This window comes from Panicum virgatum, chromosome 4K, assembly GCF_016808335.1.
Source record: "Panicum virgatum strain AP13 chromosome 4K, P.virgatum_v5, whole genome shotgun sequence".
Lineage (NCBI taxonomy): Eukaryota > Viridiplantae > Streptophyta > Magnoliopsida > Poales > Poaceae > Panicum > Panicum virgatum.
Genome location: NC_053139.1, coordinates 35,641,776 through 35,700,890, shown reverse-complemented (window position 1 = coordinate 35,700,890; position 59,115 = coordinate 35,641,776). Strand labels below are relative to the sequence as shown.

The 59,115-nt window shown below is 47.3% G+C and overlaps 4 protein-coding genes and 1 long non-coding RNA gene across 9 annotated transcripts; 2 read left to right on the top strand and 3 right to left on the bottom strand.

Moving 5' to 3' along the window:
* The first annotated feature begins 12,388 nt into the window (after positions 1-12,388).
* Positions 12,389-21,565, top strand: LOC120703729 (elongation factor 1-gamma 3-like). 2 transcript variants are annotated; one of them, XM_039987888.1, is made up of 7 exons: positions 12,389-12,505; positions 19,369-19,518; positions 19,618-19,678; positions 19,764-19,816; positions 19,894-19,995; positions 20,072-20,570; positions 20,983-21,565. In XM_039987888.1, the coding sequence occupies exons 1-7, from the start codon at positions 12,497-12,499 to the stop codon at positions 21,360-21,362; spliced, it is 1,254 nt and encodes a 417-aa protein (XP_039843822.1). In that variant the 5' UTR covers positions 12,389-12,496; the 3' UTR covers positions 21,363-21,565. The 2 variants fall into 2 exon arrangements, with proteins under 2 accessions (XP_039843822.1, XP_039843821.1); XM_039987887.1 differs by lacking the exon at positions 12,389-12,505 and adding an exon at positions 17,978-18,165.
* On the bottom strand, positions 15,383-16,232 carry LOC120703731. The gene is made up of 2 exons (XR_005687203.1): positions 15,741-16,232; positions 15,383-15,682 (listed from the first exon to the last, which is right to left on the bottom strand). It is a non-coding gene; the product is annotated as an uncharacterized LOC120703731 (long non-coding RNA).
* A 236-nt stretch (positions 21,566-21,801) lies between the features above and the next one.
* On the bottom strand, positions 21,802-25,393 carry LOC120703730. 4 transcript variants are annotated; one of them, XR_005687202.1, is made up of 9 exons: positions 25,219-25,393; positions 25,010-25,141; positions 24,238-24,446; positions 23,524-23,667; positions 23,151-23,365; positions 23,010-23,080; positions 22,842-22,925; positions 22,238-22,404; positions 21,802-22,123 (listed from the first exon to the last, which is right to left on the bottom strand). XR_005687202.1 is itself a non-coding variant. In XM_039987890.1 (9 exons), the coding sequence occupies exons 1-8, from the start codon at positions 25,298-25,300 to the stop codon at positions 22,276-22,278; spliced, it is 1,086 nt and encodes a 361-aa protein (XP_039843824.1). In that variant the 5' UTR covers positions 25,301-25,390; the 3' UTR covers positions 21,802-22,123; positions 22,238-22,275. The 4 variants fall into 4 exon arrangements, 2 of the variants coding, with proteins under 2 accessions (XP_039843824.1, XP_039843823.1); XM_039987890.1 differs by having other exon boundaries at positions 22,822-22,925; positions 25,219-25,390; XR_005687200.1 differs by having other exon boundaries at positions 22,842-23,080; positions 25,219-25,391.
* A 1,281-nt stretch (positions 25,394-26,674) lies between these two features.
* On the top strand, positions 26,675-30,864 carry LOC120703728 (histone deacetylase 2). The gene is made up of 13 exons (XM_039987886.1): positions 26,675-26,968; positions 27,067-27,122; positions 27,210-27,327; positions 27,435-27,497; positions 27,593-27,661; positions 27,764-27,930; positions 28,614-28,678; positions 28,760-28,806; positions 29,237-29,281; positions 29,357-29,407; positions 29,890-29,976; positions 30,362-30,449; positions 30,550-30,864. The coding sequence occupies exons 1-13, from the start codon at positions 26,864-26,866 to the stop codon at positions 30,642-30,644; spliced, it is 1,056 nt and encodes a 351-aa protein (XP_039843820.1). The 5' UTR covers positions 26,675-26,863; the 3' UTR covers positions 30,645-30,864.
* Positions 30,865-35,021: 4,157 nt separating this feature from the next.
* Positions 35,022-48,596, bottom strand: LOC120703727 (putative transcription factor bHLH041). The gene is made up of 7 exons (XM_039987885.1): positions 48,333-48,596; positions 48,120-48,221; positions 47,929-48,034; positions 47,726-47,740; positions 46,881-47,645; positions 46,398-46,790; positions 35,022-35,583 (listed from the first exon to the last, which is right to left on the bottom strand). Exons 1-7 carry the CDS (start codon positions 48,464-48,466, stop codon positions 35,458-35,460), a joined length of 1,641 nt encoding a protein of 546 aa, XP_039843819.1. The 5' UTR covers positions 48,467-48,596; the 3' UTR covers positions 35,022-35,457.
* Positions 48,597-59,115: the final 10,519 nt, after the last annotated feature.

Below are 59,115 nucleotides of genomic sequence, written 5' to 3'. Positions count from 1 at the left end.
CCCGAGGATATCTTGATGTAGGTATCGACCAAGCCCACAGCGCAGGAAGTGTGGGAGGCGTTGAAGACGCGATTCATGGGCGCAGATCGTGTGCGGACGGCGCGCCTTGCCACGTTGAGAGGGGAATTCGACTCCCTGATCATGGCGGACGGCGATGCGCTAGACGTCTACGCCGGCAAGATCAGCGGGATGAAGGCGAGCTTCGCGAGCCTCGGATCGACGCTCGATGATGCAGCGCTGGTCAAGAAGCTGCTCGACACCGTGCTCGACCGGTTGTATCCGGCGGTGGCTGGCATCGAGGAGTTTTGCGACGTGGCGTCCATGCCGTTCGAGGAGGCACTCGGGCGGCTCAAGGCGTTCGACGATCGATCGCGGCGGCGGGCTCAGCTGACGAGCGGGCAGGCGACATCGGGCGGCCAAGTCGACGGCGGGCGGCTCCTGCTCACGGAGGAGGAATGGCGTGCGCGGCGCAAGGCGATGTCCGGCATTGGAAAATGCTTCAATTACGGCGTCCGTCGCCACTTCGCGCGCGACTGCCGCAAGCCGAAGAAGGAGCAAGTCATGGCGGCCACGGCGGACGTCGACGACGAGCCGACTCTGCTCTGAAGTGCCTGGCGTAGACGGCGCTGGGTTTAGGGGGTGAATGTTGGGAATAAACCCATCGCCGTGACTTGATCATGGCGACGGGGGTGTGCATGTGTTCGTGCCTGGCAGCGTGTGCGCGCGCCAGGGCGTGGTGTGTGTGCGCGCCAGGGCGTGGTGTGTGTGCGCCGAGCGCGTGGATTGTGCGCGCAGGCATCGTGTCGTGTTCAGCGTGTGTGCGCTGCGTGTGCGTGCGTCGAGCACGGAGGGCTGTGCACGAGCCAGACCGTGATGCGCGCGTGAACTGGGTGCGCCAGCAAGAGCCAAGCGTGTGTGTGCGCGCGAGGACATGGTGTGGTCGAGCCGAGCGTGTCCGTGCACGCAGAAATGATCGTCGAGCGATCGTTGAAGACCTGGTCGTGCGGGCGATCAGGAGGGAGGAAGTGGAGTTGATCAAGCGGAGGATGGTGGCCGTTGAAGCTGTTGAACAAGCCGCATTGGGCGCGGCATCTTCGATCCGTGGAAGCTGCGCGTCGGAGCGCGTCGTACGCGGCACGGTGAAGCTGGCGGGTGCATGGTGGAGTTCCAGGGCAGTGGGTGCGTCGTGGGTGCGACTAACGGGCTATAAAGCTCCGCTGTAACTCCAATTGTACTCCTGCGAGGTGAATTGAAGAGCGGTGTGCGTCACCGTGCGTTTGGGCGCAAACTCTCCTCTTGTTACTGTTCATCTTCAACCTCCCGCCGCTCAAATTCCGTCGCGTCCGTGCGCTGTTTCGTGGAGTGAGCTGTGCGGTGAGCTTGAGGGTCGTGAGGCGTGTCCGCTACGCGCAAGAACCAGAGCCAACGGTGGCTGGAGGGGTGACTTCACCGTCGACCCCCGCTGCGGAGCTCTGTTCGAGCAGAGCGGCAGCGATCGGAGTTCGGGCGGAATTCCAACAGTCGCTCGCATCGCCCGTACGTTTGTTTGCGGCGATCGCAGTGCCAATCATCGCCTAGCTGCAACTGTGCCGTGCCCTCGGCTTAGGGCAAAACAAGAGACTAGCTGTAGTTTCTGTACGTTGTTTTTGTTTCCCATGAAAATTAACATTGAGAGAGCATAGAGTTAGTACAGCTATCACCCGTCGGACTAGTTTTTATGTTGAGTTGGAGCATCTCCAGCAGTTTCTCAATAAAAATGTCCTAATAGTAGTTTTAGGATGATTGAATGAGTTGCTTTTGCAGTCTTCAATAATCTTGTCCCAATAAATATATTGGAAGAGCATGATTCCTCCCTTATTTGAGGAGAGTTGGGGTGAAATATTGGGCAACCCAATAGTTATTGGGGGAGCACATTATTTTTCCAATGCTAAAAGTTTATCGAGGATTGGGGACTGCTGGAGATGCTCTTAGATCACTGAGAGTCATGATCAGTTATCGTATCATGCTGATGCGAAGATTATGCAACTCCTGCTAATAATATTGGTTAATTTACACTTTCAAGTTCAGCAAATACCTATTAGTTTATATCACTAGTAAGATCAATCTCAGTGGGAGTGTCATCGACACAGTTATCTAGATTGGAATCTTAGAAACGTGCCACTGGAGTGTCATGCATACTATTGGTGCATGTTAACAAATTTAATATTCATAACACTCTTATGACACTCCCACTGAAATTGACCTAAGATCCATGCAAAAAAATCAATAGACGATGTTTATAGAGCAATCAAAATTTTAGGATAATAGAGGATGAATGCTGCAGTAGAGATACCCTTTCTCCCTCTGTATCACTAGCTATTTTTTCTTTTTCCCCCCTCCTCTCACTAGCACAATTTCTGTGTGGGCAATGTGGCAGTCTAGAAGTAAGTCCTCCTCTGCGGCCTCCACCTTGTGGAGATTGGCTCTGGTGCCCGACGACGATTGGGAAGCGGCTTCGGCAGCGGTGACGAACGAATCTCTGAAGACTTCGAGGAAGATGAACAGGAGCTTTGGACTTCTTTGTAAAAAATTTTTGTCCAATTTGTGAAAGAACTGCTGTAATGCGTTAAAGTCAATACATTTTCCTTCTAAAAAATGTGGCAGCCTACACCTCGACGAGCGGCGGCGCATGTAAAGTTAGGGTGCAGGGAGAACAACCGACCATGGCAGTGCCCCTACGTAGTGGTCTACCGGGATCGACGGCTCCATATGCCATAGGGAACGGAGCGACCCTATGATCGGAGGCGGGCGAGCAACCTACAAGCCCCAAATCCGTTGTGCATGGGCACATCGGTATTGAGGACCCACGCATACGCTAGCGGTGAATTCTTCTTGAAATAAACCATGCTATTTGCAGTGGAAAATGACGTGGCAGCAGGGCAGATGCAGTTGATTAGCCGGCCGGTCCAATGAAAAAACCTAGAGCTCTTTCAGACAGGGTTTTTTATTCTGACCGGAACCGGTCCGGAAACCGCGGTTACCGGTGTAACCGGTCCGGACCGGTTCCGGTACCGGCCGGTTGGAAACCGGTCCAAATTCAAAATTTAAATTTGAATTCAAAAAATAAAAATTTTCTAATATACAAATTTAAATTTCTAAAAATACTTCAGGTTGCGACGAATCTAATGGTGTCAAATTTTTTTCAAATATTCGTTCATTTAGTATACTTTGCGGGTATTTGAAGTTAAACAAAAAAAAGTGGGCATACAAAAGTATACAAAAACAATGTAAAAGTAGTACAAAAGAGAGTTGGATGGTTCATCTAGGCTAAAAACATGTTATACAAACATTCAAATTTTGAACTAAAGTGGGGTTTTTTGTTGTTTTTTTTTCAACTCCCCGATTCCCACTCAAACCAGACCGGTTTACCGGCCTAACCTGTCGGCTAACCAGTGAAAACCAGTTGAACTATCATTTTTTATTTGGAATTTGAATTTGATCGGTTTTTTCTGTTACGGTCCGGTTTACCAGAACCGGACGGCTCCGGTTTCATTCTACGGGTCGGTAAAAAAAACGCTGCTTTCATATCGATCGGATCAGATGCCTCTTTGGACGCTCTGGAGCTGCAGTGCTCACTGATAGATTTGCCTAAAGGCAGCGTGCCAGGCTGCCAGCGTATACGCCTCTTCCTCTAGCTAATTCACTCTACCGTTTCTATTTGGGCGTAAGACAAATAGCATTAAATGGCTTCGACACCAAAGAGACCTTGTTGCCCTCCACACCGCGAGTCCGGCGAGTTGATAGTTGTTGTTTAATTTGCGGCCAAAACACCAACACTATCCAAATTTAGGGCCTCTTAGGCTCCGGCTCCTTCGGTAGGGATGGCAATTTTACCCGCGGGTACCCGACCCGATAGGTGAGGGTATGGGTATGAAATTCTACTCGCGAGTATGGGTACGGATATGAAATTTTACCCGCCGGTAAAGTACGAGTAAGAATTCTTACCCGCGGGTACCCAACGGGTACCCGAAATACAATATATGATATAGTGAATTCATATATTCTCAAACTTTATGTCTTATTTTCCTATGATTGTGCGAACTATATAGACTAATAATGAGATTGTGTGAACTAATAGATATAAAAATGGTATTAACATTTTGATTATTGTTTGTTGTGAAGTGTATGCATCATTGTTGTATTTTTTTAGATGAAATACATAGCTAGAACGCATTTACTTACATACAACAAAATAGATGCTGAAGCTAAAAAAAATAGTGCACGGTGAACCGTTTAGTCCTCTAGTTTACTATTTTTATTTTACTAATGCTTTGCATTAGCTTGTATGAGCGATAACTTTAAAATGGGCTAGTCTATATGACCAAATGATAGGTTATTTATGCTATCATTAATATACCCGATGGTTACCCGAAATCCGACCCGTACCCGGTGGGTACGGATATAGGTATAAAATTCTACCCGCTAGACTTCGCAAGTACGGGTATGACTAAGAATTTCGGGTATTGTCGAGGGCGGGTATTTACTCTACCCGCACCTTATCCGATCCGTTGCCATCCCTATCCTTCGGCGGTTCCTGCTGGAGCTCTACCAAATGCTCTGAAGGTGGAGTGGCTCCGTCCGATTGTAAGAGCCACGAAACTGGCTTTGCCTGTGAGCAGGCGGAGCCATAAAAACCAGCTCTGCCCTTTTGGCAGGGAGCCGGAGCCATCCCAAACGGGACCTTAACACAGATTCGTGTAACTTCCCATATTTGTTCCTATTTTTAGGATTGACAAATGAATCCAAACACAATGCAATCATGAACTTCAAAAGGAAAACACCCAGCACTCAAAGTAACGATAATGAATCGTCCATTATATATGAAAATATTTTTTTTCTTTCATCGATTGATGTTTTCTGAATATTTAAGCGATCTGGTTTATTTGACAATCTATAAAGTGGGATGTAGCTATACAGAGGCAGCAACATCTTTTATAGTTCCCCCGTGTATCTCATTTTTCTTCTTATGGGAGAGTAGTAGTTTCCACGGTAAGCTGACCTCCTCCCCCAATCCCGCCACCTTCTTCCTCAAACTATGACAACTCCCTCTTCGACTTATCGTGTCTCCAGATCCCTGTCGCCGCGTTATGTCGCTGCACCAATTTGTCGACTCAGCATTTGCCATCAGTGCCGACCTTTTTTTTTGTTCAAAGATCCCCCTCAAAAAAGAAAGAAAAACAAAAGTTCCTAAGAAGACAATTTTTCCCATTGTACATAAATTAAATTCTTATAATCTGAAGGCGCTCGGCGTGCATAATCCTTCCATGCGTCCGCTTAAATATTAAATTATTCTTTGGCTACACTGGGCGCCCTCTCGGAATCTCTAAGCCTTGTGTGTAGTTCCAAAATTTCTCTCTTCAAACTTCACTATTCACCTATCACATTAAACTTTTTGTCTCATGCATGGAGTATTAAATGTAGGTAAATAAAAAAACTAATTGCATAATTTTGATGTACACGACGAGACGAATCTTTTGAGCCTAGTTAGGTCATGATAGGACAACAATTACCACGAATAAACAAAAAATGCTACAGTATACTACAGTATCCGATGTGACCCTTTTTACCACAATTTTACGGATCTAAACACAGCCTAAATTGAAAACCAGAATCCCGTGTGCCTCCGAACGACCATGATGGCGTGTGCATGCAGCAGCAGCGCAGGGAAGGAAAAAACAGGACTTTCCCCCCCCACGCGGATTACCAAATCAGGCAAGGCAACCCCCCGCCCATGCTGCTACCTCACCTCACCACCCTGCGCTCTCTGGTTTGCCTTTGCCCCTGGTCCTCACTCCTGACCCATCCATCCATCTATCCTCTGCTGTTACGACCAGCAGCAGGCGGGCACGGTGAAACCGGGGCTGAGACTGAGAGCGACGGCTCTTGGGGCGCGGCGGAGCCCATACGCGCCCGACCGCGTCCAGCCAAGGATTCTGGGCGACTTGTTCCTCGGCCCTCTCCCTCGTGATCTGGCCCCCCGGTGGGGGCAGCGCGCGCGCCCGAACAAGCCACCGATTGGCCCCGGATCCGGGCGCGCCCACGCCTCGGCAAGGCATGCCCGTCCTTTCCGCCCCCCCCGTGGACGAGTCCTGCTCGGACCATAGCGACCCGTCGATGCTCGAGCGAGCGACGGCAGTCGGCACCAATTGGGGACGGGGTGAAATGAAACAAAGCAGCAACCTGGTAGTAAAGATCGTGTGTCGACCCACTTACGTGTATGAGATCTTGCTTGCTTCAAGGATGGATGGATGGATGGGCGTTTCCGTCTTCCTCCGCGCGCCCATCGGGATCGGGGCTGGATCCGGTCGATCCGGCTCTGGGATCCTGGCAAGCAGGTCGAGACGCCGCGCCGCAGAAATCTGCAGGTTTGTCATCAGACAGGCGGTGAGTATTACATACACGGACTGGGGTAGATGCTCTCCGGTGGTTCGGCCGTCGGCAGCCAGTTTCCAGATCATTGTAATCATGTTTCAGCATCAAGGGGGCGATAGTGTCTGAACTGAGAGAAGACTGTGAAGCTACTATGTACTATGTAGTAGCATGTATCGAACAGTGCAGGGCCCAAGCACCTCAGCAGGGTATACCCAAGCCATACAGTCACCAGAAACTGTTTCCTTCTTGCTAGAGTTTGTTTCTTCCTTGTTCTTTGAATATGGACATGGCCTTTACAGGGTACCATGAATGATACAGTGTCACTCGAAAGCACTGGAAATCTAGTATAAATATCATCACAATTCAGAAGGAGAATTATTTATGAGCAGACTTTATCTACGAGAAGAGAACCTAATCGCAAGGCTAGTGCTTGGTAAAAGAAGAAGAAAAAAAAGATCAACAAAATATCAGTGAAATCATAATCGAGCTATATTAGGACAGTCCAGGCACGCAAGAGCACAAAACAGTCGGCGCGGCGCCGTCATGGTTCTTATCAGATCATTCCTACAGCTAGCTGGATAACGTTTTTAATAGAAAAAGGCAGCTGCTTGCTAGATTGTATGATGGTTAGGCTGTATACGTATGTGGCCTTTGGATCACTCCTTGAGAGAGAGAGAGAGAGAGAGAGAGAGAGAGAGAGAGAGAGAGAGTAACTCACTGGCTGTCACAAGTTGTAAGGTGGTAAGGCGAGGCCCAACAAATACGTAACTTTCAGGAGGCAATGCAAATCCAAAGGGATAATGGCGTTAAGCAAAAGGACACTGCGCTGCCATCTCTACAGGGACCCTCCCTCTGTGTGGGGGTAACAGCAAATGTATGGATGGTTGGTGATCCAAAAAGAAAACAAATTGCAGTGCACATACAGGTACCTCAACCAGTGGGTGATGCTTGTATGGTGAAGCACAGGATCATTACAAATAGCAAATTAAGCTTCTTTCGGAGTCGTTGCACAATAGCTGTATTGGTTGTCAGCACTCAAAGGGGACAACGCAACTATTAGACTTATATGTACATGGATAGTCCATCTAATTAACAATAACTTTGATGGGAATCATGTCAATATGAACTTCAGGTTCTAACATAAAATATATTTCCTTTTCTAAATTCTTGATCCCTTTCAAGTAATCAGGGAAAAGATAGCCCAAGATATTTGAAAAGGTACCGCTGACCACTCAGCTGTCAGAAAATCGTAAGCGGTAGTGACAGATTAGGTCATATCTGGTTAGTTATCAAGGTCCTGCCCAATATTAACAGGAATTATTTCATGTAAAAATAAAAAAGGAAACTATTGCACACTATAGAAAAATTAAAATTAAAGTGCATGTAGAAACTGTAATTTATACAATAAGTATAATATATAACGCTGAAACTAAAATGAATCATTAACTAGCTTAGTCAGATGATGGGGATGTGACCAGGCTGCAATATAGTAGGTGGTTGTGGAGGGCACACGCCCGCAACCACAGCAAACCAGTTACTATCAGAGGATCAACAAAAGACAGAATAAGCCAAGAGAGGATGATTAAGGATAAGGTTAACCAACGGGTAGGATGAAGGGATGAACCACAGCCACTTATTTCAGGGCTAAATGTTTGCCGATCATGCGTGCTGCCAATACAAAAGATAAATTATGAAATAACTTCCGTGCCAGATTTGCATATCAGGGAATAAAGTGAATTAGCCATTTCCTCTAGAAGGAAAACATCTCTAAATATAGCCTATATGATATATCACCATACATCATAATTTTGACATTAATAGAAACAGATATCACGAATTAGAGTTATATATATGTCCTTTTGTAAATTTGTCAGACTCATGCATATCATCAATGTGTGAGCTAAGTGATATATAGGTTGATTTCATACTTACAACAAAATCTAGAGCTTTTTAGTTCCAAGCAAGTTGGTGTGGGGTGTGGACTGCTAGTTTCATATTTTTATTTATTTGATATATCAAAAGTATGATTTGCACCAGTCATGGGCGGGCCGTGGGCCAAATACTCCACGCACATACTGTCATGGCATCCAGCAACAGCTAAAAGCAAGCACCTTCTTCACTTCACGCCCACGGTAGACAGCACATTCCCATTGCAATTTGGAAGTATGGTTGCAAGATGTAACAAGCTAGTTGCTAGCAAGCTATCTAAATCTCATTGATTTGGTACCTCCGACATTGGTAGGCAAGTAGGTATGATAGGGACATGTAATTTAGGTGTGATGTAGCTTGCTGCCTCATGCAATCATTGTGTAATCTTATTTAAATTATTATAGATCCGTAAATTTTTTTAAGCAAATTTCATATTTAGTGGTAAATTTGAAGATATTTGAAGATACTTTATTAAGCTTTTGTGGTGTTATAAATAAAAAAATTATCTTGTTGGACCACCCTAACTTCAAATGCTAGATTTGCCACTGGACGCTATTTGATATGAAAACAAAATAGAGACTGACTTCTATCGGTTGTATCTAATATTAGATCTATGCAACTACTTACCAACATGTAACATAAGAATAAGATGGCGAAAAAATTACTTGAACAAAAGGGTTTTGAAGGAAGACCTGACATATCTTATATATTATACTTTCTAAAGCATTGTCTATAGTTGTGAAAATGAATTGATCATTTTCAATCGTGAAAATGCACTGATCATTTTCAATAAATATGAAGGACCTAACTGATAGACTGGACGGCAGGTTGTCAACAAATCAATCCCTACTATAATGTCCAATAGAATTGCAGCGAATAACTTTATTTGCAGCACAAGCAGTCATATGACCTTTCTTTTTTTTTCCCCAAAAGAAGAAAAAAAAAAGGATATGTTCATCATTGCGATAACTTTTGTTCCTTCTTCCTATTCCCCTTCATTCTTGGGTTAATTATCAAGAAACAGAGTAAGACCAATGGGAACATCAACAGGTTCAATTCAAGTTCATTGACCTTCTCCCCCGTGTGTGGACGTGTAGTGTACATGCTTTTCCATGCTATTGTAGTGTCCATGTGTTACTTGCGACTTGTGGGGGAAGAATTTGTTGAAATAGGGAGAAGATTAATTATATCTAACGATAAAGGACTACCTTGAGGATGAGTACGTCTGTCACATGATTACATCTATCAGAGTATTAGGGAAGTGGGCCCGTGTTTATCCTATGTAATCTCAGCAGAAACGACCCACCACTACCAGTCAAATTTCCATGGACATTTGCAAAAGAAAATATGCTTAGCGGTCCTCTCAATCACAGAGACTCAATTCATGTTAAATAATTACAAATACCCTGCACATTTGCAAAGCACAGAGTTTCACTTGTCTTCATTTTTCTGAAAAGGAACACCTAGTTCTTCATCAGCGGAATACAGAATCAACTCGCACTTACTAGGCATATCTGGAACAGAGGAAGCAAGTGCTCCCTAAAACTCACCTAGTCCTCTACGAACAGATAGATAACTCCGTGGCCTGGAGAAACTAGTAAAACCAAACACAAGCTGGCAGTTTCGTTTTGTGCAGCATTACACAATTAACCAGTTAAACGGTACTAGCAGATACTAACAACCATCTAAACGGTACTAGCATTACACACACGCACGCACACACATACACAGAAAAAAAAAAGAGTTTCGTTTTGTGCAGCATTACACAATTAACCAGTTAAACGGTACTAGCAGATACTAACAACCTTCTAAACGCATGGAACCCTAAAACCCAGGGAGACGGCCGAACACGTCACGATCGCATTTCGTCGAACACACCGCAAGCGGAGATCACGATCGCCCCACTCTGTTATGCGGATACTCCGAGGAGGTGGCGTATTCGTATCCGATATATCGGATACAGATACGCTCCGAATACATCTCGGATACGTTTCTAGTCGTATTCTGAAAAAACGGATACGTATTTGTTTGGATACGCGTATCCGATATTTTTGGGCCAGATGGGATACAGCCCAAAGCAGTAATCAGCCCACACAAATGCTATTTTGGTAGTAAGAGATGATACAAAATGATAAACTTGCTGCAATAGAACTGTAGAACTAGATGCGCAGCAACTAAAGAACCTTTTGTGGAATCAGTTGTGCTTTTAGAGAAAGCTAATTATAGAAGTAATGTTATATGAACATGCAACTATTGCACATCTGAGTATAGGGGAAGTTACTCAAGAGTAAAATCTCACTTGCTGAATATCTATGTGATATTTATGTGTAATTATTAATTATTCTAGCCGTATCTCCGTATCAGTGTTTTTTGAAAAAGTGCGTATCCGATATCCGTACCAGTATCGGTGTAAGTCGCCCTGAAATTAAGGATGGCAACGGGTCGGGTTCGGATCGGGTGGAGTCTCCGTGCACCCAAAACCGAAACCCGAAATCGAAACCCGAACCCGAACCCGAAACCGATTCGGGTGGAAATCCATCACCAAAACCAAACCCGCGGATACCCGAAACCCGAATGGATACCCGAAACCCGAATGGATACCCGAAACCCGCAGATAAATATACACATATTCACATGAATAAACAAGATGCAACAAATAATAAATATTTTCATGACTCAACTTTCAATAAATTTAATAGTCTAAGTAAACAAATTATCATTAACATATTATAAAACATGAGTTTTAATTCCAAATAATTTATTTCGGATATCCATTGGATATCCACGGGTGGAAACCAAAAACCGAACCCGAAACCGAACCCGAAACCGAACCCGAACCCGAACCCGAACCCGAACCTGAAAACCGTGGGCGAAAAACCAACACCAAACCCGAAACCCGAAAACCCGAAACCCGCGGATACCTGCACCGAACCCGATCCGCTGCCATCTCTACCTGAAATCCGGCGGCGGTGAGTGAGAGCGAGGAGGGACGGGAGGGGAGCAGGGGTATTCACCTGCGGCGGGCTTCTGGGCGGCGGGGGATACGGCGCCGCCGCGGCCGGGGAGCTCGCGATGTGCTCCGCTTGTTGCCGTGAAAAGGATGGGCCAGGTCTGGGCCGAAAAGTCTAAAGGTCATGACATTGTGGGCCGAAAACCCATCGGAACTGCATACTCCTTTTCCTTTTACCAGAAATGTTCGAGTAACGGCAGTGTTCTGTCGGCACGGCAGGTGCTACTGCTGCCAGCCTTGCCAGGCGATACGGAATATCCGCTTCACTGCTTGAGAGGCGGCTCCATGCTTGATGCCATTGTTCATCAAGCCTATTTGTGCCTCTTTCACCTGTTTTGTTTGGCTAGTTTCGACGAATAATCTAGTATCAAGATGTGCGCCACTATTTTGGAAAACATACTCCTTCTGTTTTGAGATCCATGTCGTATTAGATTTGTCTTAAATTAAATTTGGCCAACTTTGATTGAATTTTAGAGAAAAATAATAATAATGAGAACACCAAATTTATTTTATTGAATCCACTGTAAAATATATATATTGATAGTTTTTTTTTCCTTTTCGTCATAGCAACGTCCAACGTTGTAGAATTTTGAAGTGTCTTGACAGGCACGAAAACGTGCACCTCAAGTTTCCACAGAGAAATCCAAACTTGAGGTTCTTGATAAGATTAGTTCCCAAGTTTCTAAATTTAGCGGAAACCAAGGTAAAACCGTCATTCTATTTGATCCATTACTTGACCGTCACGGAATTTCAGCTAGAAAAGGTTAGTTATTAATAGATTTATAAGAAAAAAGGGTTAGTTATCAACTTGAAAGTAGAAATGTTTACTGTTTGTGTTAAGGCCCTCGTTAGTCCAAACAAAAGCGTCGCAAGGCCCTAATTTGAATTCCAAGATTGCCCAAGGTGTGTAACTACAAAAGAATCCGTCCCGTTCCCACGCATCCAGCTCGCCCCGCGGTCAATCCCGTCCGTCCGATCCTCGCCATCCGGACGCCCGCCGCCCAACCCTAGATCCTGGTTTCCTCCTCCCCGTCATCTCCGCTGCGCCGCCATCACATAAATCCTCCGCTCTCTCCCTCCTTCGTAAACCCTCTCTCGCTTCCTCGGCCGGCCTGCTCCTGCGATCCGCGCTGCAGATCGGCCGAAATGGCGCTGGTGAGTTGCTGCTCCTCCTCCTCTATCCTCCTTTGGGTTCTGTCCCTGCTGTTTCAGTGGCTATGTAGTTTTCTCGCGCATCGGACTGCCTTGTGGTTAGCTTGATCTGATGCGCGACGCGGGGTGTCGATTTGTCGGATGCGATTCGCGAGTCGCGTGGGTGTGGAAACGTAGAGGCGACCGGGGTGTGGTAGGCTGTTTAGATCCTCGACTCGTCTCCGCTTCGGCCAGGCGTGTGTCTGTGTGTCCTTAGTAAAACATCACCGGGCTCCTGGTTTGTTTCAACTACAAGCAGCACCGTTAACTTTGGCATTTAGAAATCATAGTGGAGGCAATAGATCACTTGTTGGCAATTTGGCATCCCTTGTTTACACCGGGGAAGTGTTATACATAGTTTGATTTGATGGGGGTGATTCACAGTACGAGTGATGCCGCTCAAGAACTACTGGCTCACTAGTAGGATGGCTGGGTGTGCATTTATAGAAGCCCTTTTGACCAGTGTGATCGTGGTGCAGACAGTCATTTATGCACGACTTAAAGTAATATTTGAGGCATCTGATTCATTTAGCTATCATCCCAACCCAATTTATTTTATCCTTCTTTCTGATCCTTGTTGTGCTTTAGTGGAAGTTACATGTAGCAGTGCTATTTTGGTGACTGTAAAAGGAAAAGCAGGATGTATAGGGTGGGGGTATCACGATGCAGCGCAGGTAGGAATAAGTATTGAAGAGGAATTTAAGTTGGGAGGTGAAAATTGACTATTTTGTATTTTATTTTGATAAGTTAAAACCATAATAGTTTAAGTTATCACAATCCCGTACTGTTTGCTATTATTGTTCTCTCTCTGCGCATGCCTTTACTTGGTTGCATTGTTGAAACCATCTTGCTTGGCTTTATCTGTATGAAAAATGCTCACGTGCCTTGTTGGGAATCTGAGATTTCATTGGCCTCTTCAGATTATAAACAATCTCATACATTGATTGCTGTGTGTATTTGTTTGGTTGTGTACTTTTATTGCTACTGAAACACATGTTATGTGGATTACGTTCTCTCACTTAGGTAATGTTGTCGATGTCATTGCTTGGTCTGCACGTGTTCAATCACCATTCACAAGTCTTGAGTTTCAATTTGTAATACAATGCGTAATCTATTGTTTGTTGCATAGGTATTGCATTCTGGACCTGGAAACAAGAATGCCTTCAAGGCACTTATTGCTGCAGAATACAGTGGTGTCAAGGTTGAGTTGACCAAGAATTTTGAGATGGGTGTCACCAACAAGACCCCTGAGTTTCTGAAGATGAACCCCCTTGGGAAGGTACAACATACACCAACTATATCTTCAAAGTAGTTGTGTATAGAGGTTCAGGAACTAACAATTTCTTTCAGGTGCCTGTTCTGGAGACTCCTGAAGGTGCTGTTTTTGAGAGCAATGCTATTGCACGCTATGGTATATCTATAATTCCAAACATTTTCATTCTAATCGTGCCTCTGTTTTTCTTTCTGCTGATGATAACAATGCCTCTGTTTTTCTTTAAGTTGCTCGCTTCAATGATGGCAACCCTCTTTTTGGGTCTTCTCGGATTGAACAAGTGAGTAATTTCTTGACTGTTTGCATGTATAAGTTTTAGCACGTATAACCACTGAACCTCATCAATGTTTCTTGCAGGCCCATGTTGAGCAGTGGATGGACTTTGCTGCAACAGAAGTTGATCCTGGTGTTGCATGGTACTTGTACCCAAGGCTTGGTTACATTCCTTATTCTCAGATGGTAAGTTGTAGAATGTGTAACTTGGATCTTGTATTACTGATCATGAGATTTCAGACTAACTTTTTTGCTCGTGCAGACAGAGGAAACAGCTATTGCCTCGTTGAAAAGAGCGCTCGGTTCTCTGAGCACGCACCTTGCCTCAAAGACATTCCTTGTTGGGCATTCTGTCACTCTAGCTGACATTGTATTGACATGCAACCTCTACCATGGATTTGCACGGATCTTGACCAAGAGCTTCACATCCGAGTTTCCGCATGTCGAGAGGTATTTCTGGACCATGGTTAACCAGCCTAACTTCAAGAAGGTCATGGGTGATGTCAAGCAGGCAGAGTCAGTGCCTCCTGTTCCGAAAAAGACTGCTGCCCCCAAGGAGCCAAAGGCAAAGGATGTGAAGAAAGAAGCCCCAAAGGAGGCCCCGAAGCCAAAGGTGGTTGAGGCCCCGGCAGAAGAGGAGGCACCAAAGCCGAAGCCTAAGAATCCTCTTGACTTGCTGCCACCAAGCAAGATGATCCTTGATGACTGGAAGAGGCTATACTCAAACACAAAGACCAACTTCCGGGAGGTTGCCATCAAAGGTATCTTCTCCACCTTAATACCAACAATGTCATTTATTGTGATGGCTGGTGAAGAAGTCTCGTATGTGGTCTATCAGTGTTGCTTCTTCCTGTCTAAAATTTGGGTGTGGCCTTGTATGGTAACAAATGTTGTTCTTGACATTATAATGAATGGTATTATACATATTATTACTCAGGTCAACTAATTGATAGCTGTAAAGATTTAGACCAATCCAACTCACTCACACAGTGGTAACAGTAGCTGTGTATCATGTAAGCTTTGATAAGCAGTACTGTTTAGGTTGCAACAGCAGTTACAGTAATCTAATTAGATGAATGTGATAGATTCATTCTTCCATCTTTTGGGGATTTTGACCAAAACTTACATATGCTGTCTGTATTTCAGGTTTCTGGGACATGTATGACCCAGAAGGCTACTCTCTGTGGTTCTGTGACTACAAGTACAATGATGAGAACACCGTCTCCTTTGTGACCATGAACAAGGTTGGTGGGTTCCTTCAGCGGATGGACCTGTGCCGCAAGTACGCCTTTGGCAAGATGCTTGTGGTTGGCTCTGAGCCCCCATTCAAGTTGAAGGGGCTCTGGCTCTTCCGTGGCCAGGAGGTCCCCAAGTTTGTCATGGATGAGGTCTATGACATGGAGCTGTACGAGTGGACCAAGGTGGACATCTCTGATGAGGCCCAGAGGGAGCGTGTCAATGCCATGATCGAGGACCAGGAGCCGTTCGAGGGTGAGGCCCTGCTTGATGCGAAATGCTTCAAGTGAGGTTCCACTTACCTGGAGTTTGAACTGCTTAGGCTTTGGATTGGATGTCTATGGAAGAGTGCTGGTTACCTGTCTATGTTTACCATATAGGCTTTGGATTGGATGTCTATGGAAGAGTGCTGGTTACCTGTCTATGTTTACCATATACACCCTCGTGAACTGTGTTGAAGTTGGTGCTTAGTTGAGAATTTTGGGCTACCTGTGTTCTGTCGTGCATTTGCCTTCTTTCATGACAGTAATCTGATCCTGTTTCGGTATGTGACTGAAATGTATCATCCGGCGACTAGTAGTCCCTTGTTTTTTACTAAGTTGCGAGACAGTAGGAGCAAGCTTGGTTGTACTTGCTTCGTTTTGCTTTGTTTTTTAGGAGCGTTTTTGCTTGGGTTTGAGCTCCTCAGATTGAAACACTGTAGAACATCTTTAGTTGGTTCATTTGTTAGTGAAAATCTCCCCGGGTTAAGAGTTGTATCATGTGAGCATTTCACATAATCATCACTGTGAAAACATAGGACTGCCCCTCTGATGACCTATTGAAATTGTAAAAGAGCACGGGCATCATGCACCATAATGTATCTGAATTCTGAAGTTTATCAGCAGCACTGAAACGGCACTAATTTTTACTAGTAATATCCAATTGTGAAAATCACCTTTAACCGCAAATTATGGTGCACAGTGATGGTGGGAACTGGGAACCATTTTTTTTTAAATAAAGGAACTGGGAACCATATGGTACAGGTTCTACAGAGAGTAATGCACCAAGAACAAAAGGTGAATTGTTATGGGCAACATGGTACAACTTTCGCGTTTCTGATTGTATAGTTCCTAATGATCTAATCCCCAGCTTCACGTCAATTCATTTTTTTTCAAAAAGAAAAACAGTTTAGCATCAATTTCACACTCCTCGGAATATATGATAATGGGCCACCTGGTCCGACCTGATCAATATATGGGTTGAGCTTGAACTGAATTCTTTAACCCGGCGAAAAACTTGGGTCGGGTTTGGGCCATATTTTTTTGACCCAAAACCTAACACAAAATTTTTACACAAGAAAATTAGACTGGCCCGACCCAAACCCAACGTAACCCAACCACGTGTTGGGTCGGCTCGAGCTGAAAAATCCGAGGAAAAAATATCGGGGCTTTTTTTTACCCGACCTGAACCCACAAATGATCAGGGCTACCTTGGAAAATAGATTAATATTTTTTTTTGGAGAAAGATGCCTAGAAGAGCATCTCATGCCTGATATTATCAAGTAAAAAAGTTCCTAATATAAAAGAAGGGCAACTTGATACCAAACATGTAACAAATAAAATTATAGCCATCTAAGCTACGCTTAGATAGTAAGGTTCCTTGTGCTTACCCATCTAGGTTCGAGTCTCGAGAATTTATCTGCTCAGTCTTTCGGAGATATTATACCTACGTGAGTATGCATGCATGTATGTGAGGGTCTTCGAGACTTCGACGGTACTATGTTTTGCAAAAAATAAAACAAATAAAATTATACCTAATGATACATTCTCGCTACATTCCAAATGATACTTTTTCCATTGACATGTTTGAGCCGAAAAAACGGGCTAGGTTTGAGCCGGAAAATCCAAAGGCCATGAGGTTATGGCCCATCAGAACTGCTATTGTTTTTTTGAATGGGGACTCCTTGTTCGTTCGGTAATTGAGGAGGAGATGCTGCTGCCAAGCGAAACAGGATATCCGCTTCAGGTTCCATTCCCATTCCTGATGCCGTTGATGGAACCTATTTGCATTATTGTTATGCCTTTTTGTTTAGGAAATTGTTATGCCCATTTTTTACCTCTATGTTTGGCTAGTCTGAATGAAAAGTTTAAGATCATTATGCACGCCATTATTCTAGAAAGAAAAAATAGCTGCAAACAGCAAGCAACTGAGAAACCAAGCAACGTTCATGCGATCAAGAAGCTTTCAAAAATACTCGTCGCAAAAAAAAAGCTTTCAAAGATTTCTTCATTTATAGCAAAACTGCGTTGTAGAACTTTGAGATGTCTTTAACTCGAAGATGGTATGGACATGTAAGCCACGAGGCTAAATTCTATTAATTCTTTGCTCAAGTCAAGTTTAGTTCCAACTTCCAAGCTTTCTAATTTTAGCTAAAACCTAGTTAAACTAGGCTTTGTATTCGGTCGATTACTTAACTCGCCCGCCACGGAAGCTGAGAAGGTTGGCAAAATGCGAAATAGTAGAAACCATTTTGTCATTTCGCGTTAAGCCCCCTCGTTAGCCCGAGAAAAGTGCAGAGAGGACCTTATCCAAATTGCAAGATAGTACGAGGAGTGCAACCCACCCAAGTTCCCTCGCATCCAGCTCGCCCCGCGGTCGATCCCGTCCGTCCGATCCCCGCCATTCGGACGCCCGCCGCCGCAACCCTAGACTCTGGTTTCTTCCTCCCCCCGTCATCTCTGCTGCGCCGCCATCGCATAAATCCTCCGCCCTCTCCCTCCTCCGTAAACCCCTCCCTCTCTCGCTTCCTCGGCCGGCCTGCTCCCGTGATCTGTGCTGCAGATCGGTCGACATGGCGCTCGTGAGTTCCTGCTCCTCGTCCGTCCTCCTTTGGGTTTTTGTCCCTGCTGCTTCAGTAGTGGCTCGTGGTGGCTGTGTAGTTCATCGCGCATCGGGCTGGCTGTGGGGATCTATCTGTTGGCGGCCGCGGCTGTTCGGCTGATGGGGTCTTGATGTTTGAGGAGTCCTGCCTCGTAGTTAGCTTGATCTGATGCGCGACGCGGGGTGTCGATTTGTCGTCTCCGTTTGATGCGACTCGCGAGTCACATGGGTGTTTGAACGTAGAAGCGACTGGGATGTGGTAGGCTGTTTAGATCCTTGACGCTACTCTGGTTCGTCCAGGCGTGTCCTTAGTAAAAACATCACCGAGCTCCTGGTTCGTTTCAAGTTCAAGCTGCCCTTTAGAAAGCATAGTGGACGCAATAGATCACTTGTTGGCATCCCTTGTTTACACCGGGGAAGTCTTGGAGTCCTATACATAGTTTGATGCGATGGGGGTGATTCACAGTGCAAGTGATGCCACTCGGAGCTGCTGGCTCGCTAATAGAAGCCCTTTTGACCAGTGTGATCGTGGTGTTTCCAGGGAGGGAATTGCTGCGCTGACAGCCATTTACGCACAACTTCAAGTAATATTTGAGGCATCTGATTCATTTAAGAGCTATCATCCCAACCCAATTTATTTTAGCCTTGTTTCTGATCCTTAGTTGTGCTTGAGTGAAAGCTACATGTAGCAGTGCTATTTTGGTGATTGTAAAAGGAAAAGCAGGGTGTATAGGGTGGGGGTATCATGATGCTGTGTAGCTAGGAAGTAAGTATTGAAGAGGAATTTAAGTTGGGAGGTGAAAATTGACTGTTGTATGATAAGTTAGAAGCCATTAGAAGATTCATATCCAGTACTGTTTGCTATTGTTCTCTCTCTGCGCATGCCTTTACTTGGTTGCATTGTTAAAACCATCTTACTTGGCATGTGGCTTGTTGGGAATCTGAGATTTCATTGGCTGCTTCAGATTACAAATACTCAATCTCAGACATTGATTGCTGCATGCATATGTTTGGTTGTGTATTTTACGTGCTACTGAAGCACATGTGTTATGTGGATTACGTTCACTCACTTAAGTAATGTTGTAGATGTGGCCTGGCTTGCACGTGTTCAAGCACCATTCAGAAACCCAAGTCCTGACTTTCAATTTGTAATACAATGCCTAATCTATTTTCTGTTGCATAGGTATTGCATTCTGGACCTGGAAACAAGAATGCTTTCAAGGCACTTATTGCTGCAGAATACAGTGGGGTTAAGGTTGAGTTGACAAAGAATTTTGAGATGGGTGTCACCAACAAGACCCCTGAGTTTCTTAAGATGAACCCCCTTGGGAAGGTACATCATGCACCAACTATATCTTAAAAATCCTTCCACAAAAAACTAAATCTTAAAATGGTTTTGTAGATTGTTTCACGAACTAACAATTTCTTTTAGGTGCCTGTTCTGGAGACTCCTGAAGGTGCTGTTTTTGAGAGCAATGCTATTGCACGCTATGGTATATCTATAATTCCAAGCGTTTTCATTCTAATTCTTTTTTCGGCTTTCTGCTGATGATAACAATGCCTCTGCTTTTCTTTAAGTTGCTCGCTTGAATGATGGCAACCCTCTTTTTGGGTCTTCTCGTATTGAACAAGTGAGTAATTTCTTGACTGTTTGCATGTATAAGTTTTAGCGCGTATAACCACTGAACCTCATCAATGGTTCTTGCAGGCCCATGTTGAGCAGTGGATGGACTTTGCTGCAACAGAAGTTGATCCTGGTGTTGCATGGTACTTGTACCCAAGGCTTGGTTACATTCCTTATTCTCAGACGGTAAGTTGTAGAATGTGTAACTTGGATCTTGTATTACTGATCATAAGATTTCAGTCTAACCTTTTTGCTTGTGCAGACAGAGGAAACAGCTATTGCCTCGTTGAAGAGAGCGCTCGGTTCTCTGAACACGCACCTTGCCTCAAAAACATTCCTTGTTGGGCATTCTGTCACTCTAGCTGACATTGTATTGACATGCAACCTCTACCATGGATTTGCACGGATCTTGACCAAGAGCTTCACATCCGAGTTCCCGCATGTCGAGAGGTATTTCTGGACCATGGTTAACCAGCCTAACTTCAAGAAGGTCATGGGTGATGTCAAGCAGGCAGAGTCAGTGCCTCCTGTTCTGAAAAAGACTGCTGCCCCCAAGGAGCCAAAGGCAAAGGATGTGAAGAAAGAAGCCCCAAAGGAGGCCCCAAAGCCAAAGGTGGTCGAGGCACCGGCAGAAGAGGAGGCACCAAAGCCAAAGCCTAAGAATCCTCTTGACTTGCTGCCACCAAGCAAGATGATCCTTGATGACTGGAAGAGGCTATACTCGAACACAAAGACCAACTTCCGGGAGGTTGCCATCAAAGGTATCTTCTCCACCTTTTATCTACACTATATTTGGCTGGTGCTGAAGTCTCATTTGTGAGTTCCTGGTGCTGAAATCTCATTTGTGGTCTACTAGTGTTACACTTACAAACAGAGGAGTCCCTTCTGTATTGGGTTCTTTGTCCTGACAAAATTTTTGGTGTGGCCTGGTATGATAAAAGGTATTGTTGTTTTAAAGTCAACTGAAGGTAGCTACAAAGAGTTACGCCAACCCAAACTATCACAGTGGTTATAGTTGTGTATTCAAAGTAAGCTCTAGTAGGCAGAATAGTTGTTAGTATTTTGGTTGCAGCAACTTATGTAATAATCCTAGTAATTTATAGATGAATGTGTTTGGTTCATTCACCATGTCTGTAATTTTGACCAAAACTTACATGCTGTCTGTATTTTCAGGTTTCTGGGACATGTATGACCCAGAGGGCTACTCTCTGTGGTTCTGTGACTACAAGTACAATGAGGAGAACACCGTCTCCTTTGTGACCATGAACAAGGTTGGTGGGTTCCTGCAGCGGATGGACCTGTGCCGCAAGTACGCCTTTGGCAAGATGCTTGTGGTTGGCTCTGAGCCCCCATTCAAGTTGAAGGGGCTCTGGCTCTTCCGTGGCCAGGAGGTCCCCAAGTTTGTCATGGATGAGGTCTATGACATGGAGCTCTACGAGTGGACCAAGGTGGACATCTCCGACGAGGCCCAGAGGGAGCGCGTCAGTGCAATGATCGAGGACCAGGAGCCCTTCGAGGGTGAGGCTCTGCTTGACGCGAAATGCTTCAAGTGAGGTTGCAGCTGCTGGAGATTGAATTGTTTAGGCCTTATATTTGCTGTCTATGGAAGTATGAAGACTTTGCATGTTAGTACCCTTGTGAACTGGTTGAAGTTTGTGCTTCGTTAACAATTTTGGGCTATTTTGTGTTCACTCTCATTTGCATCTGTAAGTCAGTAATCACAGAACTTTCCTGGTTTAGATCTCTTTTGTGAGCATTTCACGTAGTGCTCGGTGTGAAATAGGACGGCTGACCTGAATTTGAACAAGAGCTACGGGTAGCATAGAAGCCTCAATTTTACCGGAAGCAAACTGCCCCAAATTTTACTAGTAACTTCCGGTGGTGAAAATCACATGTGTTCATGCTTCAAAGTGCACTTTTGCACTAGAGTCCATCCAAACGGTTGGGAGTACTAATGGGATTCCAAACCGGATTACTAATGGATGGACTAAATTTTAGGCAAGACTCAAAACTTTAGCACGTATATAAGTGATGGTGTATTGTGATGGGAAGTGGGGAACCATATGGTACATGTTCTACGGACAAGAATGCACCAAAGAACAAAGGTGACCCCTATATAGTTGCTACGCTAGGAGCCATCCACAGTTTTACGCCAATTTTACAACCCCTGCAACTTTACATCGTTACATTCAGAATGATACTCCTTCCATTGTACTCCGATATGAATTCTTCCATTGTCATGCTCAGCGATTTGTGTATGGTTCTGTGTGGACTGCACATACAACACCGCCTTTGAGCAGGATACTAGGATCAACTGCAAGAAGAGAAACTTGTCAGCAAAACATTTCACACTGGAGGACAGCAGTCAGGTTTGGAGGGAGAGAGAGAGAGAGAGAGAGAGAGAGAGAGAGAGAGAGAGAGAGAGTACCATGTGTGTTAATTAACGTGCTAAATTTGAACCAAACGTTAGAAGTCATATTTTGTCCTTCCACTTCTCAAGATTAGGCACATCATATCAGATAACTTAGAGGTTGAGTTGTAGAAATTCCATGCCTCAAGCATCAAACGTTTCCTTGAACCTTTGAAATGGATAACCTGAAAATGAGTGCCAAGAATTAATCTGGATGTCACAGTTAAGAGACATATACAAGAATACACAACTTTCAAATTTATTAGATTATACTAATCGCCTAATCCTGGGAGACCCACCCAAGATTTCGCATGCGCACAACTGACAAAGTGCTTATTAATAAGAGAGCATAGCTTAACAAAAAAACACAGTATTATTACAGTATCAATAAATTTTATCAAACTTTAATGCCATAGTTTAATGGGAAAAAAACGACGAAACCAAGTTTCCTATCTTTCATGCTTGTCCTTGTATCACAAGTAACAAAGAGCCTGAAGAAACAGTCTTTTCTATTAATGTTTGACCAAAAATAAATTCCACGAAGAGAAAGGGAACAGCATTGATAAAAAATAAGGTCCTAATAAGTATGAAAAATGTTGTACCTTAACATCCAAGGGCATACCATGAAACTGTCCAGCACCCTCAGGTGGAGTCCAGTTATAAACAGCACAAGGCAAGAAGAGAACAGATGCTCCATTAACTTCACCTGTAAATATTTCATGCTTAGAAAATTTTCTTAAAGCCGATGGTAGATGAGACTTCACAACCCACGCCAATGCTAATTGGTCACCAAGCATTCGAGAAGCCTTCATATATTTTAAGCTGTAAGCTTTAAGGACTTGTTTGAAGAATTCCACTGCTCTGAAAAAAAAGGAGAGGTTAATAGAGTTTGCCAGCTTTTTATGATACAATTGCCTAGCTGTCAACTTACTTAGTGATGCCATCCCTCGTGCCTTTTATTGCAACAAACCCAGAGTTCAAAGGTTGACCTTTATTGTTACGAAAGGTAAGAGCCAGATGACAATGGGGATATTTTTTGAATATATGTCCAAGATCGTCAACCACTGCTATATCAGAATCAGTTAAAACAAAATGATTGAACCTTTCCACCCTATCAAATTCCACAAGCCTTTGCTCCAGAAATGCCTGATATGAGGACAAGATATATAAGCATACAACTTACCAGTAGAAAATAATGCATAAAGATGATGAGAAGACAGTATAATGTGGATAACATAAGTAGCTTTGAGAAAGCATATGCAGAAAACCGAAGGCATTTATTCAAATGAAGCGAATAGACTTACAATGTAGGACTTGATTCTTTGAAGCATCAAATTTCCCCGAGAATAATTTCCTTCAATAGGCAATAGTGTAGCACTCCCTTGATTTACTGAAAATTTTGAATCAGGATCAGTCACTATGATCACATTGCTTCTTGGCATTGACACCTGCAGGGTTCTACAGATAGGATCAGGTTTTAAACAACCAACATTACTATTGTTGTTGGAAATAATGTGGCACTGTATACATTATAAGTTCCAAATTAGATGCAACAAAGATATTTGTTTTTCTGTACAGGTAACAACAGCATGAACACATATATAGTATCTAGAAAGGGTTATGATAGTGATGTTAGTATCTGAATCAAGTAACTCATGGTTACATTACTTTCATTTTTTTTCTGCCATACAAAAAGGAAACAATCACAGCAAGAGGATGAAACTACCACTTGTTAGTAACTCTAATAAATGGGAGTGTTTGCTATCAATCAATCAATCAATCAATCTCAACATGCAATAACACAAGACTCGACTTAGTTCAAACACTGGTTATAGGCTATCACAAAAAACAAGGATGGGGGTACAAATCCAATTGCAATTCTAATACATGGGGCGTCTTGCAATCCTATTATTCACAAGAAAGAAATGATTCGAGCTATCATAGTGATGGTGTTAACCTACTGGCTGTGGCTATCAATAATCACAATCTGCACAAACTTAAAGAAAAGGAAGAGTTACCTTTATGAAATTGGTGAAAGTGTTCAGAATGGCCAGGGATCTTTCGATCTTGCTATAAGAATGGTTTCCGACAGTTACAGTGTCAGATGGAACTTTGCCATCCCCATCTGGAACAGAACCGTAGGTTGTGAATACAGTAACAAAAGAAATTTGTTCTCCAGAATAGTTCCTGTCACTTGATATGCCAATATTATTCAGAGCTGTAAGTCCTGAGCAAAGGAAATAAATCATCAGTCATATAAAATGGAGTATTGATTGGACATAGCCAGAAGACAACCTACCACTATAAAACGACGATAAAGAACATCACATACAACTATTAATTTTTCTTTACTAATGTCAGAGATCTAACTAAAATAGCAACATTCTAGATTTATCCGAAACATGGTGTTCAAAACAATGCATCAGAATTGTTGCTTGTGTAATACACTCTCATTCTTAATTCAAGAAATAATATATTTCATAATAAAAAATCGGTAAAGATGGTATAATAACTTGTCCCAGCGCATGACGACTCACTGAGTTAAATGCTTATGGTTCATAATAATTTTACTTTTCTATCATGTACTTTTCACATTTTTCTATCATGTTAAATCTATATATACGCCCATCACAAAAATCCCAGCTCTGCCACAATGATATTGGTCTGCCTGCTCCTCAATTTTCGAAGCAATCCTCCGCCTATACGGCTAGAAACAATGATCTGACTTGCTTCTACAGGGACAGCTACATTCAGCATAAATGGAGCTTGCCGTCCAGAGAGGGAAATAACCGTGGCACTGGAGGCGGTCGTGGCGGCCCTGTCCGGCAGCGGGGCCGAGCACGAGGTGGTCAGGCCGCTTCGGCGCGGTGGGAGGTGGCAGGCACACGCCCTTCTCCGGAGACCACGGGTGCAGCCTGGACACTGGCATGGATCGGATCGTCAGGGGAGCGGTCCACATTGTGAGGGGAATTGGAGGACAGGAGAGGAGGGATTCGTACCGGAGTAGATGAGCGGGACGAGGAGGAAGAGGAGCAGCGGGCGGAGGGGGACGGCGCGGATTCGGGGCCTCGGGGTCGCCATGGAGGCGGAGGAACAGCGGCGGCAGAGGCCCCCGTCTCGTCGGCGGCGGCGGTGGGCAAATGATGAGCGTATTGCAGCTAGACGCCGTTAGTTCCGTAGAAATAGCATTTTTGTCCTCCTTGTATTTTGTTATCCGTTGGTCGGGCTTCGTCCCTGAAAGGCAGCCTAGCTTTCTACTTGCTCCGTTTCAAACTGTAATTTATTTTAATTTATTAAATCAAAATATTTCAAGTTTGATCAAATTTATATAATAAAAATTTAATATTTATAATATCAAATAAATATTATTAAATTCTTTACTAAATATATTTTTATAGTATATTTATTTGGTTTCATAATTTTTTAATCTCATCTATAATTTTAGGTAAACATAAAAATAGTTTGACTCTCTAAAAAAATTGAAATGAATTACAATTTTAAACTGAGAGTACTTCTTTATGTAAAGCGTTCATATGCCATCAAGTAAGTTTCACATTTTTCTCTTGCATCATGTATTTTTTCTCTCAATCTCTCGCTCTAAACTCTTAAAGAAAATATTTTATTATGTATTAGTAAGTGTTTAGTTGTTTACTCAAGCGTAATTAAATTTATTGTAATTCGTAATATGCGGTACTTACTTCGGTAGCCTCCATAGCACGCCTTGCTGCCTAAACTTACACTCACGTTACCGCCTCAACCATGAGCATTGTTTTTTAGTACATTATTTCTTTTCCAATCATGCTAAGAGTTATATACCAAATTAATATTGTCAATTCGCAGCTAAAAGTTTTGTACAAGACTGAAATCGCTAACCATTGTAGTCATTGCTAGTTCCTTCTACACCGGTATATATACTCTTTTGTTCACAGTTGTTTGACAAATCTAGCTGTGTAAGAGAGATGATAACATATTAGAGAGAAACTACATAGAATTGAGAATTAAGGAAGCATTAAATATCAGTCATAATATACTATTTCACAGTGCTATTTAAACATGAAAAATTTGGAAAAGTAAAGGTATACCGGAGTGGTATTTAGAGACAAAGAGAACATTTACTCCGTTCATTCCAAATTGTAAATCATTTCAAGAGACTAAATTTATACAATAAAATACTAATATTTATAATACCAAATAAATATAATTTAATTCTCCATTAAGTGTAATTTTATAGTATATTTATTTGTTGCTATAAATTTTTTGTAATCTTTTCTATAGTTTTGATTCTAAAAAAAGTCAGACCGACTTACAATTTGAAATTAAGTAGTACACAAATTGGAGACAGATAGTGCTTGGATGAAAAATATTGCACAGTTTTTTTTATATAGTAAAAATATTGCACAGTTAATCGGGGAAGACGGGACCCGCCCCCCTCAAATGGTGCAGTGACGTCAGCGCCGAATCCCCCCGACGGGGCTCCCGGCACCGCAACCGCTGTTCCTCTCTCCCGCGTCACGCGCGCGCCAGCCACAGCCGCGGCCAAGATTCTCCGGCGGGAGGCGTAGGCCGCGCGGCGCGCCGCGACGATTCGGCTCCTCGCCCACCCCTCTCCTTCCCCGCCTCCCTCTCCCGCTGGCCTGGCGGCGGATGGCCGCCTCCTCCTCCTCCTCGCCGGCGGCCCCGGCCGGGGAGCCCCTGCGCCAGAAACGCATCCTCTCCAGCAAGCTCTACCTCGACGTGCCCTCCTCCAAGGTTGGTCGCGGGCGCCCCCCCCCCTTTTTTTCCCCCCTCACCCCCGCCTTCCAGGACCGCGTTCCTGTGTCTCGATCAATCGCGTTGTTTCCTCGCAGGCGCCGGTGGTCTACTCGCCGGCCTACGACATCTCCTTCCTCGGGCTCGAGAAGCTGTGAGCCGCCTTCCCCGCCTGCCCGCCCGCATCGGCATTCACATGCCTCTGACGATTGACAGTGCGCGCGTGCAACCCCTTGTGCAGGCACCCGTTTGAGTCCGCCAAATGGGGCCGCATCTGCAGGTACCTCACCCGGGAAGGGCACCTGGAGAAGAGAAAGCTCGTGGAGCCGTTGGAAGCCTGCAAGGAGGATTTGCTAGTGGTAGGCCGGATACATCAAGAATCTTATCAGTGTTTCACCTGGTTCAGGCTTCGTACTGCATCTGTTCCGACTTCTGAGCCCCTTGCACGGCTTTGCTTATTAACCAGGTGCACACGGAGGCGTATCTGAACAGCCTCAAAAGCAGCTACAGAGTTGCCTCCATTGTAGAGGTACTGATTTTTTTGATAAGTAGAGGAATTGGCCTGATTGGTGCTGAATTGTGTATTTCGGTCGGCTAGTGACTGATGGATGTTTGATATCTTAGGTCCCTCCTGTGTCGCTTGTCCCTAACTGGATCGTGCATAAAAAGCTACTATACCCGTTCCGGAAGCAGGTGATGCATTGTGAATTTTTGCTCTTCTAGATTATTTGCAGAGCCCAGATCTATAATTTGAGTAGCAAGGAAGCATGATAAATTGTTTTCCTCTCTCCACAGGTGGGTGGGTCCATTCTGTCAGCCAAACTTGCACTTGAGAGAGGATGGTCCATTAATGTTGGTGGAGGATTTCACCATTGTTCGGCAGAGGAAGGGGGTGGATTTTGTGTGTATGCTGACATCTCTCTCTGCATCCAGTTTGCTTTTGTCCGTCTAAACATTTCAAGGTAATAAACCCTTTACAGGAAGACTTGTAGCTATATAACCTATGTCTTCCTTAGTTTGTCAGACTGTGATCCCTTATTGTATGCTTGACTGCACATTTTCGAGTATTTTCCTTTGTAAGTGTTTCACTAAGATTAGCATTGATAACAGTGACGCTGCTTTGAGACGGTCCTCAAAGCGCAAAGATACAGGGCCACTACATACTCTGTGGCATGTAGCTTAGCACAGCAATAAAAAGAGAGAAACCCACTCAGCTCCACAACCAACTTAAGGGACCAACACCACATGAATGACCGCACATTGTGCATATACTCCCTCCAGTAACACAAGAATGTCATTTTGGGTTACATGCGGTCAACATATTAGAACTTTGATAATCAATTTGAACATCTACATATGGTATAAGTAGAATTTTCCAAAGGTAGTTTCATATTGGTAATGCTTTGTCAATCCATGGTAGTAAAATTAGTAGTCAAAGTTGTGTTATGGTGGGGACCGCGTGAGTGTCTAAAATAGTAATCCGTTCCATGATGTTAATCCATCTTTCGTCCTAGAATAGTGCAATGCTTGAAGGCATCCTCCAGGCAGTTGGTTGTTATGCAATTTATATTTGCTTTCAGTCAAATGCAAGGGTGTGCACTTAGCTATACAGAACAAACTGAACTTCCCTTTCAAACATCTGCAGTGTATTGATCATAGACCTGGATGCTCACCAAGGAAATGGGCATGAAAAAGATTTTGCTAATGATGGTACATACTTTTAATTATCTGTGGATTTTCAGCTCATTATATTTATCAGTATGATACCAGCTTATCACTTATCACTCACAGGAAGGGTTTACATTTTGGACATGTACAATGCTGGAATTTATCCCTTTGTAAGAGTCTTCATCTTGGGCACTCCTTAGACACCTGTAGTATATCAAACTATTATTTTCTTTTTATTATTCGTGGTGGTCTTATATATTACCATTATGAAATACAGTGATGTAGAGATTACTTATGTAACTTTCTTGTCACTTCTTGAACACAAGTTTTAGTGTGAAACCCTAAATGCATGATCATCTTTTGGAACAAACTATATTGTTCATCCATTTAGATGAAGTAATTGTTCACAAATCGAAATTGAAAAAACAGCAGTTCCATCCTATACTGCAATGGATTCCCACTGTCTTATACTACCACTGGCAACTCTTCACATTAGTGCGTTATAGACACATTACTTCATATTTATCATTCCATCTTGTTTGATACCAGATATGTTCTTGATTCTTTGTTTCTTTGTAAACTTACTTTGATCCATTTCAGGATTTCACTGCTAAGCAATACATCGATCAAAAAGTTGAATTAGTTGTAAGTTTCATCTTGCAACCTGTCATGTACTTTAACTTTGAGTTGAATTTCTCATTAAGTGATTGTGCATTATAGAGCGGGACAAAAACAGATGAATACTTGGAGCAACTTGACAACGCCCTTGAGGTACATTTACATACCTGCAAAATTGGCTGTAAAAAGAAATATTTATACTGGGTACCAGATAATACCTTGAAGTGTCATCTTTGCATGGAATAGATCCCAAATTTCAAAGTGAGCATGGAGTGTTTTTTATTGTATCATTTTAACTTGTGATTTTGATTAAGTGCATCTATCGATGATGCTATATATTTGTTGCATGTATATATTCAGCTTAGCAAGAGGCTTGAAACAGTGTAAAATGTGGTTCCTTCTACATAGGTTGAGTGAACATAAATAGTATCTTATATTACCTTCTAAGAAATTATCATGCACACTACATCTGGGGTGCACTCTTCTCTGTAATGCCAATGCAGTGATATTGGAACTTTGCTTTCTCTATATTTTTCCAGACTTGTTGAACCTAGAATAATTCATTATTGTTTATATTATGCTTGTTTTTAACAAACTTGTTATTCACAGTTCCTCTTGGAACATATTGTTTGCAGGTATCCAAAAGTAGATTTCAGCCCCAACTGATTGTTTACAATGCTGGAACAGACATTCTGGATGGTGATCCATTGGGCAAATTGGAGGTACTTTTCTCCTATAAACTCTTATCTTCACAAGCACAAGCCACCGAAGCTACCTCCAATGTAATTATGCAATAGCAGGAAAATATTTGAACGGATACACTCTTTCTTGTAATATTTGCTTTCTCTTTTTTGTAAAATCTCCTCTTTCTTTTCTTAAGATATAGCCAGTAGGGAGAGCTCCTCCTGTTTCCTCCAAAAGATATGCAGAAACCATATCCATGATTTCAGTAGTTACCTAATAAGCTGGAATTTGTGCTATGCCTAGAGGCCTAGGTTTTATCATTCTTGCAAGCAGAAATACTGAAAACATTGCAACACAATCTTATTTTGCTTCCTTACCGTGCATTAGTTGGCATAAAGCTGCTGAATTTGACATGTTTTGCAGATAAGTCCTGAGGGCGTGGTTACCAGAGATGAAAAGGTGTTTAGATTCGCGAAAGATCAAAACATTCCACTCCTCATGCTGACATCAGGTGAAATACTTCTGCCTCATTTTTCGTAGTTTGTCCTACTCGTCGCAAATCTGCTAATGCCATATTCCTGTGCACAATAACCATTTTGCGATGTTATCAGGAGGCTACATGAAGTCAAGCGCTCGAGTAATTGCTGACTCGATCATCAATCTCTCGAATAAAAACTTGATAGAACTAGGCAACCAGCTGGGTTGAGCAAGAACTTGTGATGAGTGTTTATGGTAAAAGCACACATCTCCCTGATGTATATGTCATGTGAATAAAAGTGTATAGTACTTTTATTGTGATGGATGACATATATGCCATAGAAAAGGTTTGTACATAACATGGGGCCTTCTTAAATCTTCACTATGTGAAGTCAAGTAATCAATGCGTATAAAGCATTTCAGAAAAGCAGACTACTATCAGTTTGGCAGAAGAGTTGGCACAGATAAGAGATGGTTACCTATACTCAGCAATTGTACATTAGTATGAGGCCATATATCTAACTAATTAGGCACGAGACAATAAAGTTCTCCATATCGCTTTAAAAACTGTATATATAGAGAGGTATGCATGGTACATGGTACTTTTCAGATTGTGCTAGCGGTAAATTGCACAGCCGAAGTATGATAGCACCTGGCCAAGCTACAGATCCATCATGCTGAACCTGCTGCTGTTGCCTGTTGGCTTAAGTTCTGTTGGACATTGTAGTCTGTAGTCTATGAAAGAGTCCCAGTTTGTGTTTCATAGACTAGTTGGATGAGACCACGGAGGAAAATCATAGATTGGTTAGTGGTCAATAGAAGCAGGGTGCAACTTTTGTAGCGAAAATTGTTTATGCTCTATTGTTTATCACGCTTATACAATTAAGCAGGGTGCACCTTTTATAGATAAAAAGTGCTATATGCCTATATTAATGATCACCAGTCCTGAGAACTGTAAATTTATTGAAATATGAGACGTCTGCAATTATTTTATTTAATTGTGCCCCCAAGGATTTGAACTCAAAACATTTGGTCCTCCTATATATCATATTGAGTTACATGCGCTGAACAATTCTACCAATAATGTTTAAACTGATGAGAAAAAGATTTGGCCATTCACTTAATGTACTTCAAATTGGGAACGAGGATAGTTGTTTAAGCCTTTTCAGGTGTGCGCTTAGAGCTGAAAATACTCGTGTCCCCGATGACATTTAGTTTGCAGCTTTATTTTGCTGGACAGTCAGGAGCTTGTGCTCCATCCATTCTTTTGTTCGTCGATGACTGAATGTATATGTGATCTTGGATCGGATGAACTTCTGTGGCCATGCCACGATGGTCGATGGATAGCATTTCTGAACAGTGCCAATGTACATGACTGCATGAGCATTTCTTGAAGGTTAATTGGCAGCTGATAAGGAGAGAGGACTGCTCTCCCCAACCCAAATCCCAGTCCCTTTCTGCAGTAAAAGGACGAAGTTCCCGTGCAGTGAATGCCGCTGACGTGTGGGCCCATATGCCGTGGGGCCCACGTGTCAATGGCAGACACTGCGGGTGCAGTGACTGCACGGGAACCTCACGCGCAGTAAAAGCAGGTGTTGGTTGTTACCGTACCGGCAACGTCTTCAGATGCCGTGCGTGGTCTGCAGCTTCTCGTGTCCTTTTTACTTTTAACGCAACGCGCTTTCTGCTTCGAATAAACTGTGGAGCGAGCGATCGAATGCCGGCAGGAGGAGGTGAAAAGGAAAACATCAGCGGTCGCCGGTCACCGGTCACCGTCGGTAGATTTTTTACCACGCGCGCATTGGCAGCGTCAAGGTCGTCGCCGCCGGCCGGTGACGGACGGAGGCGCGCGGCGGAGGACGTCTTCGTCGAAGACGCCTGGTTAGTGCCTGGAACTGCTGCTTAAGAGGGGGCAGGCGACGCCTGGCTCCATTGGTCGCCAATCGCCATGGTCGATGCTGACCGTCACTTTCCGCAGTGCTTTTCAGTCTTGGCTTGTTGGTTTTCCGGTGAAAGTAACTGCGAAGTGGCTGGAAGAAAGACTTCCACAGAGACTTTGGACGACGATGTGGATGCGAGTTTATCTTGTCCCGATACGCGAATACGGATACCGGTACGCGATATGGGGATATTCCGATACGTCATTTTTTCAAAAATAAGGATACGGGGATACGTCAATATATATAAAAATAAATAAAAGTTTTAGGAACTAGAATGTGAGAAAATAGAAGTTCCAGGGACTATAATACATCATAAACTCATATATTCATATGTTCTATAATTATTAGAAAAAGAAAGAGGCAAAGGAAAAAAGAACCAATCTTATCTTACCTGTTCGTCTGTTCCACGAATAGGGTTATCTTCTTCCCCAACCTCCGGCACTCTCTCTCTCTTTCTCTGTGTAGCGGCCAACTCCGGCGGCCGCGGCTCATTCTCTCCCTCTCTAGCGGCCGCGCGGGCCGTCTAGAGGCGCGCTCCGGCGGCCGTGGCGGCCCGCCAGCGGCGAGCTCCAGCAGCGCAGCACCACCCTAAATAGTGCTTTAACAGATGTGCGGGCCTCTGTCTGGACAGGCCGCGCAGCCGTTGGAGCAGTAGGAGGCATGGACGGGTGGGCGGGCGGAGGTGACGGCAAGGGAGCAACGAGCAATGGGGAAGGAGCAGGAGGAGGCACGGGCGGGTGGCCGGGCGGCGGTGACGGCAAGGGAGCGATGAGCAGCGGGGAAGGAGCAGGAGGAGGCGTGGGCGGGTGGCCGAGCGGCGGGGACAGCAAGGGAGCCGTGCGAGGCTGCTGCAGGCCTGCGGCTGCGCGAGTGGGGATGAGAGGGTGACACAGCTGAACGGAGGACCTTTATATGAAGCGATTGAGTGGTGTTGTTAGGGTTTGAAGGTATCGGACAGGTATCCACAGGTATCCCACGAGTATCCGATTTATTTTTATTATTTGAAAATACATAAATAGTCTGATACTTACGAGATACGTATCCGAGAGTATCCGTGGAATACGGGTATCTGATACGGTATCCGATATCGGTACCTGAGTTTTGCGAAGTATCCGCGTATCGAGTGGCAGCTTCCACCACGAGTTCATCTTCCGGCTTGTGTCATCACGAGGGAAGAAAGAAGGATTGCGCGGAGACGCTAGGACGTCGCATTTATGCGGCGCTGCTGCCAAACGGTGAAATGGAAATATTATTGAAATGGAACCGGCAGGAGAGCTGTCCATTGTATTAATAAGAGAAAGCCCAGAGGTACGAACCATTCGGTGAACTAGTCATATTTTGAAAACACAATTTCGTCTAAAACGGCCATTCAAATGCTACAGAATGGCTAGCCGGTCCTATTTAATCGGTCGTTTAGCAACTTTGAAAGGCTATTTTGCTCAAGCATTGGATAGGTAGTGACTATTTAGCCTTTCGGTGAGCAATGGGCAAATGTGTCAGATGTGATGTACTTTTCTACCATGGATAATTAGATGTGATAAATAGGAAATAACTCACATAAACACTTGTTTTATGGCTTCATAATAAACCAACATAACCATTGCATGCATTATCATCTCATCATGTAATTATCACCTTTAGAGTCAATGCAGTGGCGAAGGCAGGATTGAGCCTAGGAGGGGCTCTCCTCCTCTTCTTCCTCCTCCATCCTCCTCTTCCTCCATTCTCTCAAATTTGTAGGAGGGGCTTAGGGAGGGCTCCATGGAATTTTCAGCGGTAGGAGGCGCTCAAGCCCCTCCTGACCCATCGCTAGATCCGCCCCTGAGTCAATGGTTGGTCTAAATTATATCATCACCTTACTATATATGTTCTCACAATAAATAGATAACAACATTTGATACTACTTAACGATTTCATATATCATCACCTTACTGTGCTATTAGAGTGCCTTTTGAGAGTAAACAAAAACTACTTGACCATTCCATGTATCATCATTTTATTATATTCTTATTATAATTAGAGTTTGATCCTACTTAACTATCATATATCATCATATTTGATTCTTACTATACAATTGGAGTGGTTCTTTCTTAACCATGCTTAAGTATAATTATTTGGCTGTCGGATAGCCCATTACAATGGATGCTACATGGAACATGTTTTAAACAATAATATTTTTAGTTGTACAAATTTTTTTCATCAAAAGCATCAAATTTAAACTATTTGTGGACAAAATAATTAATAAAAATATTATCTCGCATGGTTTTTATTTGGATCCATCAATGTTAATTTTCAACTGTAAGGAATAACACAGGTTATCTACATGGTTCTTGTTTGGAGTTGTGGAGATAATGCAGCTATCCCCAATGATTGATACGTGAGAAATTCCTGTGATATATATGATGTTGAACGTCTTGCTAGATTTCTTCAAAATACCTATAGAACACGTTCATTCGGTAGGAATTCCATACGATTTGCAGGAGCCCAATCCTTTTTTGTAAGTAATTTATATGAAAAATTACTGTAGAATTCATTTTTTTTACTTCCTTATTTTTACCTTTTCCTGATAAGGGTTGTAGCTTTTGCTTAAAATGAAGGTGCAAAACATGGTTTTAGCATAAGTAAAGCAAAACATTACAATACTGAGCATTTACATGGAAGAAAAATTAACTTTCCCATTAAGGGTATATCCTCTCAGGTCATTCACTGTTGTATCTGCTTTGAGATTCATGAAGGTCACTAGAAGGACAATGATTTTTCTTCACCACATGAGGGCACATGCGCAAAGGAAAATTTTACTTCACCACAAACAACAAAAACTAACATTAATGATCCTGAAGACTAAGATGGCTAATCACTCCCGGTCTGTACTAACCTCTCCCCTGACTCCGGACCTAATTAATTGACAAACCCGAAACAAAAGAGTCCAATCAATCATTCTTATCTAAAGATGCACAAGACAGGGAAAATCAAACAGACAGGCCACTGCCACCAAATTAAATGCTAGTGCTTCCCCTGCTTCTCCCTGATCCGACCGGTCAAAACTGATGTGCTAGCTCAGCTAGGAAAAAAAGAAAAAGCTCCGGCGCGGCGGGCCACAGCCTACGGCGACCACTGCGGCGGCGGCGGCGATGGCGACGGCGACGGCGGCCTTGCCACCGCATCCTCGACAGCCTTCGCCACAGCTTCCTTGAGGGACGTCTCGTCGGGCTCGTCGTCACCACCAGCCTGCAGCGTTAGATTTGACAAGTGGGTGTTAATAGCTCGGCTTCACCAGCAAGGCAGCAAGTACTCTGACCATGTTCGTCGATCTCTAGCCACTACTCCTACATGGATAGACTTTTCAAAAACTCTTGTTGATCACGAGTGATTAGGGGTCGCTGTCAGCGCATGACAGCGTCAAAAACTAATTGCCCTAAAAAAACTAATTATAAAGTGCACTTAGGTATAAAGGTATCCTGAAAACATGTGTCAGGCACGCATAAGGTAAATGGGCCCCATATGTCAGTTAGCGCCGGTGTGGGTGTGGCAGTGTCAGTAGCAATAGGTGGGCCCCATATGTCAGTTAGACGCTGATGGTAAATATGGGATTTTTAAAAATTTTCAGTGGCAAATAATTATAACTAACGTTTAGCTAGGACCATACCTGCTGAAAGTATTTTACTTCAGGAGAACGTCACTGATGGACTTCCATGTTGAGAGGATCAGAGAATGCATGAAGAAGATTACAGTACTTAACTTAGTTTAGTTGTTAGAGTCGCCCTACTCGCCGTTGAAACTTTATTAGTGAGGAACGAGAGTACTCTATCCTACTTGTGATGAGTGAATTGTCAACCGTGCGATGTGATCGTGCGCTTGGTCTTTGGATTGCAGGTACACGGGCGTCGAGTGTCGACGGGGAGCTGCTGTGGAGGTGCTGTGACCGATGGACCGTGCGGTGGACGGCGGTGAAGGGCAGCCGGGACCGGAGCTCGTACCGGGCGGCAGCTGTGGCGTCCACTCCTGGATCGAGGGCGCAAGCGACGACGGAAGGCGGGTTTCTTGGTTTGCGCCACAAAACCAAGGAGGCGGACGGCGGTTGAAGACGCCAAGTCGTGGAGGTGACGGGCGTCGGTCTCGGGACTGACGGAGGCGACGGGCGTCGACGGCGTCTAGGGCCTTGCTGCGGGCGAGGAGGTGACGGGCGTCGGGCGGCGTCTAGGGCCGTCAGAAGGCCGAGGCGGGAACGGCGTCTAGGGCCACGGCGTGGAGGCGGGAATCTTCACGCGCGTGAGGTTTTGGTGGTTTTCTCAAAACCGGCCACCTACCCGGGTTTCGCGGACCCTCTAAAACCGCGGATCGGATCTTCGTCGACGTGGCGGCATCGTAGCAAATACTTCGAGTCGAAGAAAGAAGCTCCGCCGTCGATCGAGGGTGTACAGCGGGCTGCTGCAGACCCGACCGGTCTGACCGGTCTCCTGGACCGGTCTGACCGGTCTGGCCGCAGCAGCCGGGTATAAATACCCCCCACCAGCCCGTGGGTGGGTGAGTCGCTTGAGTCTTTTGTTTCCTCTGAGTTTTCCTTCTCCCAGCCCCTGCTCTAGGTTAGGGCCAAGGACTCCAACGCAAAAGAGGGTTAGGTATAGCTAATCTCTCAATTCTAGAGGGTGGATGATGGGCGGATGGCTCTATCTTTGTATAGGTGAATTCCTCCGAAATTTATGAATGAACTCCTATTGAGATTCACCCTTGTGTGCTGAGTACTCGTCCTCTCCCTTCTCCTTTGCGTTTTGCTCTTGATTTCCTCTCTTTTGGATGATTCGTGTTTAGATGATTCGAGCCCTTGATTTCGTGGTTTGATGAACTCTTTGGAATGATTCCTATGCTTATGGCCTAGTGCTAAACCCCCTGGAATTATGGGTTCTCACGAATTGGCAATTTTGTGTTCTTGAGAAAACCCCAATCCTCTTTGATCTCTCCTCGATTTCTCTTGATCCGTGAATCTTTTGAGCGAGATCTTCTGGGGATATGTTCACGGGGTAGGTACGGAGCTTTCCACCAAGTTTGGTTGGATTTGGACTTCGTTTGCTCAAAATCCGCGGTTTGAAGGTTTGTTTGCGGGTTTTCTGGACGAGACCAGTCAGACCGATGGGCGAGACCGGTCAGACCGGTCCAGAGCACCGGTCAGACCGGTCTGTGTGGGCTGTGCTGCGATTTGAGAAGTTTCTCTCGCTTTTGCTTCCCCTTTGCGACCCGGGTCTTTTGCTGCGAGATAGCTCGTTCATGGCTATTCTCGCTGACCTAGGTTCGAGGGTTTGCGGTGGTTTTGGGATATAGGCCGACAATTCGAATTTCGAAGAAATTTTTGATCGGCTCCCATTCACCCCCCCTCTGGTCGCCGGCTTCGGTCCCTCAATTGGTATCAGAGCAGGTTGAGGTTTTCAGTACCTTAACCGGTTCGAAAACCACTTGGCGACCATGGCGAGTCTTGGTAAGATCCCGGTGTTTTTCGGCGAGGACTATGCCTACTGGAAGGTTCGCATGAGAGCCTTCTTGCAGAGCATGGGAGCCGAGGTCTGGAAAATTACCAAGAACCAGCTTTACGAGGTGCTGGCTGTTCGGACCACGCCTCTTCAGGTGACCCAGCTCGAGGCTAACGCCAAGGCCGTCAATGCCTTGTTCGCTGGCGTTTCTCGTGCGGAGTTCTCACGCGTCCAGGGTTTTCAGGAAGCCCACAAAATTTGGATGTGCCTTGAGAACTACCACGAGGGTACACCTCAGATGAAGGCCAGACTGTTCGAGACTCACCGGCGTGAGTACGAGAACTTCACACAGGAGCCGGGTGAGAGCATTGACCTGATGTTCAGTCGTTTTCAGTCGATTGTGAACAAGGTCAATGTGAACAGATTTGCTGGTGCCCTTGAGTACACAGAGCACGAGAAGACTCTCAAGTTGCTCTACGCACTTGACCGCTCTGTGTGGGATCTCAAGGTGAACACGATCATTGAGTCTGCAGGATATGAGACTCTGACCGTGAACGAGCTTTTCAGCAAGCTCAAGGCCACGGAGGTGGATAACCAGACACGAGCCAAGCTCAATGGTGCCCCTCCTTCCAAGAGCGTCGCTCTTGTGACTGGCCCAGGTGGATCGAGCTCTAACGCTAACTCTGCTCTTGTCTTTTCTCTTGCCTCTTTGCCTTCTGTTTCAGATGAGCAGCTAGAGACGCTGGGCGACGACGACTTGTGCCTCCTCATCAACAAGTTCCAGCGCGTCTACCACAACAGGCAGAGGAAGAAGAACCCCGGGTGCTACAACTGCGGCGATCTGAACCACTTCATCGCCGATTACCCCAAGAAGTCCGGCGGTGGCCAGAACAACTCCTTCGACTACTACCGCCACCGCGACCGCGACGAGGGAGGCTCCAACAAGTAGCGTCGGTGCCACAAGCACCGCAGTCGTGACCGGGGAGGACGCTTCGACAAGGAGTCGCTCAAGAAGCGCTTCCAGTACAAGGCCAAGAAGCGGGAGAAGGCTTTCCTGGCGCAGCTCAGTGACCTCGACAAGAGCTCCGACACCGACCGCTCTTCTTCACCAACCTCCGATGACGACGACAAGAAGAAGAAGAAGCGGGACAAGGAAGCCACCGGCTTCATCGGCCTTTGCTTGGCGGCCGGTCGGCGCAAGAGCTTCTGCACCATGGCGGGCGAAGCCAATGGTGCTCGTGCGTCTTCGGGTGGACATGCTACACCGACGCACTCTGGCTCTTCTCCTGGATCCGAGAGCGATTCAGAGGTAAACTCCACCATCAACCTGCTTGATACAGAGGTTAGGGAGTTGTACGCCGCTCTCGATAACCAGAAGAGGCTGCTTAAGGAAGCAGCTAGAGAGCATAGAAAGCTTAGGGCTGAGCTGGCTTGTGCTAGGGAGAAATCTAGTGAGGATGAGTGCGCTGGCTGCATATCTCACATGAATGATCTTGTTGCTCTCCATGCCAAGCATGATGAGAACGTCGCGAACTTAGATATTGCTAAGACTTCGCTTTCTGACGTGTCTCACGAGCTAGCCAAGGCCAAGCATGAGCTTGAACTTGTCAAGGACGCTCCCATTGTTAGTGATGTGCTTGAATGCGATGAGTGTCCCATCTTTAAGTCTGATCTAGCTTCTTTGCAGTCCAAGTTTGCTACTGTTGTTTGTGAACTAGAGGAGCTTAGATCTAGGCCTGCTTTGCTTGGCGCTTATAAGCTTTGTCCCACGCTTAGGTTGGAGCTAGAGGAGAAGAACGCTTTGATCAAGTATTTTGGAAAGACTAAGGTCGTAGAGTCTAGCCCACCTATTGACTGCTCTGTTTGCCCTGGTTTGATTTCTGATTTGGATAAGCTTGCGGTTGAGAAAGCCAACTTGGAGAATGAGAACACATACCTTAGAGCGATTCTGAGTTGGGTTTCTAGCAGTGAGACGCAGTTGTGCATGATGATTAAGCAGTTCAAGCGTGGTGATGGGTTTGGGGTTGGTTACACATACACGAAGTCAGACTTTGACAGGTTGTATGGTAAGATTGGCAAGTCTGCTGGAAACACTGCTAGCACGAGCACGCAGCCTTCGCTTGTTGACCCCGCGGATGGTGTGCTTAAAGAACCACCGAAAGCACCTCCGCAGAAGCAGGTTTGGGTTCCAAAGCCCAATGAGATGAGGAATTCCCTCGACACGCTCCCTGCTGCCACAGCCCAGGTTGCCCAGAAGAAGAGGGCTGCTCCTCCCCGTCCGCAGGCTAGGCCTCCACCTCCCAAGTGTGAGGTGAGGTACCACTGCGAGTTCTGTGACAGAGAAGGTCACCTGGAGGAGTTTTGCTTCAGGAGGAAGCGGACTGTGAGGCGAGAGCAGGAGAGACGGAACACGGACATGTACTCTGCTCGGGTGCATGGTCCTTCTCGACGTGGTGGTAGGCAAGATGCTAGGGCGCGTCGTGTAGGTGGAGGTCAGGGAGACGGTGGTGGTTACCGTGCTCCAGCGGGTGGTCGCCTTGCCGGTCGTGTTTCTGGTCGTTTTCAGTACGGCTATGGACCACGGGACCGAGGCTTTGGAGGAGGTTTTGAGGCTCCACGTTTTCCTCGCGGTGGTGTTCGTCAGTCACGCGGTAGACGGGACGGGGGATACGCTTTGTCTGGTTGTGCTAACCCTTCTGTAGAGCAAATGGCTCGACACTGGTTTGCTTCTCACTTTGCTAACCCCAGTGTTGAGACATTTGCTCACCCTTTGTCTCACTACTGATGTGCAGGTTGGAGGCTTGGAGAACAGGTGGATCATGGACTCCGGTTGTTCGCGGCACATGACCGAAAATGACAAATGGTTCTCCAGCCTCACCCCGATGCGCTCAAAGGAGTACATTGTGTTCGGGGATAATGGAAGAGGAAATGTACGTGGACTTGGCGCTGTTCGAGTTTCTGATCGCTTTACCCTGAGAGAGGTTGCCTTTGTTTCGAACCTTGGGTTCAATTTGCTCTCTGTTTCGCAACTTCTTGATGAGGGGTTTGAGGTTCGCTTTAAGGAGGGTTGTTCGCGTGTTTTGGATTCCAAGGGAGATTTGGTTTGCCGAATTACACCTCGCGATCAGGTTTTCTTGGTTGACTTCTCTGGAACTCCTTTTGGCCCTTCTCATTGCTTGATGGCTGGTCCTTCTTCTGATCTGTGGAAGTGGTATATGAGACTTGGACATTTGAGCTTTGACTTGTTGTCGAGACTGAGCTCACTTGGCCTGATCCGAGGATTGCCCAAATTGAAGTTTGAAAAGGACCTTGTTTGCCATCCGTGTCGCCACGGGAAGATGATTGCCACTTCACATCCGCCTGTTAATCAGGTGATGACCTCTCACCCTGGAGAGTTGCTACACATGGACACTGTCGGTCCTTCTCGGGTGATGTCTGTTGGTGGGAAGTGGTACGTTCTTGTGATCGTGGACGACTTTTCTCGCTATTCTTGGGTCTTTTTCATGAGAACCAAGGATGAGGCTTTCGAGTTTGTTCGAGACTTGATCTTGAGGTTGAAAAATGAGTTACCCCAATCCATGAGAGCGATCCGCAGTGACAATGACACAGAATTCAAAAACGCTCGTTTTGACGCCTTTTGCAGTGATCAAGGTCTTGAACACCAGTATTCTTCTCCCTACACTCCACAACAGAATGGAGTTGTAGAGCGGAAGAATCGGACGCTGATTGAGATGGCGAGGACGATGCTCGATGAGCATAGGACTCCTCGCAAATACTGGGCTGAGGCGGTTAACACCGCTTGTTACGTGTCCAACCGCATTTTCTTGCATGCTTTTATGCACAGGACTTCTTATGAGTTGTGGTTTGGACGCCAGCCCCGTGTTGACCATCTCAGAGTTTTCGGTTGCCGGTGCTTTGTGCTGAAAGATGGAAATCTTGATAAGTTTGAGTCTCGCTCGTCTGACGGTATTTTTCTCAGTTATGCTTCTCACTCTAGAGCTTACCGTGTGCTGATTATTGATACTAACATCGTCAGAGAGACTTGTGAAGTCACTTTCGACGAGACTGCACCGTGCAATTCTTCTGTCTTTGAAGTTGCAGGAGATAATGAGCTCGGCACCTCCATCTTTGAAGATGAGGAGGAAGAAGCTGCGGAGGGCGAGGCTGAGGCTACCACGCGTGCTGTGGACCCAGCCGTCTCTGCCACGAGCTCGGACGATGATGACGGCCCCGATCCGACTACGTCTACTTCCCGGGGGATGATCAAGGAGGTGACTCAGGATTCACCAGCTGCACCTGAGGAGGCACCAGCTTTGGTTGAGGAGGAGGCGACTTCGACACGGGAAGCACCTCGACACATTCAGCGTCGCCATCCACCTCAACAGATGCTAGGTGATCTCAACGAGCGAGTCACCAGGTCCAAGGTAACAAGAATCGCTGGCTTTGCTCATTCAGCATTTGTTGCCTCTTTTGAGCCCAAAGATATTGGATACACTCTTTCTGATTCTAATTGGGTCAATGCCATGCATGAGGAACTTGAAAATTTTGAAAGAAACCAAGTTTGGGTTTTAGTCGAGCCTCCACCTACTTGTAATCCCATCGGAATGAAGTGGGTTTTCAAAAACAAGCAGGGTGAGGATGGGATGGTTGTTCGAAACAAGGCTCGTCTTGTTGCCCAGGGGTTTTGCCAAAAAGAGGGTATTGATTTTGAGGAGACTTTTGCCCCTGTTGCTCGTTTGGATGCTATTCGAATCTTTCTTGCATTTGCTGCTTCCAAGGGTTTTAAAGTTTTCCAAAAGGACGTTAAATCTGCCTTCTTGAATGGTCTTATCGAGGAAGAGGTTTATGTGAAGCAACCCCCTGGTTTCGAAAATCCCAAGTTTTCAAACCGTGTTTATAAACTTCAGAAAGCTCTTTACGGTTTGAAACAGGCACCTAGAGCTTGGTATGATAGATTGAAAACCTTTTTGCTGGCTCAGGGCTTTAAAATGGGATGTGTTGATAAAACTTTGTTCCTCATGCGATCTGGCACTGATTTTCTTTTAGTTCAGATATACGTGGATGATATTATCTTTGGTGGCTCTTCTCACGCTCTTGTCTCCAAGTTTTCTGAGCAGATGTCCATGGAGTTCGAGATGAGCATGATGGGTGAGTTGCAGTTCTTCCTCGGGCTGCAGATCAAGCAAACTCCTCAGGGCACTTTTGTCCATCAAGCCAAGTACACTAGAGACTTGCTACGGAAGTTCGACATGAGTGACTTGCTAAGGAGTACAGGAGCATGATCGGCTCTCTCCTGTACCTGACGGCGACGCGACCGGACATCCAGTTCGGCGTCTGCCTCTGCGCGCGGTATCAGGCTTCGCCGCGCACCTCCCACAGGCAGGTGGTGAAACGCATCTTCAGGTATCTGAAATTCACCCCTGAATTTGGTCTTTGGTATTCTACGGATTCTTCTCTGGTTTTGGTGGGCTTTTCTGATGCCGATTTCGGTGGGTGTCGGTTGGATCGCAAGTCGACATCCGGCACTTGTCAATTTCTCGGTACATCTTTGGTGTCTTGGTCCTCTCGCAAGCAGGCTAGCATAGCGCTTTCTTCCACAGAAGCAGAGTATGTTGCCGCTGCTAGCTGCTGCTCCCAGATCCTTTGGATGAAACAAACCTTGCAGGATTATGGCTTGAGTTTCGGTAGGGTTCCCATCTTTGTAGACAACATGTCCGCTATTAGCATTGCAAAGAACCCTGTCCTACACTCCAGAACCAAACACATAGATATCAGATTCCATTTTCTGTGAGATTACCATGAGAGAGGACACATAGACTTGATCCATGTCCCTTCTGAGAGGCAAACCGCAGATATTCTAACCAAGCCGCTAGAGCAGGACACCTTTGCTCGCTTGCGAGGGGAGCTTGGGGTTTGTTACCCCTTTTGATCGCTGACTTTTGTTTGGTTAGCGTTGTAGGTCCTTGTTTTTGCTTCTCTTGGTTTTCTAGTTTTGGTAGTTGCATTGTGCATATACATTATACATGTTTGCATTTTGCATTGTCTCACTTGCACTAGCATTCTTGTATATATTGCTATGATCTTCTAGTGCCTGCTAGTGTGAGTTGATAAATTTGATCTTGTATTGTTTGCTCCACTGTGTATATGACATCATCTGAGTTAAGCTTTTTTGATTTGAAAATCTGAAAACATGATCACCCTGTTTTGGCTACTAGCATGTTAGGGCGTGTTTATGTGCTTTGCTATCTTATTCATGCTAGTGTAGCCTTTCGTTCTGTAATTCATACTTGAAATGATCTAAATCTGATAAAATTGCTTGAACTGCACTCGAAATGGTTTGAAAAGATTCAGGTGGGATTGCTTGTCGCACTGATCGAGCTTTCGGGACGGCTCACTTTGCACTTGTGAGAACCCGGGAGAGGCTGTGCATGACTGAAACGAGTGCTTTAAGCTTCTGATTGTCTTTTGGCATAGGCTTGGCCTCGTTGCTAAGTGAAGCATGACAAGCTTTCAACCCCTGGCATTAAGAATTGCTTGATATAAAATTGATTGAAAAATGAATGTTAACAACTTGTTTTTGGCTGAGTTTGGATCACCTGTATGAGTATGATTAGCACTGCTTTCCATTCCCTACTTGTTAGTGCTAGATCATGGGTGATGCTTTTATTTCTCCTAAACTGAACTTGCCTAGCTCTAGACTGATTTGATATACCCTGTTGAGCTAGATGCAAGTCTTGTTTATGGATGCACACGTGTTTGTAACTAGATGTTGTTCATATCCTTGTATCACTGAATGCTTTCACTTACACCTCCTGCATTGCATTCATTGCATAGCATCTGTTCAGGGGGAGTCTCTACTTCAGGGGGAGCTTTAGGTCTTTTTAGACTTGATGTGTGCATGTGCCAATAAGGGGGAGAATTTTGAGAGAAGTGATCGAACAAGGGGGAGACTTGTTTGATTTTTGAAAAACTTGTTGTGCACAGGGCCTTGAGAGTGCATCATTTTGGGAGAGCTGCACTTGTGAGAAGGAAAAGCTTTGCTTAAGGAGTTTCTGCTTTGTTCTTGGCTCCTGGTTTTCCTCGTTTTCCCTCTGCTTCTTGCATGACTGCGTCGAGCGTTACCTCTTTCTTTGAGGAGTCATGTTTTGGCTTTTGATCGATTGCGTCGAGCCTTTGCCCTTATCTTAGAGGATCGATTTTTGCTTGAGTAAGTGACTGTTCCTGCCTTTCTGAGCTTTTCGTCACTTGCTTGTGCTTCTTTGTTCTTTTCTGGTTTCACTTCTCTTGGTTCGTTTGTGGTGTGTTGACAATGCACTCATCAAGGGGGAGATTGAGGAACGAGAGTACTCTATCCTACTTGTGATGAGTGAATTGTCAACCGTGCGGTGTGATCGTGCGCTTGGTCTTTGGATTGCAGGTACACGGGCGTCGAGTGTCGACGGGGAGCTGTCGTGGATGTGCTGTGGCCGATGGACCATGCGGTGGACGGCGGTGAAGGGCAGCCGGGACCGGAGTTCGGACCGGGCGGCAGCTGTGGCGTCCACTCCTGGATCGAAGGCGCAAGCGGCGACGGAAGACGGGTTTCTTGGTTTGCGCCACAAAACCAAGGAGGCGGACGGCGGTTGAAGACGCCAAGTCGTTGAGACACGGGCGTCGGCCTCGGGACTAACGGGTCTTTTGCTTCAAGATAGCTCGTTCATAGCTATTCTCGCTGACCTAGGTTCGAGGGTTTGCGGTGGTTTTGGGATATAGGCCGACAATTCGAATTTCGAAGAAATTTTTGATCGACTCCCATTCACCCCCTCTGGTCGTCGGCTTCGGTCCCTCAATTAGTTGGAAGTTGGAACCAACATGGGCGCAATTCAAGTTCAAGTGCAGTATGCTTGAAAGGAAAAGAAAAAAAAAAGTGGTATATTCAACTATGCTATGTACTTAGTTGGTCAATACTAGTGATGGAGTCAGTCTTCTCGAACCAATTCAAAGGGACCAAAGATAACTCCTACCAATTTGACCAGTACGGTCCACGGCTTTTATTACGACATGTCATGGAAGACTAGTCAAGATTCTTTAAACGTCTTTTGTTTTTTTTTTCTCTTCCACATTCTTTAAAGATACTCTACGGATTTGTACCTGGGACATTTCAAAGATTTTTCCAAGCTAGGTCAAGGACATCAATTTTCCATCCCTTCTATACATGTATGGCTTGTCCACGTAGGATGGCGTCGTGGCATCATGTTGTGCCACGTCGCGTGGTACTCGTGCATATATTTCAATGTTTAATCGAAGTCATCATAATAGCTGAACTGGGTTGGAAGTCTTTAGATAAGACCAAAAAAATTGTAAAATTATAACAATTAGAAATGCAAAAATCATATGATGTCGTTTTGACTATACAAACTGTAAATCAGTCCAAAATCAATCTACGTCATAAAAACCGGCTCATGCAATTGAAATTCTGACACGACCGAATTCATAAACCGATTTATTTATTTTTCAAAAAAACTTATATATATTATTTCAAAAGGCTTAATAATAATAATCTTAAAAGGGTAATTAAATATAGCGTGGCGTAGTCCATACCTCGACCCGCAATGTGATGCTGACTTGCGCATGGCCGCTGCTCCGTTGTTGCCGCGCATCGACGGTCACCACCGCGAAGCGCCCCGTGTTCTTGATCCCGGCGAGCGTGGCGACCACCACCTCCGACAGGTCGCACTCCGCGCGCACCGCCACCCGAATGCTCACCACCTGAGCCTGACCACCGCCGGCGGACGTCGACGCGCCGGCGGTCACGTCGACTCGCACTACCCTCTCCGACGAGTCGTCGCCGCTCCCGGCTAGCTGCTGGGTCTCGAGGGGCAGCAGGCCAAGCTGCGCCTCGAGCTCCCGGTTCCTCTTCTCGAGCTCCGACAAGTCGGCGATCAGCTTGTGCATGTACTCCGTCGTGCTCGCGAGAACCGTGGCCTTGTCCTTCTGCAAATTAAACAATCGATCGATCACGATTGCCAATGTTTGTGATGAGAAATGTTGATGATATCTTTGGCTGGGTTAGTTGTATTGTACCTTTGATCCGGGAGGGAGCAGGGATCTGAGAGTCTGGAAGCTCTCGTTGAGCCGCTCGCGGCGCCGCCGCTCCGAGATCATGTGGTGGAGCTGGCTGCTGGTGTGCTGCGGCGGCGCCGGCGCCGGGGGCGGCTGCGCGGCGGCGGTGGCGGCGGCGGCGGCGTCCTCCTCCTGGTGGCGCGCGTGCACGATGAGCATGAGCGCGATGGCCGTCTTGGCCATCCTCTGCCCCGGCGCGCCCGGCCGCGGCGGCGCCCTCGGCGAGAGCGCGGCGCTGTACGCCCGGAACGCCCCCGCCCGGCGCCGCGGCGACCACCGCTGCGCGCGGTGCCGGGCGAGCCACGGAGGCGCGTCGGTGAACGCCGCCGGCGGTGGCAGCGGCGCGGAGGAGGAGATGACCGCGAGCATTGCCTCCGCGATGGCCGCGTCCTCGGCCTCGGACCCCAGGAACTGCGGCGGGCCGTACGCCGGCGGGAGCAAGCCGGGCAGCTGCACCGCCGCCGGGTGCAGCAGCGGCTGCCATTCTTGCGAGGAGGACGGCTCGGCGGCGGCGGCCATCGAGCGGATGAGCAGCGACGAGTACTCGGGGCTCCCGATGGAGAGGGACGGCAGGGAGGACGGCGACGACGAAGGCACCGCCGCCGGCGCCAGCTGCATGAGCTCCTCCATCAGCGACTGCTGCACGTGGCCCGCCACCGCCGCTGCCTCGGTGTCCGACAGCCCGACCTCGATCTCGCCGCGCTCGCAGCCCATGAACACCGCCGTCTGCACCCACCGCGTCGATCAGCCATCTCCATTTATGCAACCAATGCAGCTCACCACCAACGATCGGGAAACGTACGTACCTTCGTGCCGGCTTCCTGGTTCGTTGCAACAAGAACAGTAGCGTAGAAATGTCAGCCAGCAATCAGCGTCAAGCAGTATTAATTCAGACAAACTTATCAAACGTTTTTCGATCCAAACTTATCAAACATTTTTTTGATCCAATTTTTTTCAAATATTTTGAATGGAGGAGGATGAGGCGGCGCGTCTGCTGATGAGTACTGACATGGTAGAGCTGATCCTGCACCTGCAGCGACGCCGCCGCCGTCAAGTCCGGCTGCCGCAGCTCCATGTACGCGCGGCCGTCCTTGTACGCCCACCCCGGCACGCAGCTGTACGCGCCGGCCGTCAGAGACAACAAATCGAGCGAGCTGGAGAGTTCCGAGGGTCGAAAATGGAGTCGCGATGCGCCCTTACCCGCTCACGGCGGCGCAGAACGCGCGCCGGTACGCCTCGAACACCTCCCGTGCACGGCCGCCGCCGCCGCCGCCGATCCACGCGTCCACGCAGCGCAAATGGCTGCCCATTCGAACACGCACGCCGTCGTCGATCGGGGCAAATCAAAGAGCTCGATCAAGGGATGGAGGAACGCCATGGCCGGAGATAGATGGGAGCACGTGCCGTGCGTACCTGGGAGGGACGAGCTGGCCGCCGGCGATCACCGGCGCCCAGAGGCAGATGTAGAGGCAGCCTGGGATGCGGGTCGCCGCGCGCTCCAGGACGCGCGCCCGGGGCCCCGCGGCGAGCGAGAAGATGGCGTCCATGGGCGGAGCGGCGCGGGTGTCCCTCTCATCTTGGGAGGCCGAGGCGCCATGCCGGAGCCTCTGTATATGTACCTTGAGCTCAGCGCATGTGTGCGGCCATGGCGGGAGAACGGAGGAGGAAGGGGGGCGGACCGGCGGAGTAGGTGACAGAGAGGGTCGTTTGAAACGTACAAAAAGGGTCGCCAAAAAGGACAAGAAAAGGAGGAAATTTGATTCTGGAGGAGAAAGAGATAAATGTTAAAATTTGAAGTCACTCAAGCTTTGCATAGGGTTTAATTTATCCCCTATAGCCCATCTTAATTTCTAGCTTATTTCACACTTCAAAGTTCAAATACAACATGGTTAAAAAAGTACGTTATGTATATTTTTAAGATAACAAATATTTCTCCGATGATAGGTTAGGTGATGTGACCATATGACGTGAGAAAGCAGGGTAACTTCTATAATTTCCGTATTTGCATGTAACTTCACTTCTTTAGATTGTACATTTAAAAACTTAGTATGTCATGAGTTAACATGCTCTCATACTCCGTTAACATGCTCTCATACTCCCTCCGTTCTAAAATATAGATCGTTTTGGCTTTTCAAGATTCATAGTGTTTGTTATGCATCTAGATATAATATATGTCTAGATATATATAGCAAAATATATGAATTTATAAAAGTCAAAACGACCTACATTTTAAAATGGAAGGAGTACTTCTTACCAACTGAACAATATTATTAAAAAAGAAAATTGAACTTTGGGCCTAGCTGGAAAAGCCGGGGTTTGTTTTTTTTTTGAACCAGAAGCCGGTTTGCTTCACGGTGGGGGCTTCTTCCCTCCCCGGTCACGTTTTTTTTTTATATATATAATTTCAAGAAACTGAAAAACTACCTGCATGTCAGTATCCCAAGTAGAGCCACTAGGAACCAATTGGCGTTTATCATCACATCATCATCATGCGGAGATGTTAATTAGTATGATCCAGACACAGTTCAGCTAATCATGCCTTTAACACGATACATCTCAATCAGCAAATAATAGCTAGCCCGTCCATGTTTGTGCTATAGGATTGACGGTGCTATCGGAAAGAGATCTTTCAATTTTTAAACCAGAACTACGGCGATGTACTCCGGATGAAGTGCAAACGGGTTCTATCTGATTTGGTTAGATGGATCCAGCAACAGTAGCGCTCTTCGGGTCCTAGGTTCGACTTCTAATGGGAGTGAATTTTAGGCTGAAGTTATAAAATCCCCCTTGCTGGACAGAGAAGCCAGGGTTTGGGGAGTTTTCTTGGTCAGAGAAGGCGACGTCGCTTCCTCCTAGTGAAAAACGGCGGAGGCGTCATATTCTCCTCCAGTCGAGTTTTTTTTACTCGGGGATGAACTTGCCGAGAAAATGATGCAGCAGGGGCTCGACGAACTTCAAGTGTCATTTTCAAGGATTTGGCGGATCTCGCACCTTTCTCGAGAATAGTAGCGCAAAGTACACATATGTAATCTATGCAATGTGAAATCACGTGAGAGTTCTTCGATGGTAGGGCCAACAAAGTCAAACATGCTTTGTCATATTTTATTGGACCGAGTTCGTGTTTCGTCTCTTCAAGATTGTCTTCAGAAGTGGGAAGTACAAATGCGTACGTGCAGCGCGTGCACATGTGAGCGTTTGCGTTTGTAATGCGTTTCATAAAAAATAAAAGTTTTCGATCTGTCGGTACTCTGTATCAGGGATACTCACTCCTACTGCAGCAAGACAGAACTCACGTAGTCATCAGTAACTACGCCTTAAGGGGCGGAGCAGCCGGGCCCCACGAGTCAGGCTCTTACCTCACCGGGCCAACGGCCCCGGACCCGCTGCCCGCTCTGGGACGAGTCCGGTGATGCCACGAGACCCTGAGGAGGGGAAGCTCCGCGCCAACAGCCGAGGGCTCGGACCCCCCATAGGCGGGGTGGGGTCCGGAGGTGCCACGTGTCCCGCAGGCGCAGACGCGGGCGCGAGTTTTCCGCTAGAAGACTTGCTCACCCACCACATTCAATGCGGGTGGTTGAGGCGTGCTCTGCCGCCGCGGCACGCGGGGCAGCCTTTGTCAGGCCTCACTATAGACTGCATATTACCGAGGTACACGGTGCAGCCGCATGTGCCGCATCTGCGCAGAGCCCGTCTGCCGCATTAAATGGATACGACAGCACGACGCCTTTTCATCATACCACCTACGCCGCAAGCTACACGGCCTGTTCAGCTACGCTGCAGGCAATGCCGCAAGCTACACCCTGACGCCGTTTCGACAAGACATGGCATGGCTATGCCGGACGGAAGATTCCCACGGGCAGAGCAAGGAAATCCAGGAATGAGATCTCCGTCGTCTGCAATGCCATAATGTCTGTACAGTATGTCATTTTATACTACATCGTTGAGCCCACCTATCGGGGACTCGCCATGTACGCGCCTCCCTTGAGATATAAAAGGGAGGCGCTCGCTGCACACTTCAGACATGCCAAGACTCTCACAACACAAGCTCGGTTTTCACTCCGAACAACTCTGCTCTCAACCTCTTGAGAGCGCAAGCAATACAACACACAGTGGGCGTAGGGTATTACGCTCCGGCGGCCCGAACCACTCTAAACCTGCTGTGGTCATCGCGTTCTTACACCGAGATTGGGCTAATCCTAGCTAACCCCCGAGTACTCACCCTCTGGATTTAGGCGGGTGCACTACGCCACCCGGCTGTGGGTTTGCACACCATGACATTTGACGCGCCAGGTAGGGAGCTCTTTAGCTGGTCTTAGTTCATCTCTTGCTCATCTCCATGGTTCGGGTGGTTGAGCACTCCCACCATGACAACGACGTGGAGATGACGAAGGGTGTGGCGTCATCCGCGCCACACGCCTCTTGCCTTTCTGCGCCAGGGGCAACCGTGCCTGTGGAGCAGCCACCGTCGGTAGCGGCGTGCGGTGCACGTCGGCAAGAGTCAGGGCGCCCATCAAGGCCCCCTCACAAGCTGCGAGCGGCGGAGTGCTGGCGGCAGCTAGGGAGTTGCTTCGCAACCCTCCGGCTGCTGCAGCCTCGCCAGACGCCCTGAGGCATTGGCGGGACAACGTTGACCGTCTCCTCTATCTGGCTCAGGCCTCCCCCAGTTCTGCAAGGACTGGGCAATGACCTCCGCCTGGCAATGCAGTGGTACCTACCACCGGCGCCAGGGCGGTGCGTCGGCGTCCGTGCGCTCCCCCACGGTGAGGGGTGCACGAACAGAAGACCTGCGGGCAGAGCTCAACCGCAGGCGCGCGGGTGAGGACGCCCGCATCTCCGTGGAAAGGGCGCGAGAACGCCGCCTCAACATTGAGGGCCGCAACCTCAACGCTGACTTGGATGCAGCGGCACCCAAGCCTCCGGGAAACGCCCGGATACAGGCAGGCACCCCGGTGGCTGGGGTGGGTTGCGCTGCGCTGGCGGATCACCTCCGCGCGGTGGCATGGCCGTCCAAGTTCCACCCGCACCTGCCGGAGAAGTACGACGGTACCACTAATCCGTCGGAATTCCTGCAGGTGTACGTTACCGCTATCACAGCAGCTGGTGGTAACGACGCTGTCATGGCGAGCTACTTTCATGTAGCCTTGACTGGGCCAGCCCGGACTTGGCTCATGAACCTCACTCTTGGGAAGATTCAGTCCTGGGAGGAGCTCTGTGCGAGGTTCACTGCGAACTTCGCCAGTGCGTACCAGCAGCATGGTGTGGAGGCTCACCTCCACGCCGTGAGGCAGAATCCGGTGAGACGCTCCGGGCATTCATCTCGCGCTTCACCAAGGTACGGGGTACGATTCCTCGTATCTCTGATGCATCTATCATTATTGCTTTTCGCCAGGGGGTACGTGATGAGAAGATGCTCGAGAAACTGGCGACGCACGAGGTGAAAAGCGTTACCTCCCTGGCTGACAAGTGTGCCAGGGCCGCTGAGGGCCTCGCATGGCACTCAACCCCCCAAGACAGAGATGCCAAGGCTGGTGGTTCCGGAGCTACCGTCCAGGGCGGTGGCAAGAAAAAGAAGAACAAGAACCGGGTTCGCGGGGAGCCACATCCCGACGGTCTTGTCGCTGCAGCAACGGCACTAGCTGCTGCGGCGACGGCACTAGCTGCTGCGGCAGCGGCTGGGGGCTAGAATGCTCATGGCAAGCGCCCGCGCCCACAAGGTGGCAACGAAGGTTCATGCCCAGTTCATCCCACCGCTCGCCACAGTGCCGCTGACTGCCGCGAGATCCAGAAACTCGCGAAGCGGGTCAGTGGGCGGCGTGAGCAGGCCTCCAAGGATGGCTCACCCCCTCCTCGCCAGCGGTCTGGCAAGGAGAAAGCCTTCGACAGTGAGACTGCTGCCGGGGACAAGGAGTTGGGGTACCAATCCCCCGCTCGGGAGCTGAAGGGCGTTTACAGCCACGACAACTCTGACTCTGACAATGAGGACCACCGCAAGAAGCTGTACATAATGTATGGCGAAAGCTGGGAGCTTGTCTCCCGGCGGGACGTGAAGACCCTTCACCGAGAGGTCCTTTCGGCGAAACCGGGGGTCCCGAAGGCGGTGCCGCACCATAGGTGGAGGAACACCACCATCTCTTTCGGGCCATCTGACTGCCCGGAGAACATGGCCGGGGCTGGTGTACTACCTCTAGTCACCGCCCCTGTCATAGCCAACATCAGGCTCTATCACGTGCTGATTGACGGTGGGGCTGGCCTCAACGTCATCAGCTGTAGCGAAAATGGCCTCTCATGCCATATTTCAATATAATGTTTTGGCGATTGATGACACACACAACACTTGGACTAATATGATTGTTAAGATGAACATTCGCAAGCTTTTAGGTTCAAGTGATGACAAAGAGAAGATAAGCTCTTCGGTCCAAGGGACAAGAATTGAGGCATTTTGCTATCACCGGTTAAACCGACGTAGGGCAAAATGAACTCACCGGTGCAATCACAGAGAAGGTCTGCGGGCTAGGGTTTTACACCGGATTAACCGACGTTGAAGAAAATGTATACGTCGGTGCATTGGCAGATGAAGACCGATGAAATTACATACACCGGTTGAACCGATGATGCATCGGTCAATTGCATCGGTTCAGTTGTCCAGAGAGGTGGTTTTTGGAGGAACGTGAAGAAGTTACAATCACCGGTGAAACCGACGCTAATTTTACATACACCGGTTGATTGCATCGGTTAAACCGGCGATACACCGGTTAATTGCTAACGGCTAGTTTTTCAAGTGGCAGTTTACATATACCGGTTGAACCGATGATGGCTTTTGGGGTACGTCGGATTAACCGGCGTTAAGCACATTTCTGGCAGCTTTTCTCCAACGGCTATATTTGCTTGTGCTGCCTATATATACCCCCAAGGCCGGGTCATTTGAGAGTGCTGGAGTTCAAGGAAGTATACAAGAGCTAAAGATCATCTCCAACCACCATAGAGCTTCATTGTACATCATATAGGCTTAAGCACACTTGTGAGAGTGCTTAGTGCTTGTTTAGGCTTAGTTCTTGAGAGAACTAGCTTGAGAGAAAGCCTTGCTACGGCAAGCACCTTGTGTACTCGTCGTGTGACCCTCCGACTTGGTGTGGAGTGGCAACGACACTTTGTGCGGGGAAGGAGGCCCCTACTTGGTGTTAAAGCTCCAAGATAGTGAAGACGGTGCCGTGGTGACGCTTCGAGATAGACGGTGGCGGTGACCTCGTCTTTGTGACTTGGCGTCACTTAGCCTTTGCTTGTCGGGAGCCTTGGAGGCGTGGCAAGACGGTGATCAAGCGAAGAGACTCGGCATCACACTTGTTCGTGTTGGACAAGTGGCCGTGGACGTAGGGAGGGACTTTGGTGTCCTAACCGAACCACGTTAAATCGTGTGTCTTGGTGTCTTCACGGGAGTTTGCATATCCTCTCCCTTACCGCTTTACTTACCGCATTACGTTTCCGCATTTACTCTTTCTTGCTTACCTTCACTTTCCTAGTTAGTTTGATTAGGATTGGCTATAGGTTGCAAGTCTTTTGGGGTAAGTAGAGGGTAGCATAGATAAACCTTAGTCATAACTAGCATGTGTAGGACGTGTTAGGTTTATCTTATGCGATTAGATTGAGCCCTAGGATAGAAAAGCGATTAGCGACCCTATTCACCCCCTCCCCCTCTAGGGTCGGACACCCCGGTGATCCTTACATCAGCTATGCAGCGTTCAAGCAGCTGCAGATCCCGGAGTCCAAACTGACTCCCTCTCGCCCATTCTCCGGAGTAGGCCCACATCCTGTGTTCCCTCTGGGGAGCATCACTCTGCCAGTCACGTTCGGGACCGAGGAGAACTTCCGCACAGAGAGCGTTCAGTTCGATGTTGCGGAGGTAAACCTCCCGTTCAATGCCATCATTGGCAGGCCGGCTCTCTACCGCTTCATGGCCATTGCCCATTACGGGTATTTGGTCCAGAAGATGCCTTCCCCTGCCGGTGTCCTCACCGTGCGGGGTGACTACACCGCTGCCGTCGCTGCAGTTGAGAAACTGCATGCTCTGGCGGCAGAGGCTGCACGTTCCGAGGAGGACCCATCAAACTCGCGAGCCAGGGCGCCCGCAAAGGCACCTAAGGTTCAACCGTCCAACCCGAACAATGTTCCCATGAAGACCGTGCAGATCGGAGCGGACTCCTCCAGGACCACCCGCATCGCGGGAAACCTGGAGGAGAAATAGGAAGACACACTCATCACTTTCCTCCGGGCAAATGTGGACGTGTTCGCTTGGGAACCGTCACAGATGCCCGGGATCCCCAGCGAAGTGATCGAGCACCATCTGAGGATCTACCCCGACGCCACGCCGGTACGCCAGAAACCTCGGAAACAGTCCCTGGAGCGGCAGAACTTCATCCGTGAAGAAGTCCGCAAGCTGCTACACGCTGGCTTCATCGAGGAGGTCCACCACCCCGAGTGGTTGGCCAACCCGGTCGTCGTCCCAAAGGCCAACGGGAAGCTTCGGATGTGCATCGACTACACCAGCCTCAACAAGGTATGTCCTAGAGATCCCTATCCTCTTCCACGTATCGATCAGATTGTGGACTCTACCTCCGGGTGTGACCTTTTGTCTTTCCTAGATGTATACTCTGGTTTCCACCAGATTCAGATGTCTAGAGAGGATAGGAAACATACTGCTTTTGTAACAGTGGATGAACTTTATTGCTATATTGTCATGCCATATGGTCTGCGGAATGCCTTACCCATGTTTGTACGAGCTATGAACAAAACTTTCTGTAATCTAATTAGAGATATAGTTGAGGTGTATGTCGATGATATTATAGTCAAGACTATGGTAGGGTCAACACTAGTTGAGGACCTGTCCCTCGTCTTCGACCGACTGCGCTCCACACGCACGAAGCTGAATCCTGAGAAGTGCATTTTCGGCGTCTCGGCAGGGAAGCTGCTGGGTTTTCTGGTCTCACATCGAGGCATCGAGGCAAACCCAGCCAAGATCAAGGCGATCGAGGCGATGAGGCCTCCCGGCCGCATCAAGGACGTCCAGAAGCTTACTGGATCTCTGGCTGCTCTTAGCCGCTTCATTTTGAGGCTGGCTGAGAGGGCCCTCCCCCTTTTCAAGCTATTGAGGAGGTCCGGTCCATTCTCTTGGACTGAAGAGGCTGAACAAGCCTTCCAGGAGCTGAACCAACACCTCACCTCACTGCCAGTATTGGTGGCTCCAGAGCCAGGTGAGACGTTGTTTTTGTATCTTGCTCCGTCCTCTCGGCGACCAGCACCATGCTGACCGCTTCTGCAGATGCAGCAGGGTCGCCAGGGGGGCACCAGGGTCTCCCCGGCCAAGGATGTTGAGCTGGACCACGGACATGGGGGTCCGGCAGCCACTCCTCTGGCTGAAGGTCCGGACCCTGGACAAGGGGGTCCGGAGGAGCCTCGACCCGGTGGGAACCCAGAACCGCTGGGGGCCCAAGGATCTGACGTGGTGGATAAGGGCGAGCCGGACCCGGTGGCCAGGGTCCGGACCATCTAGAAGCCAGTCTACTACGTCAGTGAAGTCCTCCACGAGGCAAATGCCAGGTATTTTGAGACACATAAGCTTATCTATGCCATACTTATTGCGTCCAGGAAACTGCGCCACTATTTTCAGGCACACAGAGTTGTCGTAGTGACCTCTTACCCGCTGAGAGCGATCCTGCACAACTCCAACGCCACGGGCAACATCGCCAAGTGGGCAGCAGAGTTGGCTGAGTTCCAGCTAGACTTCCAGCCCCGCCATGCAGTCAAAAGCCAAATCCTGGCTGATTTCATAGCAGAATGGACTCCTTCCCCAAGCAATTCTGGGGGTCCGGACCTCAACGCCGGACCCCCGGAGCCGGAAGTCAGGACACCAGTCTTCACCGAGCCCCACTGGATACTCTTCTTTGACGGGTCCGTCCGTAAGCAGTGGGCTGGAGCTGGTGTGGTCCTCATCGACCCAAACAGAGATCAGCTGAAGTACATGGTGCACCTTGAGTTCAAGGCCACCAACAACATGGCAGAGTACGAAGCTTTGATCTTTGGCCTGACACAAGCCCTGTCTCTGGGGGTCCGGCAGCTCCTGGTGAAGGGAGATTCTCAGCTAATCATCAAGCAGGTCCGGGGGGATTGCAGCTGCAACAATCCCCAGCTCGCGGCATACCTCATTCACGTGAGGAAGCTCGAGAAGGACTTCGATGCCTTGGAGCTGCAACATGTTCCCCACGAATTCAACTCAGCAGCAGTGATCTCTCCGCGAGAGCATCTACCTGGGCATCTGTGCCCAAGGGCATCTTCGAAAGATGGCTGCTGAGACCTACCGCCCAGCCGGCCGAACTGGGTGAAGGGGATCAAACTAGCACCTCGAAGCTAGCGGTCCTGGCGGTATTCCATCCGTGGTGCCCGCCCAGGGTTGTGTGCGCTATTGAGGACCCTGGAGACCTCATAGCGCCACTCCCACCTACTCAGGGAGGTCCCGATGCATGGATCTCCGAGATCCAGGACTACCTGAAAGACAACATCCTTCCTGATGACGATGTGTCCGCTGAGCACATAGTACGATTGGCTAAATGCTACGCGGTGATAGAAGGGGATATCTACCGCCATGGCGTCAATGGTATCCTCATGCGGTGCATTTCCCAGGAAGAGGGCCGCGAGTTGCTCGCGGAGATCCATGGAGGCGAGTGTGGAAGTCATTCCTCATCTCGCACGCTTATTGGTAAGGCCTTTCGGCATGGCTTCTACTGGCCGACAGCACTCCAGGATGCAGCTGAGCTGGTAAGGTCCTGCAAAGCATGCCAGTTCCATGCAAAGCAAATACACACACTGGCTCAAGCTCTGCAAATGATCCCACCCTCATGGCCATTCGCCGTATGGGGCGTGGATATCCTAGGGCTGTTCCCCCGGGCCGTCGGCGGGTTCCGGTTCCTCTACATCGCCATTGACAAATTCACAAAATGGCCGGAGGTTACCCCTGTGGTGAACATCACCAAAAAATCAGTAGTCGCATTCCTCATGTCCATTGTGTGCAGATTTGGCGTCCCAAGCCACATCATCGCGGACAACGGGACCCAATTTAAAAGCAGACTCTTCCAAGAGTACCGCGAGGACATCGGCATCCAGCTATGCTTTGCATCCGTGGCACATCCCCGCAGTAATGGACAGGTCGAGAGAGTGAATGCAGAGGTCCTTAGGGGACTCAAGACCCACACCTATAATTACTTAAAGAAGCATGGTGCAAAATGGGTTGATGAGCTTCCGTGTGTACTATGGGGCAACCGGACCACACCCAGCCGAGCCACCGGGGAGACCCCATTCTTCCTGGTCTACGGGGCTGAAGCATGCCTTCGCTCGGAAATTCACCTGGGCTCACCACAGGTCCAAGCTTTTGACGAATCCATGCAGGAACAACTGCGGCGTGACGACGTGGACTTCGTTGACGAACGAAGGTGGCGAGCAGCAATCCGAAATGCACGCTACAACCAGGCGCTATCATCAACGGTTCGTGCACAGTAGGGAGCTCCGGGCTGGGGACCTCGTCCTAAGGCGGATTCTGAACTGAGTAGGGCTCCACAAACTCTCCCCCAGCTGGGAGGGTCCCTTCAAGGTTACAGAAGTATGCCGGCCCGGATGCGTTCGCCTTGCCACAGAAGAAGGGGTGACGCTACCCAACCCATGGAACATAGAGCATCTGCGTAAGTTTTACACTTAGATAGAGTAGGAAAATGAATTTTCTTTTGTAATAAGATAGAATTAGCGTGCGGTCCAGAGCGGTGGGGGTCCGTCCTCGTAAACCCAGCCTCTGGCATCCATCGCACCATCGGCTAGTATTAACGCGCGGCCCAGAGCGGTAGAGGTCCGCCCTCATAAACCCGGCCTCTGGCACCCATCGCGCAAGCCATGTATATCAAGTTGCAAAGGAAAGATTTGCCCCCAGTTCTGTCTTTGTGTCAAAATCTTATTTCGCATTTCGATTCTTGAGCTTTTGCCTTTCTAACCCCCGTGCGGACTTTCACTCTTGTCGCTACAGCTAAGATCTGTATTGAGTTGCCGGACTGCCGTATAGGTCCGAATCCCCTTGCTGCTGGGAGTGGGGTCTGGACCCTTAGGGACCTGATCTGGAGAGGGGGTGCTTGTTTCCTGGAGTGGTCCGGAGTCCTGTGTAGCC

What these genes read in the sequence shown, in the direction of transcription:
- LOC120703728 (XM_039987886.1), top strand. Translation starts at nt 26,864, where the DNA reads ATGGCCGCCTCCTCCTCCTCCTCGCCGGCGGCCCCGGCCGGGGAGCCC. An exon ending in TTCCTCGGGCTCGAGAAGCT is followed by an intron (nt 27,123 to 27,209) that starts GTGAGCCGCCTT and finishes CCCCTTGTGCAG; the next exon opens with GCACCCGTTTGAGTCCGCCA. An exon ending in ATGCTGGAATTTATCCCTTT is followed by an intron (nt 28,807 to 29,236) that starts GTAAGAGTCTTC and finishes GATCCATTTCAG; the next exon opens with GATTTCACTGCTAAGCAATA.
- LOC120703727 (XM_039987885.1), bottom strand. Translation starts at nt 48,466, where the DNA reads ATGGACGCCATCTTCTCGCTCGCCGCGGGGCCCCGGGCGCGCGTCCTG. An exon ending in TTCTGCGCCGCCGTGAGCGG is followed by an intron (nt 48,035 to 48,119) that starts GTAAGGGCGCAT and finishes CGGCGCGTACAG; the next exon opens with CTGCGTGCCGGGGTGGGCGT. An exon ending in TGCTCCCTCCCGGATCAAAG is followed by an intron (nt 46,791 to 46,880) that starts GTACAATACAAC and finishes TTTAATTTGCAG; the next exon opens with AAGGACAAGGCCACGGTTCT.
- LOC120703729 (XM_039987888.1), top strand. An exon ending in GGTCTTCTCGTATTGAACAA is followed by an intron (nt 19,817 to 19,893) that starts GTGAGTAATTTC and finishes TGGTTCTTGCAG; the next exon opens with GCCCATGTTGAGCAGTGGAT. An exon ending in ACATTCCTTATTCTCAGACG is followed by an intron (nt 19,996 to 20,071) that starts GTAAGTTGTAGA and finishes TTGCTTGTGCAG; the next exon opens with ACAGAGGAAACAGCTATTGC.
- LOC120703730 (XM_039987889.1), bottom strand. Translation starts at nt 25,300, where the DNA reads ATGGCGACCCCGAGGCCCCGAATCCGCGCCGTCCCCCTCCGCCCGCTG. An exon ending in CGTCCCGCTCATCTACTCCG is followed by an intron (nt 25,142 to 25,218) that starts GTACGAATCCCT and finishes GATCCATGCCAG; the next exon opens with TGTCCAGGCTGCACCCGTGG. An exon ending in GTATGCCCTTGGATGTTAAG is followed by an intron (nt 22,405 to 22,821) that starts GTACAACATTTT and finishes ACTCATTTTCAG; the next exon opens with GTTATCCATTTCAAAGGTTC.